This window comes from Triticum urartu, chromosome 2 (genome assembly GCF_003073215.2).
Source record: "Triticum urartu cultivar G1812 chromosome 2, Tu2.1, whole genome shotgun sequence".
NCBI lineage: Eukaryota > Viridiplantae > Streptophyta > Magnoliopsida > Poales > Poaceae > Triticum > Triticum urartu.
Window position 1 is genome coordinate 24220816 of NC_053023.1, and position 69724 is coordinate 24290539.

At 44.7% G+C, this 69724-nt stretch overlaps 6 protein-coding genes, 1 long non-coding RNA gene and 1 other non-coding gene across 10 annotated transcripts; 3 read left to right on the top strand and 5 right to left on the bottom strand.

Moving 5' to 3' along the window:
• Positions 1-6256: 6256 nt before the first annotated feature.
• LOC125535294 (L-type lectin-domain containing receptor kinase IX.2-like) lies at positions 6257-12699 on the top strand. The gene is made up of 3 exons (XM_048698349.1): positions 6257-7187; positions 11254-11403; positions 11501-12699. The coding sequence occupies exons 1-3, from the start codon at positions 6341-6343 to the stop codon at positions 12463-12465; spliced, it is 1962 nt and encodes a 653-aa protein (XP_048554306.1). The 5' UTR covers positions 6257-6340; the 3' UTR covers positions 12466-12699.
• Positions 12700-13353: 654 nt separating this feature from the next.
• Positions 13354-22979, bottom strand: LOC125535296 (ABC transporter C family member 4-like). Of its 2 annotated transcripts, XM_048698350.1 has the most exons (11): positions 20801-22977; positions 18634-18954; positions 18048-18134; positions 17135-17746; positions 16881-17045; positions 16480-16774; positions 15015-15229; positions 14602-14907; positions 14428-14491; positions 13858-14097; positions 13354-13748 (listed from the first exon to the last, which is right to left on the bottom strand). In XM_048698350.1, the coding sequence occupies exons 1-11, from the start codon at positions 22886-22888 to the stop codon at positions 13633-13635; spliced, it is 4509 nt and encodes a 1502-aa protein (XP_048554307.1). In that variant the 5' UTR covers positions 22889-22977; the 3' UTR covers positions 13354-13632. The 2 variants fall into 2 exon arrangements, with proteins under 2 accessions (XP_048554307.1, XP_048554308.1); XM_048698351.1 differs by lacking the exon at positions 18048-18134 and having other exon boundaries at positions 20801-22979.
• Positions 22980-27071: 4092 nt separating this feature from the next.
• Positions 27072-29025, bottom strand: LOC125540781 (anthocyanin 3'-O-beta-glucosyltransferase-like). Its single transcript, XM_048704341.1, has 2 exons — positions 28035-29025; positions 27072-27787 (listed from the first exon to the last, which is right to left on the bottom strand). Exons 1-2 carry the CDS (start codon positions 29016-29018, stop codon positions 27233-27235), a joined length of 1539 nt encoding a protein of 512 aa, XP_048560298.1. The 5' UTR covers positions 29019-29025; the 3' UTR covers positions 27072-27232.
• A 2859-nt stretch (positions 29026-31884) lies between these two features.
• LOC125535297 lies at positions 31885-43164 on the bottom strand. 2 transcript variants are annotated; one of them, XR_007294637.1, is made up of 13 exons: positions 42905-43164; positions 42211-42294; positions 41832-41906; positions 41324-41578; positions 40816-40878; positions 40654-40737; positions 40424-40570; positions 38834-38868; positions 38649-38704; positions 38480-38574; positions 38013-38348; positions 34092-34535; positions 31885-32332 (listed from the first exon to the last, which is right to left on the bottom strand). XR_007294637.1 is itself a non-coding variant. In XM_048698352.1 (11 exons), the coding sequence occupies exons 1-11, from the start codon at positions 43097-43099 to the stop codon at positions 38022-38024; spliced, it is 1416 nt and encodes a 471-aa protein (XP_048554309.1). In that variant the 5' UTR covers positions 43100-43164; the 3' UTR covers positions 37727-38021. The 2 variants fall into 2 exon arrangements, 1 of the variants encoding a protein (XP_048554309.1); XM_048698352.1 differs by lacking the exons at positions 31885-32332; positions 34092-34535 and having other exon boundaries at positions 37727-38348.
• A 2285-nt stretch (positions 43165-45449) lies between these two features.
• LOC125542010 lies at positions 45450-45552 on the top strand. The gene has a single exon (XR_007297794.1). It is a non-coding gene; the product is annotated as a U6 spliceosomal RNA (small nuclear RNA).
• Positions 45553-50399: 4847 nt separating this feature from the next.
• Positions 50400-54044, top strand: LOC125540782 (receptor-like protein 15). Its single transcript, XM_048704342.1, has 3 exons — positions 50400-50989; positions 51091-51240; positions 51352-54044. The coding sequence occupies exons 1-3, from the start codon at positions 50617-50619 to the stop codon at positions 53703-53705; spliced, it is 2877 nt and encodes a 958-aa protein (XP_048560299.1). The 5' UTR covers positions 50400-50616; the 3' UTR covers positions 53706-54044.
• A 3729-nt stretch (positions 54045-57773) lies between these two features.
• On the bottom strand, positions 57774-59387 carry LOC125534827 (probable long-chain-alcohol O-fatty-acyltransferase 5). Its single transcript, XM_048697911.1, has one exon. The coding sequence runs from the start codon at positions 58818-58820 to the stop codon at positions 57774-57776; it is 1047 nt and encodes a 348-aa protein (XP_048553868.1). The 5' UTR covers positions 58821-59387.
• A 1974-nt stretch (positions 59388-61361) lies between these two features.
• LOC125535298 lies at positions 61362-62686 on the bottom strand. Its single transcript, XR_007294638.1, has 2 exons — positions 62615-62686; positions 61362-61812 (listed from the first exon to the last, which is right to left on the bottom strand). It is a non-coding gene; the product is annotated as an uncharacterized LOC125535298 (long non-coding RNA).
• Between the last annotated feature and the right edge of the window lie 7038 nt (positions 62687-69724).

Below are 69724 nucleotides of genomic sequence, written 5' to 3' on the forward strand. Positions count from 1 at the left end.
CTTCGGTATCAAAGGGAAGCTTGCCCCTAGATACGTGGGACCTTTCAAGATCGTCAGCAAGAGAGGCGATCTCGCCTATCAACTCGAGCTTCCTTTAAACTTTGCAAATGTGCATGACGTGTTCCATGTCTCTCAGCTCCGCAAGTGCTTCAAGACTCCTGATCGCACCGTCAACTTCGAAGACATTGAGCTCCAAGAAGATCTCTCTTATCGTGAGCACCCCGTTGCAATTCTTGAAGAGACTGAATGCAAGACTCGCAACAAGTCAATCAAATTCCTCAAAGTCAAGTGGTCACACCATTCCGACCGTGAAGCCACCTGGGAACGCGAGGATCACCTCCGTTCTGAGTACCCGGCATTCTTTCAGTCCTAGATCTCGGGACGAGATCCTTTCGTAGTGGTGGAGTGTTGTAACACCCCGGATATGATTTACCTAATATGTAATCCAACTCTTGCCGTTTCCGGCATTAAGTTATTTTATTTTCTCGGGTTCGGTTTTTTGTCTCCGTGTGTTGTTGTCATTGTCATGCATCTCATATCATGTCATCATGTGCATTGCATTTGCATACGTGTTCATCTCATGCATCCGAGCATTTTCCCCGTTGTCCGTTTTGTATTCCGGCGCTCCGTTCTCCTCCGGTGGCCATTTCTACCTTTCTTTCGTGTGTGGGGATTAAACATTTCCGGATTGGACCGAGACTTGCCAAGCGGCCTTGGTTTACTACCGGTAGACCGCCTGTCAAGTTTCGTACCATTTGGACTTCGTTTGATGCTCCAACGGTTAACCGAGGGACTGAGAAGGCCTCGAGTGTGTTGCAGCCCAACACCCCTCCAATTTGGCCCAAAACCCACCAAAACCCTCTCCATCATCTAGAGCGTTCGATCACGATCGCGTGGCCGAAAACCGCACCTCTTTTGGACACTCCTAGCTCCCTCTTTGCCTATATATAGGTCCTCCCCCGAAATCCTCGTGCAAACCCTAGCCCCCTCTCTCCCCTCACCCGCCGGACATATTCCCACGGGCCGGACATTGTCCGACCCATGCCGCCGCCGCCACGTGGCACCACCTGACTCGCCGCCGCCCGGTGCCCACATCGCCGCCGCGCGGGCCCGCCTGGGGCCGGGGAGAGCCCTCCCGGCCCACGCGCGCGTCGCCGCCCGCGCCTTCACCCCGCCGCCGCCATTCTCGGCTCCGGCGACCGAGCCGACGAGCCCAGCCACGTCGCCTCGCCGGCCAGCAGCGTCCGCCACCGTCGCCAAGGCGCCCCACGCCGGATCCTCGCCGCGCCGCCGCCCCACGTCGCCGGAGGCCGCGCCGCACCGTCGGATCCTCGCCTCGCCGGCTCCGGCCTCCTCCTCCCACTCGCGCCGGCGAGCTTCTTCCACTCCGGCGCCGACCTTCCCGTCGAACCTCGGGAACCGCGCCGCTGCTACAGTACACTCGGGCTGGATCTGGATCTGGAATTGCTTCGGTTGACTTTTTTGTCCCTAACCCTAATTATTTTGCTATATTCGTCGTGTCGTATCTCCGCATCTGTAGCTCCGTTTTGGGCATATAGCATATCAAAATGTTCATCTCAGAGAGTATATCATTTCATCTCATTGCATCATTTTTATTTGAGTTCATCTTGATGCCCGAAATGCTGTTGGAAGAGTGCTATTTGAGATAATTGTCAGATCTGCTGCTCCAAATAGCTATTTCTCATTTTTGCCATGATTATTGTGTGCATGATATGCCCCTGAGCTCTACATATGTTTTGTTATATGCTTTGCCATCTTTCCAGAGGTGCAACCCATGTATTTTTGTGATGTGTGTGGTGACTAGCACAAGCTTGCAAAGTGGAGCATTCGTTAATGCTGATTTCAGGGACTTAGTAATTCCACTAAGTCCTTGGACTGATTTTATCAATATGCCTTATGTTCATGTTGTTTCCTAGTGATCCGTGCCTCTTTTGAGGATGATCAGTAAGGATGTTTTATTAATCTTGAAGTGCTCTATCCATCCATGTCTTTGTTTGCAATTATGGAGCACCCTAGCTTGAGTCAATCGAGCTCTACTCTTGCTATTTCGTGAATCTGGGCAGATTGTCTACTTGTTAGCGATTTTGCCAAGGATGTTGTAGTTGATCCGTGCATGCTATGTTATTGTTCTTTCCATTTCTAGCTTGTATAATGTGTATTCTTGATGGGTGTATGCTTATATTGTCATGACTTGCTCTGTAGTGAGTGCATCGAGCTCGTAAACATGCCTACTTGATATTTGATTTTGCATGCACCAGTTTTTCACCAAGTCTGTGATCTATTTATGTTTTTGCCTTGTTCACATGCTTGCAAATGTTTTTTCTGATCCCTTTTGGCTCAAGGTCACTAAGGGACTTTTGTTAAGCTCTTTGAGTAGCTCCATGCCATGCTTTACTTTGCCATGTTCAGGCCCTGTAGCATATAGTTTTCATGCTCCAAAGTGTGCTACCTGATCTGAAATTCCAGACAAGTGTTAATTTCACTAAGTCTGAAATCTGTTTACCAAATGCATTTTTGCCATGCTTGTTTGAACCTGTTAATGGATGAATTGGCCGTAGCTCAGTATTCATCTTTTGTTAAGCATCATGAATGGATCCCTGCCATGTATTTTTTTGTCATGTTTGGGTGTTGTAGCATGTTTAACTTGTTGCATTTAGATGGCTACTTACTGTATATCGTAGACCGTTGTCATATTTGAATTGCTTGCCATTTCCAAACCGTGACTCCGATTCCGGTGATCTTTATATCGTTTTCAAGCGATTTCATCTCACCTTTACAGTGGCACACTTGGATTTCCAAGTTGAGGCCAGGTTCATTTATTCCTTGTCAAATCTTGCATATGCATCGCATATCGCATCCCGCATAGCATACCATGTTTGCGTCATGTTGTTTGAGCTTTGCACGTGGTTGATTGTATTCCGTTTGCTTGTTTGTCTTGTTTGGGTAGAGCCGGGAGACGAGTTCGCTAACGAGGAGCCCATTGAGTTTGCTTTCGAGGATCCAGTCAACTCTGACAACTTTGCAGGCAAGATGATCATACCCTCGAAATCACTTCTATCTTTGCTTTGCTAGATGCTCGCTCTTTTGCTATGCCTGTGCTACGATGCCTACCACTTGCTTTTCATGCCTCTCAAATTGCCATGTCAAACCTCTAACCACCATGTCCTAGCAAACCGTTGATTGGCTATGTTACCGCTTTGCTCAGCCCCTCTTATAGCGTTGCTAGCTGCAGGTGAAGATTGGAGACCGTTCCTTGTTGGAACATTATTTACTTGTTGGGATATCATTATATTATCTTGTTATCTTAATGCATCTATATACTTGGTAAAGGGTGGAAGGCTCGGCCTCTCGCCTAGTGTTTTGTTTCACTCTTGCCGACCTAGTTTCCGTCATATCGGTGTTATGTTCCCGGATTTTGCGTTCCTTACGCGGTTGGGTGATAATGGGAACCCCTTGACAGTCCGCCTTGAATAAAACTCCTCCAGCAATGCCCAACCTTGGTTTTACCATTTGCCACCTAGCCTTTTCCCTTGGGTTTCGTGGACTCAAGGGTCATCTTATTTTAAACCCCCGGGCCAGTGCTCCTCTGAGCGTTGGTCCAACCTAGAGCACCGTTTGGGGCCGTCCCTTGGAAACTTGGGTTACGTTGGCTCCCGTACGCTTAGCTTATCCGGTGTGCCCTGAGAACGAGATATGTGCAGCTCCTATCGGGATTAGTCGGCACAGCGGGTGGTGTTTTTGGACTTGTTTTACCATTGTCGGAGTTGTCTTGTAGAACCGGGATGCCGAGTCTGATCGAAATGTCTCGGGAGAAGGTCTATTCCTTCGTTGACCGTGAGAGCTTGTCATGGGCTAAGTTGGGACTCCCCTGCAGGGATTTGAACTTTCGAAAGCCGTGCCCGCGGTTATGGGCAGATGGGAATTTGTTAATGTCCGGTTGTAGATAACTTGAACCTTAATTTAATTAAAATGAATCAATTGTGTGAGTTACCGTGATGGTCTCTTCTCGGCGGAGTCCGAGAAGTGAACACGGTGTTGGAGTAATGCTTGTCGCAGGTTGGTCTCCAGTTATTCGTTCGCGCTTTGCCTTCTCTTCTCGCTCTATTTTGCGAACAGGTTAGCCACCATATATGCTAGTCGCTTGCTGCAGCTCCACATATTACCTTGCCTTACCTATAAGCTTAAATAGTCTTGATCGCGAGGGTGCGAGATTGCTGAGTCCCTGTGGCTCACGATTTACTTCCAAACCAGATGCAGGGCCTGATGACTCCGTTCTAGATGACGTGCTTGAGCTCAAGTGGGAGTTCGACGAGGACTCACGCCGTTACTATGTGTCTTTACCTGATGATCAGTAGTGATGCCCAGTTGGGGCGATCGGGACCGTGTCGCATGTTGGGTTGATCTTTTATTTTGGCGCCGTAGTCGGGCCATGAGTGTTTGAATGATGTAATGCTATTTATGTACTTTGTTTGACGTGGCGAGTGTAAGCCAACTATGTACCTTCCCCTTTTATTATCTATTAACATGGGATGTTGTGAAGATTGCCTTACTTGCGACATTGCTTTCAATGCGGTTATGCCTCTAAGTCGTGCTTCGACACGTAGGAGATATAGCCGCATCGAGGGCGTTACAAGAAAATAGGTTCAGTCACACAGGGCCTGAGCAAACTTTTTAAGCATCTCTTCTTTGCAACTTTTAGACGAGGGAAAAAATAAACTAGGCCTATCACATCAGCTTAGCTTTCCAGAATCAGCCCGAGTGAGCTGTCAGCATGAAGCTGCCTAGTCCAACCACCATGCCATCTCCTAGTTTCTGGTCTAGGCGATTCGCAGTAGCTCGCCTCTTCGACGGTCCAGGAGCAGGAGACAGCGCCATAGTAGTAGTATTGACTGATCGCCCGCACAAAGGACCTTCCACTGATGTAGTAAAGAGCTGGCTTTTCCCAAGATCACAAGGGTACTTGTCCACGGCATGCCCTGAAATAACATATCATTACGCATGGTCCAAATGCTCCAAATGGCAGCAACACAAGCAATATTTACAACAGATTTCTTATTATTAGTACTCCAAAAACTAGATAACTCAGCCATATCCTTGGGATACTCCCAAAAGATTCAGCAATATCTTCCCAGATTTTTCGGGCTACTATAAAATCAAAGAACAAATGTTGGACTGATTCATTTTCACCACAAAATAGACATGTCATATTATTAACAGGATGCCTTTTACAAAGATTATCTCTGGTAAGAATTTTATTATGAAAAGCTAGCCACAAAAACACTAAATATCTATGTGGGACCAAGATTTTCCAAAAGTATTTCCACACAGGGGTAGAAACCCCACCATGCCAAATTTCATGTTTTTAAAGACTTTGTTTGCATTTTCAGAATTAAAAACCATTAATCTCCATATTGTTCAGAGTCGAGTCTTGGCACCCTGAGGTTTGGAATTCCTTTTCTTTTCTTGTAGTTCAAAAATTAATTATATGCACTAAATGACTTCAATATACTATCAAATAAACCGCAAAAAATGCCAAATTTTGACATGAAAAATGGTACCAACATGCTAATCTTTGTTAAAGAGTCGGTCCCAAAATGGGGATTTCTAATGAGGTGATCTAGGAATATAGTTGAAGCTATCATAACATGCCAATTCGAGGGGTATACATTTCATTTTCGGATTTGCTAAACATGAAGTGCCTGAAAATTTTGCAAGCATCAGTCGATTCCACCGATGCTGAAGACGGTGCCAACGTGAGGAGCCCAACGGTGAGCATCAATTGTGGCAAGGCCAAGCCAGGACCTCGCTGGAGACGGGATGACACTGCGAGCGGTAGAGACGGAGGTGAGGAGGGAGGGGCAAAGCTTAGAGGGATGCCAATTAGAGGCGGCACGGCATGAGGAAAATTGGGTGTGTTTAGCTCTCATCTAGATAAGAAATAACTATGTATCGTCTGTTGGATTTCACCATAATATTTGTAGTGATTTTTTTTCTTTTTTATTCGGTTAATCAAGGAGTGTAAAAGCTAGACTAGACTTTGTTAATTGTCTTTTTTTTGCGGGGGACTTTGTTAATTCTCATCTAGACAAGAATTAGCAAATCCATTTATATATTCTCTTAGGCATCCTTTCATTTATTTATTATATGTATAAACGTTTGACTTGACTAATCCAAATAGTATTCCTCGTCAAGCTTGCAATTGTCTCTAGGGTCTTAGTCCACTATACTTGAATCAAACTAATAAATACTTCTCCACCCCCAGCATCGTCCTGCATGAGCAAGCCAAATGATATGTGCTGATCACTAGCTAGCTGCAGCCATGGCCCATGCAAGAAGCATCCTCATACCCACGTACTACCTGATCAGCTGCTACATCTTATTTCTAGCCGCCTACGCGACTCCTCGCGCCGCCGCGCTGTCCTTCGACTACGACTTCACTGTCCCGAGGGACCGCAAGCAGCTCAAATTCATCAACGCCTCCTACGCCGGCCGCGACCGGATCATCCTCACCGACGACAGCTCCAACCTCACCGGCCGCGTCGTGCACCGAAAGCCCGTGCGCCTCTGGGACGACCGCACCGGCAGGAGGGCCAGCTTCACCACCAGCTTCCGCTTCGCCATCGTCCAGGACAGCGACAGGACGGACAACCTCTCACGGGGCGACGGCATGGCGTTCTTCCTCGGGCCCTTCCCGGCGACGACCCCTCCACCCGGCTCGGACGGCGGCCTCCTCGGGCTCTTCAGCAACCCCAACAGCACGGGGACCGCCGACTCGCGCCGCCCGCCGCACACCCTCGCTGTCGAATTCGACACGCGCTGGAACCACGGTTGGGATCCCTCGAACGGGGACGGCGCCAGCGGTGGCGACCACATCGGCGTCGACGTCAACGGCATCAGGTCCAACCGGACCAGAAGCCTGCCGCCGTTCAGCCTACATGGAATCATGTGGGCGAGCGTCACGTACGACGGCGAGTCCAAGGTGATGAAGGTGGCGCTTCGGAAAACCGAGCTGGCGTCCGAGTCGAGCACTACGTACGAGTTCAACGCCACCATGGATCTCAGAGACGACGCCGGCCTTGTACAGGACGCCGCCGTCGGGTTCTCCGCGGCCACCGGTGTCCTTTGCGAGTCGCACCAGCTGCTCGCTTGGTCCTTCCACTCCACAGGTAACCCACTTCAAATCTAACGATGTCACACCAGCTGCATGAACGAATTTCTAATCTTCCCATAAGGTTTACCAATATATCAACGGTAATTGTCCCCGACGAACGTTCGCTGTAAGGGGGCTGGCAAGTGAACCATTTTTACCGTCAGTTTTAGTTGTAAAACGGGATCAAATGACCGCATTATTTAGACGAAAATTGCCTTCTCGGGAAGAAAATGTCATGTCTTCTGAAGAAAATGTCACCTCTCCCCACTTCATCACAACTATAACTGCCATCGAATTGTTCGCATGTGCCACCTCCGCTGGCGAACGTTCGCCAGTTAGGAGGGTCCTTTATCAAAAAGACAATAAACCTAATGAATTGAGATTATCCCCAATAATTTGTCACTTTATGTATGTAGCCTATTTGTTGGTGCAGACGCCATTCGACTTCGCTCACAAACAGCAGACGTCACGTACCAAGAGTCCATAATTGATCGCGTGCGACAGAAATTAATAAAAACATCCTGTCATCAGCGTACTTAAGTATATATCTTTCAGTACTATAATGGCTTATGTATTAACTAACCAACTATAATCATCCCAAAATTGATGTGACATTCTCATGTCTGTAGCTGGCCTCTTTACAAATAGACAAGTTTAAAACTCACCAGCCAACTTTAAATCCTCTTAATCTGAATTTGGCTGCATTTCCCTCGATATAGCTCTCCTGCATGCTCTGCTCTATTATTCTTCTGAAAAAAACATAGAACAACCCAAATAATCACATGTCAAATTTGATGTATTTTCATCTATTAATTAATCCCCCGGTCTGATATTTTATTTGATACTTCCTCCAATCCAAAAAATGGGTCGTGGCTTTGGTTCAGCCACAACACATTTTTTGGATTGAGGGAGTATTTTCTAGATTGTAGTAGTTCGATGTTTTCTTTTGCATGTGGCAATCTAAACTCAACTAATAAACCTAACCAACTATAATCATAAATCATCCCTAATGTGATGCGACATTCACATCACTCTAACCCCTTGGTGGTGTGGATCCCATCTGATCGAGCTCCTTCTAGAACGTTACACATCACCAAGCAAGGGTCTTGATTGCATTATTATCGATCTTATCCCTAAGTCACGAGAATAAAAACAGAAAGCTTCTTTTGCATATGTACGTGCACTAGTTGGTTTCCTATTGGTGCATGACAAAACGTACGACCCTGTTAATGTTGCATGGCAACATCATGCCATTATGTGCACCTGCCCCGGCTCTCACGTCTGTACGGTCAATCGTCTTCATGCTCAATTGCCAGTCCACATCATGATTCCTAAGATCTTAGAGCTGAGATTGAGGGGACCATGATGAAATCCATATTGTTAATTAGATTGATTTTTCAATGCAATTTCCGTGATATTACTTTTTCATTTAAATTTTGTTTATGTGAGAAAGAAGAACATATTTTAAGAAAGGAAGAAATTCACTCCCAATGAAGCTACTGGCTTGGCTCACAATTCTTTTGGCTCACATAAACTATGTCTAATATTACAGTAGATTCTTGTAAATCATAATCCTGTTTACCCAACCCATTTCCTCCTATTTATAGTGGTTGTGTGGCGATAATTTCATACTATTTTATAGAATAATCACATCACAACATCGTTTAGCTACCTAAAACTAAGCCTTAACCTCTCAAAGTATCAAACACAAGAGCAATTTTCTCTTCCCCCATTCTCACACCCATCGACTAGCTTATGTAAGGACAAAATTATAGTAACAAATCCAATAAAATTTGAAATTTTTAATACATGTAGCTTACATGATGGAGTAAAATATGTGTGCATATATTGGTTGCAAAATATTAACATTTGTGATGTAGCGGTAAATATCTTTATTTTATTTGCATAGTTTGTAGATGGTCATACGTTTTGTAAGAATATGTGTATAAACTACATGCTTTTGGATTCATATCTTAACATTTTACAACAACAAATTTTCCTTCACAAAGATTGGCAACATGATGATTTAGAGAGTTTGGTGAGCCTAAAAGAATTAGCTTATATATGCGCCAAGCCAATGTTTCAGGAGGGAAAAATGGACTTCCTATATATTTGAAATTTTGTGTAGGGTAAACTGTTAGAACTATAGTTAAGCTAGATTTATAAATAGTAGGATAAATAGCTATCTTCAGTAAACCTAATAAGTTGAGATTATCCCCAATAATTTGTGAGTTTACGTGGCCTATTTGTTGGTGTGGACGCCATTCGACTTCGCTCAGTAACAGCACACATCACGTACCAAGAGTCGAGATCGCATAATTGATCACACGGCAGAGACTAATAAAAACATAAAGCTTTTGCATCCTCCTGTCATTGGCGTACTTAAGTATATATATTTCAGTACTATAATGGCTTGTGTATTAACTTCATTTTTGTCCATACCAAAACGACCCAGCACACTATAATGGCTTGTATATTAATCTAAACTTCACTAGGATAAACCTAACCAACTATACTCATCCCAAAAATTATGCGACATTCTCATGTCTCTAGCTTAGCCTCTTTACCGATAGACAATTTTAAAACTCAAAACCCAAGTTTATATCCTCTTAATCTGAATTTAGCTGTTTTTTTCCTTCTTCACTAATGTAGATCTCCTACATATTCTTCTATTTTATTTTTCTTCAGAAAAAGATAGCACAACCCAAATAACCACATGTCGAACTTGATGTTTTCATCTATTGATTTACTCCCATGGTTTGAAATGTAATTAGATATTTTATTTTGCATATAGGCAATAACTTAATTAATAAACTTAACCAAGTATAACCATCCCTAATGTGATGTGACATTCTCATCACTCTAGCCTCTTGTTGGTGTGGACCCCATCCGATCAACCTCCTTCTAGAACATTACACATCACCAATCAAGGGTCTTGATTGCATTATTATCGATCTTATCCCTATGCCGTGAGAATAAAAAAAACTTCTGTTCTAGCGTATATGTATGTGGACTAGCTAGTTCACTGCTGGTCCATCACAAAATGTGACACCTTGCCAATGTTGCATGGCAACATCACGTCATCACGTGCACCTGAATCGACTCTCACGTCCGTTCGGCCAATTGTCTTCATCTTCAATTGCCACACATCATGCTTCTTAAGATCTTAGAGCTGAGATTGAGGGGACCATGTTGAAATCCATATTGTTAATTAGATTGATGTTTAAATGTGATTTGAGTGTTATTACTTTTTCAATTAAAATTTTGGTTATGTGAGAAAGAGGAATAAATTTGAAAAAAGGAAGAAATTCACTCCCAGTGAAGCTACTAGTTCGGATCAATTAGCTTGTGTTTGATAACGCGGTGGAGTCTTGTTAATCATAATCCCGTTTACCCAACCCATTTCCTCCTATTTTAGTGGTTGTTTGAATAGTATTTTTTCTTCTTGGAAAAATTTCATAGTATTTCATAAAATAATCACATCACAACATCATTTAGCGACCTAAAACTAAGCCTTAACCTCTAAAAGTACCATACCCCGGAGTAATTTCCTCCTTCCCCAGTTCTCACACCCACCGATCGGTTCATGCAGAACAAAATTATGCTGACAAGTCCTAAAATTTTGATTTTTTTAATACATGTAGTTTACAAGATGAAGTATATTTGTGTATATATTGGTTACAAAATATTAACATTTGTGATGTACACGGTAAATATCTTTCTTTTCTTTGCATAGTTTGTAGATGTCATACTTTTTGTAAGAATGTGTGTATAAACTACATGATTTTGGATTCATATTCTAACATTTTACAACAACAAATTTTCCATCATAATGGTTGGCAAACCGGGACATGATGGTTTAGAGAGTTTGGCGAGCCTAAAAGAATTAGCTTAATATATGAGCCAAGCCAATGTTTCAGGAGGGAAAATGGATGGTGCCTCGACAGAAATTGTTTGCAGTTTTGAAGTTTTCTGTAGGGTAAATTGTTAGAATTATAGTTAAGCTAGATTTATGTTTTTGTAATGACCTTACAATTTAGCACCAAAAATAAGACAATAATCGATTGTTATTTTTCTAACAGATCCATCTCACACAGAGACAAAAATGTGGGTGATATTCCTAGCTGTTTCGGCAGTTTTATTAGCCGGTTTACTAGCGGCTCTTCTCGCTCTTCTCTATACTAAATTTATGAAAAGGCCAAGACGGTGCCTCGATGGAAATTGTTTGCAAGGTAAATATATGTATCATGGATTTTATTTATTTAATTAGAAAAGTCACTCGATCAGTACCAACTAACCATGTTATTCAATCACGGAAAAAAATCAAAGTTGCAAGAAAATTCTCCTACTCTGAGCTGGTAGCGGCGACAGACAACTTCTCGCAAGATAGGAAGATCGGCAAGGGTTCCTTCGGTGACGTGTACAGAGGGTTGCTACTTGTGCCAGACCTGCGGGAGGTGGCGGTGAAGGAGATGCGGCAGCCAACATTGAAGCAGAACCGGAAGAACTACGTGCATGAGATCGAGACCATATGCCAGCTGCGCCATAAGAACCTCCTACGGCTCATCGGATGGTGCGACGATGGTGGCCGGTTGGTGCTCGTCTACGAGCTCGAACCCAACGGTAGCGTCAGCGACCATCTCCATGATGGCGGCGCTAGTGGGAGAATATTGACATGGCCGCAGAGGTACAATATCCTTCTCGGTATCGCAGCCGCCATTGACTACCTCCACAATGGTGCCTATGACTCAACAAAGAGGTACGTGTTGCACCGGGACATAAAGCCCAGCAACGTGATGCTGGGAGAGGGCTTTGAGGCCAAGCTCGGCGACTTTGGACTCGTAAGACAGGTCATCCGCCATGGAGGCGGGGGTACTCCTCGGACAACCGTTATCGGGAGTACGGACTACATGGACCCCAAGTACATCGAGCTCGGCACGCTGAGCTCTGCCTCTGATATATACAGCTTTGGGTTGGTGCTGCTAGAGGTGGCCACTGGCGTGAGACCGTCTGTCCCGGGAACGGCAGCACACCGGAACACCCTCATCGCGGCCGTCACGGAGTCTCACAGCAGAAAAGCCATCCTCGAGATGGTGGATGAGCGGCTGAGAGGGGAGTTGAATCAGTGGTGGTGGCAGATGGAGCGTGTCATGATCACCGGGCTAACATGTGTCGAGACAGCGCGTGACGACCGTCCATCTATCAAAGATGTCATCGACCTGCTCTCCAAGCACGAGCAATCTCCGGCATCTAGCCATTACCTCAAAGATACTTCAATGAGGCACAAGGATTGATTTCCTTTCATACTAACTAGGAATGTGGCTCTCGCAAATGCAAGGGCAACATCTTTAGCGTAGTGAACATGTCCGTGAAATAATATGAGTTCATAGATATTAAATATGTGGAATTTTAAATCCTATAGCTCTATAGGCGTGTACAAGGTTAAGTTAAGTAAAATATCTCTAGTGTGGCAAATATTTTTGAATCACGGTAATTTGTGGGCACAATGGTTGTAACATTTCCGAAAACACCATGTCACTGTGCTTTGAAACTTCGTCTATTCTTAAAGTAGGGAGCGCTATTGTGATGTATTTTTCCGAGAGGACGTCGAGCGCACGGAGACACCTGATACGGGCAGGTACCCAGTGCCGACTCATCCAGATCTAGGGAGAGAGAGAAATACTGGACTGGTATCACTTTCAGCAGAATTGTGTATATTGTGTCTGGGACCCTCCATGTGGGGATATATTGTGTATATTGTGTATAGAAGCTGGGCATTGGGTGTAAAAATAGAAAGCAAAAACAAGCGTGCCAAGTTAGATATTCAATGGATTTTAAAATGTTCACAGATTGTATAAATAATGTTTATATAATTAAAAATGTGTGTTAACAGATAAAACTATTAATGTAATTTTTAGAACTGTTGATGATTTTAAAAAATTGTTCATGAAATTTAGAAGTGTTCACGCATCCATTTATAAAAAATCATGTATTTTGTAAAATGTTGTATTTTCTTTAGATTACCTCTGGTCAAAATTTTAGTGTGAGCAGTTATAAAACGCATGTACCCTGGGAGGAACAGAAAATGCTTCTACAGAGCATGCAAATGCAGTCATAATACCTCACAATTTATCGTCACAAAGTCAACGAACTGAATGTAAGCAAAAAGCATGAAATTAACAAATAAAAAAATATCTTCTTCATTAGAGAAAACTATGTTCTCAGTAATATATGTATATGTCTAGGAGAAAAAACACCTTTGTGTGAAAATATGCATGAAGTGGGTTTTCTTTTACTTTGAATAAGAGACATTCCTTCCTCTTTTGATTTTACACATATGGCAGCAAAACATACCACATTTTCCTCTAGAAATCATCTATCACACCCCTAATTATATGCCTAAACTTCTGCCGCTTGTATCTCAATCTACATTATTCGGCTTTGCCACCAAGACATGTGCATCATCCATGGGTTGCCTGCTCGCTAGAAGAGCGGTTCGCATATTCCTGAACCATAGCCCCGAAAACCGATGGCCTTCCCATCAGCTTGGATGGAGCATCAAACTCTTTCACTAACCCTGAAACAGTAAAATACATTCAGAATTCAAACAGAAGCGCAATTTCCTTGTTGGGAAACCACTGTGGTAGAAGCTAGAAGTAGGTCATCCGTGTAAAGCCACAGCCTACCTGCATCCAACACCAGAACTCTGTCGCTGTCCATGACGGTCGGGACACGATGAGCAATGCTGATGACGGTGCACTCCCGGAACTCCTCCCGGATGATCCTCTGGATGGCCGCGTCCGTCTGGGAGTCGACAGAAGCGGTCGCCTCATCCATGAACAAGATCTGACTGCGCTTCAGTATGACTCGGCCGAAGCAGAGAAGCTGCCTCTGTCCCACGCTCCAGTTCTCCCCCATGTCGGCAACTACAAAACAACAAGCAACAAGTATTTGTCCGCTGTTATTACCAAAGAATAGGAAATGATTGCCTAGACTGCACTGAAAATCATCAAATTTGTGCATTAACCTATAATAACAACGTCATTTGGTTCCCTGCTGTAAAATACATTACCATTTGATGGACCTGTATCTATGCAAGGATTGAATTTGTGTATTTCAAGATCAGGATCACTATAGGATCATACCACAAACGTAGTGATTCTAGATATTATAAAGCCTGGACTACTATTTTGCATTGTACTATCACTTAGTCGTATGTTCTGCATAGAATCGAGATTCCCGTGTAATTAGCATACCTAGTGCATCAAGCTTCTCAGGTTTTGCAGCTACAGTGTCTTTTAGCTGGCAGCACTCAAGGGCCTGCATAGGAACAATCACATTAAGAACAATAGAACACATGGATTACTCGGCGTATCAAATGGGAAGTTTATGTAGTGAAACACACAGCGGCTATATAACCTGTACTGTACCTGCCATATCTCGGCCTCAGAATACTGCCCAATTGGGTCAATGTTGCTTCTCACGGTTCCTTCGAAGAGCGCAGGCTCTTGAGGAATCACGCCAAAGCGAGACCTCAGATCATGAAGACCCAAAGTGCAAATATCTACTCCATCGATGACAATCTGGCCTTTTGCAGGCTCCACAAGCCGGAACAATGCCTGGACTAAGGTTGACTTGCCACTGCCGGTCCTTCCCACAACTCCTATCTTTTCTCCACTGCGGATGCTTATCGTAATGCCTTTCAAAATCAGAGGTGTGTTTGGTCGATACCTAACCTGAAAAGAATAGTATTTTGTGGCTAACTTTTATCAATCACCTAGAAAATAATAGTGATAAGAAACACTTGCTAAAGGAAGAATCAACAAAGAAAAAAAAAACTGACCTCTAGATCCTTTATGTCAATATCTCCTCGCTGCAGCCAATTTGCCGAGGGGAGACAATCTGACACTGCCCATGCTGCCTCAGAAGGAAGAGCGCTGTACTGATTCACCCTCTCCACCGAGACCATATCGTTTTCTAGCATACAACTTATTGAAATTGCAAAGTACACCAAGGAATTGAGAGAAAGGCCGTAGGAAAGGGACATGCCGACAAATTCTACATCAGAAACAGTAAATATCAATGACGGGATGACCTGATGCATTTGAAGGTCACAAAGAACTAACTATACAGTGCCTGAATAACAAACATTAAGAAAATTTGACCAGTTCCTATGTTCACCAGTCCAAAATCCATTGTTAAGGAAATCGTTAACTGGTAGCCGCTTAGTTGGCTGGCGTGTAGGGGATTAATAGGCTAATTTGCCATTTAATCTATTCGGACGATTTATCAATTTCTCGGCTACTCGGTGACCCTACGAGTAGGGACTAATCGGCAAGTTAACTGCTTAATCAGACGAATTCTTGAACAGGGCCAAAATCTTTGCCACTGCACCAAGCAAGCACTTCTTCACTTCTTATGGTACACAGAACAGCTAGCACTAAACTTGTCTTGTTGGTTCAAGACTTCAAGTACACCAGAAAAGGCTTAGCCCAATCATTAATTAATGTTGTGTCACAATCAACAAGTGTTAGGCTGGTTTCATATCTCAATTGGTAATTGCTACCAACTAGCTAGTCCACAAACATAGCTGTTGCACGAGTTAGTTTATCACAGATATGAATGTGCTACGATTATGTGCGTTAAGAAACTCTTGTGCAGGGTCTGGGGAAGGGAAGCCTTGGTGCAGCTGTAAAGCTGTTGCCTTGTGACCATGAGGTCACGGGTTCAAATTCTGAAAACAGCCTCTTGCAGAAATGAAGGGAAAGGCTGTGTACTATAGATCCAAAGTGGTCGGACCCTTCCCCGGACCCTGCGCAAGCGGGAGCTACGTGCACCGGGCTTCCCCCTCTAATAAACATTTCACATAATCAAACTAGAATAGTTCCTTTGTATAGACAATTAACGAAGTTAGTTTCTATGCTAAATGAGTTGACTTGTTCTTGAGTAACATGAGAGTTGCAGATTTAGTTTGCTCGGTTCACTGCCCATCACTTCTAAGAATCTAGTTTGATGGAATCTCTCCGGTTTGCGAATCCGGCCACCAATTGAAGAATCTAATAATTGTGATTCACTGACTCCAATTCATAAATCGGAGTTCTCTATTCGTGACCCTGGTGATTTGGACATGCCCTCAATGCTTAATAAGAATTGGCACAAGATTCAATTTTCTACAGAATTGATATCAGATTCGAGAAAACAAGTAAATTTAGACCAAGAAAACATATAGAACATGATGATCATAAAGTATACTCTGCCCTATGAAATGCAATTCTATAAATACTCAATTAATGGAGACTTAATAATACCTTTCTTGATGAAATTGCTAGGCAAGCTGATCATGAGAAAAGCAGTTATGGACAACACAAGAGTGCCAATTAGCTCCAGGCGAAATCCAAACCACTCAATAGCTGCGTAGTTATGGAAGGACATACGCAAATTTGAATTAATTCTGTCCAAGTTTGTTTGGTAAAATCCATCCTCCTTCCCAAAGCACCTTATAGTTGGAGCACCCAAAATGGTCTCCGTTAAGTGATCAATAACTGGTGCATTTGTGACTCCTTGGAGACGAGTTAGCCCTCGGGATGTTTCAATATAACGATTCTGAAACATAAAGAAAAGTTAGGAATCAACTTCCTCATTATTCAGTTAGGGGCTGGTAATATGAAGAATGAGTCCTCTAAGATGTATTGTAGTAGCTGAATTATACCCGGTACCAAATGTTCAATAGCAGCAGGGGAAGCACCGCTATGGCTGACGGCCATGCTACTTGGCAGGTGACTGCAATGCTGCTAACCACCGAAATGCACATCGATACACCAATACCCATATAGAATAGAAGGGCAGTGTCTATTTTAGTTTGGTCCGCTGATACCTGCAGAAAGAATACACAAGGGTATACTTCAACAAAAGATTGTATACATGACCAGTAACAAACAAAATCTATGTCTTCACAAGACGTACCCGGCTTAGAATCCTTCCTGAAGGAGTGGTGTCAAAAAATGACATTGGAGCTCGTAGAATGCTGTTAAACATCTTACCGAAAAAGGCCTGCGCTGATTTAAGCCCCAAAAAGGCGATGAAAAGAAGGCTGATAAACTGAAATACAACCGAAGCAGAAACTATTGACGCATAGACACCAAGAAACATGGAAATGTCAAATATGGTGCCTCCTGATGTTTCATATGACAGCCAGTAGTTGCTAGCCATTCTGGATCCCTCTGTCAGCACAGATATGGCTAGAATGAGCAGAACTCCCCACCAACCCCAAGCCTGTGTGATGTATAGCTTGTACACATGCCAACTCACTTGGCCACTCTCCTTTTCCTCTTCCTCAATTAGCTTAGAAGAACCAGCTTCATTGCTCGGAGCAATAGCGGTCGTATTGCTGTTTTCTTTAATGGGTTTGGAGTTAACCGTGGCTGGAGAATTCTCGGTGTTCTGAACAGTGTGGCCTTGCACCCCTGACCCTTCCATGGAACTGTGGTGAGCAGCAACAAGAGCTAGAAAATCTGAACATGAATCTAGCAAATCGCCATAGATCCCTGACTGAATGATCGCCCCATTTTTCATTACCTGCATAATGCAGTTTCATCTCTGTTATCTGTCAATATCATCAGCATGGTATATGAAGTATGGAAAATGTTGACAGGTAAAGAAAATTAAAAATAGATTTGAGAAATACAAATAAAGTTTTTAGGGACCATAGTTATGAACACTAGATTTGTTCTTTCCCTATCCCTGAAACAAAGAAAACATTGCCACTAAATACAAATAAAGTTTTTAGGGACCATAGTCACTTATTTTCTACAGAAAGAATATATGTCTACTCTATTTCCTCCTAAAGCAATACACGCAGTTGAAAAATGGAACCTACGAATACAGTATCCACATTTCGCAAGAAATCCACTTGGTGAGTAACAAGCAAAACAGTCTTATTCTTGAGTAGGCCCTTGAGACATTCCTGCAGAGAAAGGTTACCTGTTAGTCCTACTTAATAGTAATTGGCTAAGATACTAGCAATATTCTAGTCATAGCCCTATACTTTCAGTTTCACACAAACCTTTATTTCTTTTCGCACTGCTGTAGTGATGAGAAAGCTAAATAAATAGCATTAGAAAAAAAAAGATTTGAAAGAACAAAAGAAACTGATATTTGATGACCGGTATCAACAAAATTATAATTCGATGGCCAAATGCAGCATCCTTTTTTGTTCAAGTAATCGAATATGTCGCACGAATGCACTTTTCTCAAGATCTCAATTTCCATATCTGCACATTTTCTAAACCATCTATACTGTGGCAGCTGGTATCATGCTTTATCATTTGAAAATATATTCTCCAGGTGCTTCCCATGAACATTTAAATTGTGTTATTGTTGCATTTATCCCAAATTTAATCAACTATATGAATTCTGAAACAGTACATGAAAAGAAACAGGACGTGCAGCAATAGATTTTTTACCTTAAAGATAGTTGAGCCAGTATGAGCATCAACTGCACTAAATATGTCATCAAGGAGATATATATCACAATCTTGATAAACTGCTCTTGCCAACTGGATGCGCTGCTTCTGGCCACCACTTAGGTTGATCCCTCGCTCCCCTATTTCAGTCTGGTCGCCAAACTCCATCATTTCTAAATCTTTTTGTAAGCAACAAGCATGTATGACTTTCTTGTATGTCTCTGCATTCATCGGCTGTCCAAACAAAATGTTTTCTTGAATGGTTCCATTCCGGATCCAAGCTGTCTGAGTGACACATGCCGTGGTCCCATACACGCTAACCTATGTATATTGAAGACAAAAAATATATAAATAAGACAGATGCTGGCAAACGCAGAAAAGTAATTAAACTGATTTGAAAAGAAGATAGTGATGCTGCTGTGTGTACATGTAATTCGGCTACAATACAAGAAGCAGATAAAGGCTACTCTTGTCGATGGACAAGTTCAAGAAGCAGATGCAGTGCCATTGTAAAAATTCCATGGTTTTTCTCCTGAATACTGAAATCATCATCGGCAAAGTATGACCAAGTAGCAAGAAAAAGACAGGCTGCTTGTGGAGCTAACTATCCGTATGATAATTTTTCCTAGACAAATATCCATGCTCTCCTACTGAACGTCTATTCCAACAGAGCTTATCTGCAAACCAAAACCAAAACTGAAAATACATAGACAGAGTGTGTCCGGAGTGTCTTCTAAGTTGTACTGCAATTCTCAACTGTCCACAACAATTTTCTACAGCCCTCTTGGATTTGTACACTTTACAACAAGGCATAGCATCGTTCTGGCCTTCTGGAGTACTAGCTCTGAAGGAAGGACATATGCATGCCATATTTTACAACAGATTGCGCTGTTCAGAGGATTCCGTATGAGAACATGCGTCTGGCATATGCCTCTGTATTTAACTATTTATACATTAGTCTACGATTTCTATAGGATAGGGAATCATGCCTACGCCCTGCCTGCTTGTTTGATTCTAGGTTATCATACTACTTGTTTGATTCTTCTCGACCACAAATATTGAAATGTATTGAGTAAGGTGGACCAAGAAACAGGCGACGGAGTACAAGAGCAGGCAACAGCTTTCAGGATCCAACTAGCATCCACATTACGGGTCAAGGATGTTTGCATAGGATACATCGGAAATTCATGGGTCAAGTCTTTGGACAGATCGGCTTCTAATCTAAATATCAAATTGGTCGGATACCGCGAGAAGGCGGCACGAACACGCAGGGAAAAAGACATCAGATCCAAGACTAATAAAGCTCCCAGCTGCATCGACGGAACAAACTACCTTTTCCTCAGTTTATTTTTAGAATTCACTCCCGCCAATCATATTAATTGGCGCTGCTTTAGTACAACTTTGATTTTGAAGCAGAAGATTCACGTAGAGATGATTAATTCCATAGGAATTTTGGGGATACCAAAAATGAGATCCTACCTTATGTTTTCCTTTCTTTAAGCGATCTAACACTAGGTGTTAAATCTCTTATGTGTCTTACAACATGGCGAAGTGTTGTAAGGCATATAAACGATATAACACTATGTGTTGTATATTTCAATGCTAAAGGAACACAACAACTACACTGAAAAGTAGAATATCCCTTAGTTTAAACTAAGTTGTTCTCGTTTACTTTGCACTCGTGGTTTTGACTAGTCCAACTACGCGTTTTTTACCCTAATTGATACTCTTGCCCCTAGAAGAAAAATAACTTACTATATCAAGGAGTGTATCTCCCATGATGGAAATGAAATCTCAATTAAATATGTGCTTTAAACTATCATTATATTTGTAGATCACAATGTAGACGCGGGCCATGATACGAACACTCACTCCTATGATCCATAAACATATAAACTCACACCTTACCACTATGAGTAACTTTGAGAGACCGAGTCGGTAAATCTTGAAATTGAGAAATCATCACAGGCTCTATTATGATCTATAAACACAAAAACACACATCCTACCACTATAAATTATCTTCGAGAGACTGAGCCGGTAAATTACTGTAGATCTTTGTGGATTTTTGTAAACTCAGTCAAACTAAAAGATATTTGACTTAGGAAAATACTAGAACTTCAACTATTTTGAAATGAGAGGGAGTAGACAAGAGTACATGCACTCACCTTGCCGGAGACCTTATGCATCTCTCCCATGATGCAGGACAGCAACGACGACTTGCCGGAGCCAACCGCTCCGACCACCGCCGCGAGTTCCCCCTTCCTCACCTCCACCTCGATCCCTTTCAGCACCGGCTCCTCCCCTCCGACATCCTTCTCCTCGCCATCGCCGCCCTGGACGTCCCATTCGAACACTCCACATTGCACCTTCACGGCCACCTCATCCCCGGCGGGGCCACTGCCAAGACGCTCCACCGCCATGGTGTCGATCTCGGCATCCGCCAAGAACTTGTCCAGCCTGCCGAGCGACACGAACGCCTGCATGGACATCACGATCGTCTGCGGGAAGTTGCTCATGGGTCCCTCGAGCATGCGGAAGAAGGCGGTGGCCGTGAACACCTTGCCGGCGTCGAGCTCCCCTCCGGCGGCGAGGTACGTCCCGAACACGAGAACTGTCATGGCAATGGGCCCGCTGGAATAGACCACGTTGGTAGCGCACACGAAGAGTATCACCTTCTTCAGCCACCCCACCTCGGCCCGCCGGAGCTCCCGCACCTTGCCGCCGAAGGTCTCCTCCCACGCCTGCAGCTTGATCACGCGCATGTTGCCGAGCATCTCCGTCAGGGCCTTGACGCGGCTGTCGCGGGCGCCGAAGAACTTGAACTGGTAGCCGAGGTTGAGCTTGTTGGCGAACGCGGTGACCACGATGACGCCGAAGATCACGGCGAGCGTCATGAGCACGGCGGGGCCGAGGTACGCGTACAGGAGGAACAGGGCTACTGCAATCTGCAGCGGCATCAGCCACAGGCCGTGCAGGCCGTGCATGGCGCCGGACACCATCGACGCGTCCACCTGCATGTAGTTCACGATGGCGCCCGCGCCGTGCGCGCGCGCCGCGCCGGTGGACAGCCGCAGCGACTTGCGGTACAGCGCCGTGAGCAGCGCGCCGCGGATGCGCATGCCCAGGAGCTGGCCCTGGAAGTTGTAGTGGTGCGACGCCAGCGTCTGGACCGCCTTGCCGGCGATCAGGATGGCGACCAGCCGGAGGCCCTCCCATGGCGTGCCGCCCCGGTGGATGAACTCGACGAACCGGTCGATGAGCGACGGGCCGACGTACATGGCCGCCAGCTGCACGAGCCCCAGCGCCGCGATGAGCAGGAACTGCGGCCAGAAGGACAGCCACAGCGCGACGCCCACCGGGCTCCGCCACCCTCGCGCTGCCGCCGGCCAGTTGGACGCGAGAAGAGCGTACGCAGACTCGGCGCGGTGGTCCGGCGACACCGGCGGGACGTCGGTGTCGGCGAGGGACTCGTTGGCGTGCCCCTTGGAGACCAGCGGGTTGATCCAGCTGAAGGTCGCGCGCGAGAGGAACGACGCGGTCACGTACGGCGTCGCCGCCACCGCCGCGCTGGGGTTCTGGTCCTGTTCGGCGGCCTCTTCATCACGCGCTGTGCAGGTGGTGATGGCCACGTACGCGAGAGGAAGCGACACGAGCAGGCCGGCGAAGGCGAGGACGTCGTCGGGGAGGAGCGGCGAGCCGTCGGCGCAGCGGAGGGCCGCGGAGACGGAGAATAGCACGGCGCCGAGGGCGGTGGCGACCCAAAACACGCGGAGGTGCCAAGGGTGAGCGGAGGCTCGTTTCGCCGAGGCGAGCACGGTCCACGCGGCCGCGGCGTGCGCAGCGCAGTGGGCGGCGAGGAAGGTGCACCCCGCGACACGCCACGGCGTAGTGCCTGCTGCCGGCAGGAGGAAGATCGCGAGTGCGAGGAGGACGACAGATGCCGCGGAGGTGACCGCGGAGGCACCGAGGGCAACGGCGTGCCGGCCGGTGGCCCGGACCGGCACGTCCGGCGTCGGTGAGGGCAGCAGCGGATCCTTTTCAGGGGACGCGCCGTTGGCGCCACGGCGGCAGAGGGCGGCGAGGACGAGCGATGCGGCGAGGAAGAGGAGGTCGATGGCGCCGAGAAGCGCGCGCTGCGGGCACGGCGAGAGGAGGAGGAAGGCGAGGGTTCCGGCGAAGGAGCTGGATGACGACGGTGGCGGCGAGCACCCGATGGTGGGCAGCCACCACGGGAGCCCGCCTTCTCCTCCCATCTCGCAGGTTTCAGAGGTGTTCGACCGGAGGAACGAGTGAACCAGGAGAAGTAGTTCTCAAAAAATCTAGGAGAAGTAGTTTTTTTTTTTTGAGCAACATCTAGGAGAAGTAGTTTTTTTTTTTTTTTGAGAGAGAGAGAATCTAGGAGAAGTAGTTGGGTGGGAGAAATCGGAGAAGGTGGCGCATGCCCAGGAGATGGCCCAGAACAGTCAAACGCGACTGGAACTGGATCATTTTTTTTTTCCTTCTTTTCCGTGGGCCGGGCTGTGCATCATCTTCTATATCTAAATAGCCCATTAACATATTTCTCTCACATGCAAGCATGTCACATCATCAAGCAACATGCATGGCAAAAGGCCTACCACAACATGCATTCATGCACATGAAAATATCCACTCAACATGCAAACATATCTTACATTCTTAAAAAGTTGATCCCCACTAGTAGCAATTCTCTCTACATGCACACCATCCACATCTGCGTTCAGTTTTACAAAAATCTGCCACATCAGCAGTGGTCAACAACCAAGCTGACATGCTCTGATTCTTTTTTTTTCCTGAGCGCAGTCTATTCCTATTCTCTCTGCACTCGGTTTTCTTTTAAATAGCAAGCACTGCAGCCCATTACTCCATCAACATGCAGCCCATTATTATTCACGATGGACAATACAGGAAACTGATGAATGCGTCCAAATTTTTGTGTGGTCGTCTTCCCTTCCTATTCCGGTGTCACAGCATGCACAATCTCTTTCCCTTCCTATTCCACCTCCTCACTTCTCACAAAGAAATAATGCCTCTCCTTGCCCAGCATGCACAAGTGATCACGTCGCAGGCGAACCGAGTTTTTTCCCCACGATTGCCCACTATCAATGCAATCATCTTAGTACCAACCATTACCGGTGTTTAGTGGAGTCTTTGTCTTTTCCCATTCACTGCAAGCAAGCCTTCTCCTCTTCCCATCATATATCTCCTTGAGATGCAACATTGGATCCACCTGGTCGAGCCAAGCGCCGGCTTGCCTCCGTCATCATGGGAAGCTCCAGGGAACCGAGGCAGGATTATGGTACCCCCTTCCCTCCTACCTGACGACCGGGGCTTGCTCTCTTGCACAGTTGCAGACCGACGTCAAACTCAAGGTCATATCTATTCTTCCCGGTCGCAGCCAAGTGTACCACCACAGTTTATCTGGTTATATTATAGGCCCTCGCACATTTTCCTTTTTGTGTTCCGCAGATCCTGCTACCTTCTTGCCGACGTCCGGCCAGCGTCGGCCACAGCCCACAGGCACGCGCATACTCAGTCCAAGAAGCAGTCGCGGCTTAGCAAAGGGAGCCCGTGGCATGGGCTGGAGAGCAGGTCTAAGCGCATGAGGAGGACGCCACGGTGCTACGGGAGCGGCCCGCCATGGAGGCCGGCGGTGCCGGGGACCAAGGAGCCGATCGAGCGAAGACAACCGCAGCGTGTAGGTGTAGATGAAACTCGAGACCGGTGGACCTTCCCCGCCATGGCAGCACTCTCTGCTTCGGAAGCCAAAAAGGGAGCAGCAGTGGCAGGCGCTCCCCGGCTCTTGCGCGCGGCGCGCACCGAAAGAAGTCAGCGGCGCCAAACACGCGCGCCAGGATCTCCGGATGTCAAGCACGACGTCCTCCGGCAGCCTCACCAGCGAGAAGGCTTCCGGGTCCCTCATCTCATCTCCCCCGCAAGGCCGCAACGCGACGTCCGCCGTGCTCCGGCAGACCGGCAGCCTCACGATGAGAGCGCCGCGCATGCGTGTGCATGCCGCTGCTGTTACTTGCATGCACACCTCTCTACATGCAGGCAAGCATTATCATTTATTTGCTACAGTATTTACCCTATCTACGTAGCCAATGGATCCTAGCTAAAGAGGCGCATATCAGACCAGAGTGTGCTTGCTATACATAGGAACAATATGTGAAAATCTTGCTCCTCTAACGAGGACATGTTTGAATTTCCTTTGTCAGCATTTCTCCATGGTCGATCGCTTTATTTCCATTTGTTAATACTTTTTTTTTTGTGTGAACCATTTGTTAATACTTTTTTTGTGTGAACCATTTGTTAATACTTAACTTCATTTGTACTATTTTTGGCTATTACTAAAATTGAAAAGTATTATCACATGGGTTTTTGTTGAATTTAATTTTTTTACTTTGGCGTGCCATAAATTTCCCGCAGCAACACGCGGGGTATCATCTAGTATTAGATATTTTACAATACATTAATCAAACACAATAAAGCATATGGATTTGCAATTTTAGTTTTCATAGTATCACTATTCACGTTCCATAGAAATCACATATCATCGAAATGTATTGCAAATATTCCCGCAACAACATGTTGGATATCATCTAGTTTTACTGAACACTGCGTACGAGCGAATCATCGTCACCTCCGAGGCCAACTCGCTCATCTTCTCTCTCCTTTTTTTTTGCGGGGGAACTCGCTCATCTTCTCTAGCGACCAGTAGCTCCTCTACAAGATATTGTCGAGTAAATACATCGTACAGGTACAGTACCACCATGGCATTGAACCTTGATTCTCATCGAACCATGCCTAGACGCACTTTTTGTTTGCATGTACTATTCTTACACTGCTGCCCACGGTCTTCATCGGCAGCCATGAATCATTCATGATCAGTGCTGGTCGGAGGATTACTTCGGCCATCCAGCAGCCCAACCGCGAGGCGAGGAAGCCATGTTCCTATGGCAAGCCAGTGTCGACCTCACCGGCAGTGGCCGGCAGTGGCGGAGCTTGAAAGAAAAAACTGGGCGGACCAGACTAAGAATAGCACAATTATTTTTAAATTCTGAATGTGAATCCTATGTTGCAACCTGTAAGATGCAGAGAACAATTGACTAGAAAAATCAGGCTCTCTAATGAAGCAATTGTAAGCAAATCTATTCTTCTCTGAGTGTGAGTGACCTTGCCCGTGGCTACCAATGCTGCAATTTATACAAGACGTAAGGGACAAGTGAGTGGAAAAATATCTAGCTATTAATTATCAACTGGCAAACTCTGGAATTTACCCAAGGAAGGTGAAGCGTTTCGTGAGGCGGGAGGAGTCGACGACAAGTAATGGCTGGCAGCAGCTTCATCACCTCATCCTGTTTTTTTTTTTTTTTTTGCGGGATAAACTTCCGATCTACACGCACGTATGCAAGGGGTTGAAAAAGTACTCGCCGGTGGCAGCTCATCATTTGCTAATGTTTGCTTTGCCCTCTGCATGCACACATAGTATGTGTCTCCCTGTTGCACGCAAGTTAATGGTGTGAAGCATGCAGGTTTGATCTATGCCCATCGTTAGAAACCCGATGTTTGATTATTACTCTGAGTATGCGTTGGATCTTCTTTTCAAAAAGAAATTATACTGATTTTTCTCTGAAGCAAAGCATATTCATACGACTGCTGAGCTAATAATTGAAAGCACCTAGCTAGGTACATATTGTTGGCTCACATCAACCCGAGATCGAAACCTTTTGTGAATTGGTCCTTGCTGTAGTTTTTTCCTGCTCGTACAATTTAGGTCGGGTCTGGTGAGGTGATAATCTTTGCCAGACAACATCGTCCGGATGTGGCCATGGAGGAGCACGTCTACGACACGATGAGTTAGAATCAGAATCGAATCAAAAGCGAAGATAGTGGCTTGGATCAAAAAAATCTCTCCTGTTTACAACACTAACTGCTCGCTCTTTCCTATTATATTATATTATACTTATATTAGTGGGAGGATGGAGGAAGGAGGATCATTATGCAAAGAAATTAATCTTTGTTCAAAGTTCCAATTAGGCGTTCTCAATCCTGTCGAATATGAATCTTACCCAGCCAATTATGATTTATGGTAATTGACGTTGGCTCCATAGCGAAGCACCAATGAACCATGTAGTGGTTGTAGAAATATATGAGCCATTGAGCTTCCTTTCCAAAGGGCCAGTGCCTCAAGAAGGGTCTAATAGGGTGGACGATTGATTTCGGCTTCAGTTTTATTCGCATTGAGCGAAGGAGCAACGGAGGAGAAGACATGCCAAGGAGAGAATATTCGAGCCTCCTTTGAGAAAGTCATCTGGAAATACTAGAAGATATGGACATATGTGCGTTTGGGAGGGATGGGTTACGACATGCTTATTGAGCTATGACTGTGTGATTCTCTCGTTGCAACATATACGTGTACGGCCAGATGCCATTCTTGCTTTGGTTCAAACAGTGCATTTCAGGCAGCAGTACACATGCATGGTAGTCTCAATCAGGGACTGACAAAATGGTGATGACAGATTGACATTGTGCTGCTAGCTAGTACACCGAGATACCGGTGACGAGCAAGAAGCAAACTCAACGAGCGTCGTGCCGTTGAATCCGGCGGTTCACGAGCTCGTCCATCAGCCGCCCGACGTCGCCGTACGATGATCCACCATTCTCCACCGCGTCCCTCGCTCTTGCGCTGAGGTCTCTGGCCTTTTTCTGTATTGCGTCGCCCTGAGCACCCATCACTCTCCTAACCGACTCGGCAATCACCGAGCCGGCGATCACCGCATGAGCCTCTGTGAGCGACGCGTAGTCCTTAGCACCGACGCTGACCCCCGCCCCGAGCAACTCCACGACGAGCTTCTCATTGTGGAACTGGTCGGCGTGCCGCGGCCACGTCACCATCGGCACGCCGGCGCTCAGGGCCTCGAGCGTCGAGTTCCACCCGCAGTGGGTCACGAAGCAGCCCACGGCTGGGTGGTTCAGGATGAGCACCTGCGGCGCCCACCCACGGATGATGTACCCACGCGAAGCCGTCGCGAGGCCTTCCGCCATCCAATCATTTGAAGATGTTGTGGCGCCGGTGGCAGAGATGACCCACACGAAGTTGCTGCCCGAGAGATCGAGGCCGCGGGCCAGCTCCTGCAGGCAGAGTTAAAAATTTCAACGAAATTTCGATGTAATTTCCGAAATTTCGCATATTTTAGTGGGGTCCAAAATATTTTTAGCCCCGAAATTTCAAGACAGATCCAAACTAATTCCAAAATAAATTTAAATTATGTTAGAATTCCTTCAAATTAAGCGAAATTTTAAATATCAAAATCCGAAATGATTTTTGAAATATGCGAAATTTCCGAAATTATTTTGTTTTCGAAATTGAAAACCTTGCCTGCAGCTGCTCCGGCGAGAAGGTGGCCAGCGTACCAAACGCGACGTACACCACCGAGCCAGCCGGCTTGCCGTCGAGCCACTGCAGGCAGCCGTCCGCCTCCGGCGAGAGCGCATCGGTGCCCCTCGACGCCACGCCCATGCTGCCGCTGGCGAGCGAGACCGGCCCCACGAGCCACGCTCGGCGTCCAAGCGTCGTGCGGTAGTGCTTGACGTAGTCCGGCTCCAGCTCGCAGAAACTGTTGAACAACTCGCCGTAACTCCTCTGCTCCGTGGCGTCGACACCTCGGAAGAAGGCCCACTCTTCTGGCCGCTTCATCATCTGGCTCCGCCTCATCTCCACGCGGTGCGGCAGTCCCGGCAGCGCCACCATCACGGCCTCCGGATCACTCTCACCGTCGGTGGAGGAAGACGATGGAGACTGCAAGTTGTCCAAGTCCGACGGGTTGCAGTTACGCAGCATGCTGTGGAAGCACGAGCAGGCGAACATGCTGCTGCCGGTGAAGCCGAGCCGTGGGACGCCGTGCTCTGCGGCGACGTCCACGGACCAGTGGAAGAGGCTGTCGGACACCACCGCGTCCAGGTCGGCGCGGTGATCGGCCAGGGACCGCTCCAAGGGCTCCCGGAGGAGCCGCACCGCCTGATTGAACATGTCGCGCTCGTCCTGGGACGCGAGGCCCGTGCCGCTCTCGGCGCCCGGCGGAAGCCCGACGTCCGGGAAAGGAACGACGGAGATATCGATCGACGGTGAAGTAGGGTTGTCTTTGTTGGCGCGATCGACCACGGAGCGGATGATGGAGGCTTGGAACGGCGTGGTGAGGATGGTGCACCGGACGCCACGACCCGCGAACAGCGCCGCCATGTCGGCCATCGGAATGAGGTGGCCGGGGATGAGGAACGGGAAGAAGAGTATGTGCAACGGCGGCTCGCCGTCCTTGACAGGCGCCATGGCTGCGCCGGCCGGTTCTTCTTTGGTGGTTTGCATGCTTATGATGGCGTACTCCTCTCCCGCCCGTTTCTCTTTAATTTATAGGCTGTGGGCGCTAGAGTGGTGATTACTACGGACAACAACTCACATCACATCGATCGGATGCCGTGAATGGCAATCAACTCAAAAGGACATTTGAATTTTTTTGTGATCTCGCCCTATCAAGTGGTGTCACTTATAATAACCTGATCTGGTTGTGTTGCTCTATCAAATGTTGTCACTTATATTCCTCTAGCATTTTTTTCCTCCCCGCATGTTTCACCCGTTGTGATCTCGCCCTATCAAGTGGTGTCACTTATAATAACCTGATCTGGTTGTGTTGCTCTATCAAATGTTGTCACTTATATTCCTCTAGCATTTTTTTCCTCCCCGCATGTTTCACCCGTTGTGATCTCGCCCTATCAAGTGGTGTCACTTATAATAACCTGATCTGGTTGTGTTGCTCTATCAAATGTTGTCACTTATATTCCTCTAGCATTTTTTTCCTCCCCGCATGTTTCACCCGTTGTGATCTCGCCCTATCAAGTGGTGTCACTTATAATAACCTGATCTGGTTGTGTTGCTCTATCAAATGTTGTCACTTATATTACTCTAGCATTTTTTTCCTCCCCGCATGTTTCACCCGTTGTGATCTCGCCCTATCAACTGGTGTCACTTAACTCTAGCAATTGGTCTTTCTACACGTTTCACCAGTAGGTCCTGCTCGTTACTATTTCTAGTCAAAAAAAGTCCATGTATGAGTAGTCAATTTGGTCGGCCTCTTTAGAAAATAACCACAGTTCAGTTAGGTCCACTAGGTTTTCCACTTATTTCAAAAAACTGATTTCACTCATTTGAAACATTGAAATTTAAACATGTTTGAATGTATTCAAGATTGATCTTGTTCGAAAGGTCTTGGCGCCAAGAGGTCAAAGAAAATTAAACTGCATGGATTTTTGTAGGGATAGATCACATGCGTGCATACTATTATTATTATATGGTAGTCTCTCTTGCCTTCTGACAAAAAGTAGTGGCGCAAGACAAGCCGGGTTGACAGAATGGGAGATACAAATGAAAGCAACTGAATACATAAAAAACATGCACGCATATCAAAACCTTTGTGTGGTGGATGCTTCACCGGCAGCTAGTGCTTCCGGTAAGAAGAGCTTTGCTAACTGGAACATCTCTCCACTCCTCTCCCACCCTCGCGCCCTTTGATTTTTCCCTGCGTGGGCCGGGCTGTACATCTGCTGCTGGGAGACTACGTAGCCCACATAACCGAAATTATATATGGCCCGAAGCCAAAATAAAGAATATAACCGAGAGCAACCATTTGTATAATGTATTGGAAGTCGAGAAGTTTGAGAATTTATCCTAAATAAATTGAATTGACCATCAGTTTTGCTGCACAAGAAAATCTACACTTGCTAAAAACAGATCACAAGTACCCTTCCAATGCTTTTATTTGCACAAATACACAAAACAATTCTTAGGATTAATAGTACATAAATAACCATTATATTACCAATAAATAACTCTTGACAAAAAGAAACCACAAAAATAAAAAAGGGATCATTTTGCCAACACATCTCAAAATTATAGCACAACTAACCATCATTTTGGCAGGTTCAAAAAAGTCACGAATATAAGCAATTTGAGCATCATGCGTGGCTATATGAAATCGAAGGCTCATGTAACACAATTTGTTTCCCCATGTAACATCATTATCTTTACCACGTTCTGTCATGCTAACATTGGTGTTCATACAGTTATTAATATAAGTAAATATGTAAGTAGTTACAACAATGACGTACTAGAAACTATTTTGAATGGATAGTCCAAAAGTATATTCCCGCTAATCAGAATCAGTATATATAATACCATATCAAACAATATTTCTCACATACAGGTTCTGAAAATAAATAGAAGATCTTACTTGTAGGCCAGTTCTCAGTCTGACGCTGACCATGAGGATTGACCACAAGCTTATTTTCCTAGTGTTTGTGTCACCTAGCATTGAACACAAAGTAATTATGGAAAAGTACATTTATATGAATACAATGGATGTGATGTCATACCACACACACACACACACACACACACACACAGAGAGAGAGAGAAATACTTATCACTAATGCACACGTAATTGCAAAAATTAATATCGAGAGAGTGCACGGAAGTCACTCCAACTAACACATCATTTACAATCTGTAAAAAGGTAGAATATGTAGTTTAGACGGTATTTATTTGTTTGGCTTTCCACAAGTTGCAGGTAAACATGTAGCTAGGTAACTAAAGTTTGTAATTAGTTGTAAGGGCATGTACAGTGGTGCTATCTTAGAAGTGCCATGTAGGCTAAATTCTCACGTGGAGGAAAGAGAAAGCAGGAAAAAAAGTTTGATTTCTCTTAATCAAGAGACGATCTCTTCGCATAATATGTCTCACCACATATTTAGAATTAGCTTGTTATTGAAGATTAACACTAAGAGGTAATCCATTGTACACCCGTATCTAAACTACCGACAAGGCTGAAGATAAGACTATCTTATCAACCAATGTACATGTTCTAGCAATCTAGCGCGTTCGGAACGGTACATACTTCCTCCATTCCAAAATATGAGTTCACTACAAGACATCAGCTTACTATGGTGAGGCAAATAATTTCATGGAATAGCCAAAAAAAAAAACATCACAAAATACACCCCAATGACGTTTTATGTGCGTCGCAAGTAGTGTCACAGAATCCCCATCACAGATTACTTCTAGTGATGGCGCATGCACTAAACGTCATAGATTACTTTTTTTACAAAAAGGACTCAATCTATTATGAAGATTCATTAGAAATACAAAGCACACAACACATAATAAAAATTACATTGAAGTCCTTGAATCACCGAACAACCATTCCTGCCATCAGAACGAGCTGCTCCTTTACTGGAGCAGGCTTGATCTTGTCGATGACAGTCCGAAAGTAAAGAAAATAGCGTGTCGAATGCATGCTACTTACATGCTTTGGCTTAATCGATTTCTGGACTAAGATACTCTAGTACCAAATACATGCACCACATAGGTATACTAGTATCTATCACGTGGTATACACAGTGATATTGATCGCACACATGTGTACGTGTATCTTGTGGCGCACTCATCCAACTTTTGTATAATGACTCATGCTTGCTCGACTCTGTAAGCTTTGAAGCCGCATCTTTAATGAGCCTGAGAGACTCTACAAAGTCATCCAGAAGATGACGATGATCTGGAAGCTTTTCCTCATCAAACGATAGAACTACCTTGATAGTGCTGCTATAACTTTGGTAGTTCAGAATTAGGCCCTACAAAAGCAATCAAGCTTCAAATAAAATACAAACCGAAGTAAAAGTAATAGTACAATATTTTTTTTGTTCATACATATTTATTTTACATTTCACCAGTGAAACTTCAGTTGTCTTGTTACATGGAACCTGCCTATGGAAAGGTACAATAATATCCTCCGCAGCATTTGGAAGGGCCACAACATTTTTCTAGATGACAAAATCCCACCACCGTCATTGCCTAGAGCATGCCCGACCGCTGATATTATGTTGGGAAACTAGCGTTCCTCCCGCTCTCTCCATGAATCTATCCTCGAAACATGGGTTGGAAGTTTTATCACGTCATGGTAAGTTGCCCTCACAACCTTACCTAGAGCCAAAAGATTTAAGTCCATGTTGTTTATAGGCACATGCCGGTAACTCTTTTCTATCTTAGACATATTGACCATGATATTTGGACCATATATGCAGTTCGATGCGGAACCACGAGGGATGGATAGTAATGATCTACCACATCAGTTTGCTACTCTCGGTATCTCCCAAGCCCTAACTGCACTCAGAACGCTCGATCTCTACACTCTCGCCTTCACACCCTAGCCTCACCAACCTTGTCATTTGCCTTACTATCCGCTTCCACACCGCCATCTGCAAGTCCGACCTAGTGTGTGGAGCATTGTCGTCCATGAGCCTGATCCACGCCTGCATCAATTCATGCCCAAGCCCTACCTATGACCACATTGGTGCCGTATGGTTGAATCTAGCTACCGTGTCATCTACTACCTATCAATTCCACTACCCTCCCCTCACTGCAGCACACAATATGAGGAGTCTATGGTTACCGGTGGCATGACCACCTCTCTATACATTGGCTTCTCCATTGGCAAGTCGTACACCTGACCTCGCCGCCTCCCCTAACGGTGTGCAACATATAATATGGCCCTTCCTTGTTGACGATGTGTTGCAACTACAGTTTCGTGATGTATTAATTGATATGCTCTGGTCGATTTGCATTGCCATGTGTTGATTACTATTTATATGCCCTAGCCGAATTGCATTATGTTGACTATTTGTACATTGATTCTACTATGTTGCTTAATGGATGCTAACTCTGTTATGATGCTTCTATTTAATTTTGTTTATACTGTTATAATATGTATAATGGTTCATTAAGCATTGTGTATATTAATAAAGAAAGTATATTAGAAACATACAAATAAGACATATATGTTGATAAAAACATATCACCAGCACCCTTTCTTAAATTCTTATTATCTTTCTTTCTTACCACTCACATAATCTCGACAAATACTTAGTATTGTAGTAAGTGCTACTCTTAGAACTTGTGCCAATAAAGTTGTTTTTTCCAATGAAGAAAAAACTAATAATAATATGATTGTTATGTTTTTGGTTTAGATTCAAGTCTTCTAATTATAGTATAGTGAACCCCTTAAGCCTAAGCCCTAAGCCCTATCCTAGTTTTGGTAATACCGAGGCATGCAAACTGAGTACTGCTTACAACATGTTTTTAACAAACTCCTAGATACATCAAGATTTTTTTTAGATTTTTTTTCTTCTAGTGACTTAAAGTGTCATAGCTCAGTTTCAAATATGGAGTTGGTTACCACACATACCATGTGGTGATATATCAAGATTTTTTAATGGGATAAAAAATTATCAATGTGTATGCCAACTATAACCGGGAAGTCCCCCGCAGAAAAAAGACTATAACTTGGAAGTAAAAGTAGAATTTTCTCAACTAATTAGTACCATGATGACATACCTCTCCTGGCCCGTAGACGCTAGGTGCAATGAAGGTAACCGTGTGCCCCCATAAGTCTATCCGTTCAACTGGTCCAATCATGTTGGAGAACAATAATGTCGTATTTCCGAGCATGCGGCGCACGATAAAGGATGTTGCCTGCTTTGATGGATAAATGCAGTGCAAGTAGAAACATGGAAGTGACGAGATATAAACTTGTTCAAAGTTTGTGCAGTTCATGAAATATACCTTTACACCAAAACATTTGAGGAAAATTTCGGTCATCTTTTGTGTCATAATAACTTCAAGTGACCTCTTTTTCCGCTCCGCCATCTTCTTTGCTTCACGGATATATGCAATTTGATCATCGTGCATGGCTATACGAAATGGAAGGATGATGTAGCCCAATTTGTTACCCCATGTAGCATCATTACTCTTACCACATTCTACCATGCTATCATGGGTCTGTCCATGTAATTATAAGAAGCAATTAAGTAGTTAGATTAATGATATACTAGAAAACTATTACAAATTAATACTACCATATAGTACTTCATATAAGAAACAATTAAGTAGTTAGAGTATCAAATAATAGTCCTCACATAAGTCATACTTATGTTAGTTAAATATAAATAGGAGTACTTGGATGTTGCGGAAGCGCGGGTAATGGCGAAGCTGGGCCTCGAAGCCGGCACGGAACAGCGGTAGGTTTAAGGGCGTGCCGAAGCCGATCATGACGACGATATAGATACCCTCCATGAGCCTTGAGGTTGGGCTCAAGGGCTCCTCCTCCTCATCCTCCTCTTCCTTCTCCTATGTGGAGTCATCTGGCAACTCGGTTCCGACTCGTGTTCTAGGTACGCGGATCGACATCTCTCGGCTTTGCCTAACATCTTCCGAGGGGCTACTGTGATCAGCGTCCATTACCAGTTATTCTGCTGATCACCGGCAGCCCGTTAAATTGGTGGTTCTGTGGTTGACATCTCCTTCTCTCCAGCTAGGGGCAATATATAGTGTAACGACTATGTAAGCCGAGTGCCGATTGATCACGGACATGAATGCCTTTGACGGCCAGGCTGTGTTAACGGAGATGCCACGTTGTGCAGGGAAATGTGCTACGCAACAAAAAGTTTATTCACGCACATCACTCCCAGGATCATTATGGTGGTCACAAAATAACGATCATCTTCAATGTACTGACAAAAGACATGTACCCTATGTACGCAGAGTGACAGTGAACAGTGGCATGCGTGGAGCTAGCGACGGCCGCGCACGGTGCGTCAAGCCCGGGAGAGTGGGTGGTACGTGGAAGCCGACTGGAAGCCGACTGATAGAGAAAGAAATGTAGATGGAGCAACAGGTTGTTGGGTGTTGGATGCTGGTGGTTGACAGACAACGGTACAAAGCAGAGCGTGTGGATCAAGGATGGGCATCAAGCACTGGGGGAACACGGCGAACCTCATGAACATGAATGGAACATAAACAGGATGTGATATATTCGGAAGAGACGACTGTCAAGGGTGGCAGGACCCGAGTACATCCTAGTATTTTTCGGGAAATACCCCTTGGCTCCCAGGTGTATATGCACTTGAGACGGGAAAAAAATAGTAATTGCGGAACAAGTCAAAAACTTCTGAAACTTTCCGGAACTAAACTCCACCTTCTGTTGCAATCTTATATTTAAAAAATCACGAAGGAAAAACTCCTATTAACTTTTGGACCAAAGAAAAGACAAAATTTCAAGGACGACAAGTATGAATAGTGACTTGTGTATAGTGTTGATTTTGCCCTTTTTTCATCCAAAATACCATAAAAGTCATTCCCGTCGAAACTTTTTATACAAGTGCAACAGAAAGTCAAGTGTATTTTTTAAAATTTTGACTTTTTATAATTACTATTTTTTTAAAGATCAAGTGCATATGCACCGGAAAGCCAAGCATCGGCTTTCATGGGAGGCGGAAATTTGGAACCGGACGCATGGCCCAGTCCTTTTGGTCGATTCTCCCAGAATCTTAAGAACCCAACCTCCACCCAGCTTCTCCCAGAATCTTGAACCTATATTTTTTTAATAATCCTAGTTGTTTACATTCTAACTAGATAGGGTTTTCAAAAAAATATGGGTTCAAGATTCTAAGAAAAGTTGGGGGAAGGTCCGATTCTCAAGATGTCCTGGGAATCTCCGCCGCACGGCATGTGGTCGTGATGCATGCAGCATGTTTTTGAGATAGCTCACCGCTCATATGTCATGATGCATACGGATATCCGTAAAAAGGAGCGGGTATGGCTGCATTACGTATAGGGAGATGGTGATTCCTAACCCCTCAACCATGTCATAACGGCATTGAATGTTGTTGGCGCTCTCCTAAGACATATACTCGCATTGTTACATCATGGAACCTAGCAGCTGGACTGAACTAATTGGAGGCACCCTATGACGCTTCATCATCTAGGGTTTTGCCTCCCAACCACCAGTCGTCACATTCCCTCTAGCACCAAGATTATTGAGCAGAGAGCTCACGAAATCAGGCACCAGAATATTTCTGAAGTAGTATGGTCCTTGGCTTCCATATTCAAATTTAATGTGTATTATGCAGCACAGCATGTGTGAACCTTGATTAATAATTATGGTCTTATGTATATGTCTTATGCTATGTGGGACCAAGTCAAGAAATAGAGATGAGTGGCCTCAACTTCCAGCTCAGTTACTTTCACTAGATGGACTACACCAGCACAACCTCTTATGTGCTTGACAGAACGGTTTGCCACTAGCCCACTACAACTTATTACACATATCATAGGTTAAAACATGTCAAAAGTTCGAGAGTTAATTTTTTTAGTGCAAACACTTTCCTTGAGAATGTTCATAATATTTCCACTATTACCAATGACATGGAAAGAGAGAAAAAAAAAGGCCATTCTCCTTAGAGGATGGCGGTTTGGAGCCCAGGCACAGGAGCTCACGCTATCCCGTTTTTCCAGATAAACTCGAGCTATGTGCTATCAGTGTTTACAAATAGATACGGTGTATGAATGTGCTAATCCCTTTACATGAAAAGAGAACGAAAGTGTAATACTGGTGCTATGATTGTGGCCCGTCCTATACGTAGCCATGGCATTTAGCAAATTTGGGCTGGGATGTCCCACTAAATTCACTTTACCATTTAGGCCTAGTCTTGGTATTCTGATGCTTAGGCAATGAATACTTTAGTTTCTAAAATACAAGTTTTTCTCAGTTTTGTTTAGAAAATGCAGGTCAAGACTTCTTTTCAAATACAAGAAATAAAACATGGCATTAGGGATACTACAGTTTATAAAGTGTGGTATTTGTTTATGTCAAACACGTCAAAGTTTTAAAACTGCGGCTTCTAGAAAAACAATAGTATTATTTAAATACCCCAAAAGACTGAGCTGCCAAACGCAGCCTTAATAAGGTATATTGAGAATGATTAAGTTGTATGACTACACAAATCATGGAAACAGATATTTTCAAAAGATTTTTTCCTATTTTTATTCAGAACTTATACATTTTAGTTGTTGTCTATCAAGATTCAATTTCACCCGACTACAAGGAAGCTGGAAAACATCTAATTCTTCACATGTTCTCATCAATTATGTAGCTTCCGTCCGAATACAGAAGGAAAGGAGTACAGTATCAGTAACAAATGCAGTATATATTCACATTTCCTGATGCCAGTATTCCTTGATAATCGATGCCTAGTTAAAGACTACTTCACTAAACATTCCAAAGCGAATAAAACAGCTCATTGCTTTTTCTCAAATGAGTAAGCACAACTTCACAAGTAGATTGAGATCAGATGCCAGTAAAAACCTACATGGCCATGCTGTATTAGACTATCAATAGATTTAATGTGCCATCCTCTAGGAATGCTTTTTGTCAAGTAGCCTACAGAATACTTGCACAGTTTTTTTTTAAATAAATACCTGCACAGTTCACTTGCGATAAAGAATGTCGCAGTCCTCAGACCGACACAGCAAGGTCAGCAATGGTGTGCCATCAGATAATAACAGGTTGCCACTTCCCAGCTCCAGTGGTTCAGGGGTTGAGGTTGAGGACCAGTAGCTTTGGACCATATGGAAAGCACCCTTCCCTGACTCTGATCGAGGGAAGAAATCAAGACGCTTTACTTGCAAATCTCCAGCCATCAAGGCTCTGCCCAGAATTTCAAGTCGCAGCGGGATGCCAAGTGCATATGTTAAAGCCCTCATTGCCAACATCGTTGGTTTAACATCCAGGGGGCGCACCTCCTTGTAGCAGTACTGATGCCAAAACCATAAAATTCTCAACCTTGATAGTTAACTACATAAATAAACTTTTACGACAAAGACAAAGGACACATGATCCACTAGTTGATTGTCCGAGAACAGTAGTAGGGATAAGAAACTCTAACCTGATTGACATTCATATTTCCAGGGATAAATGATTTGTAATCAGCTTCTCGAGTACGGATCTCAGTCTCTGCCAGCAATCTTAGCAAAGAAATGACTGGAAAAGAAGTGTTAAGCGAGAGAGAACAAGTGGACAAACAAAACATCTAAGCAAGCTTGTAGTATCCTTACTCCTGAGTGGCATGATCTCCTGTAGACTTCTCTTGTACAACTCGTCAGAACTCAGACTGCAAAAGATAAAAGCAAATACTTTTAAAACCCAAACGTAACAACAAACAAGCAAAGGGATCTTGAAACTTAACGTCATTGTCCTCTCAGAGAAAATCACTACAAAATGTCAAGTTAAAAGCTCATACCCATTTGCAACAGAATTGACCAAATGATTCAACTCCTGAAAGAACATGAAGACAAACGGTTAAGTATATAATTTAAGATATATTATGAAGAGAATCGTATTTGTTTAACATACGACATACAGCAGTTGTAATGGTGTGGCAAACAAATATTTCCGCGACATATCATGTCGATTGCGCCTAATGCTCCACTACTTTTCTAGTGAATGCTATTTCAGGAAACTACTTGAGCTGAATAGCATCCATACTTTAGCAAGAATGAAAAGTGGAGTTTTTGGTCAAGTGGAATATGATGACAGACCATAGCATTATTAAGGAGCTCTCAAGTTGGCATGGTCCTGTAGACCAGTACTCTCCACCATATCATATACTCGGTGTTTCAAAATTTAAATAGCGCCCTATAGCTTTTACAGCATGAAATTCTAAGCCATTGAATAATTTCCATGTCAGAGCTAATACTGATACATCCACTATTCATATAGCAGCTACGGCTCCTCCATGCCACATGTACCAAAACTACTTCAACTAAATAAATATATTTTCCTCTATACTCTTCTTAGATATCCTTAAGAAAAAGTAATATGGAAACAAGAAAATAAATATATGGAGAACTCCACAGCCCTCCCCTAAATTTACATGTATGGCAGAGTGCTCATAGGTTTTCCCTCTCCTCTCACTCTGCATACCCCCTCTGTTTTAGGTCGCATATTTTGGAATTCGCTAAGACCAAGGAGTTTAATACTACTTGGAACCTCATGCTATTCTTTTGATAAGAAATAGATTAGTTCAGGCTGGCTGTCTTAGTTCAGTAGACATGGCTCAATGTTTATTATATGTCTCGCTACATATATTTCATACTCGGAAACCGTAACAGTAAGCAAAGATGTGTACTATAGTCAAAAGTGAGAGTATATTTTAGCTTTTACGATGGCCCGCTATATGTGATAGATTTCTCCTATCCTTCATGTAGCAGACCACAAACCGCGATTACGACCTTGCATCTACTTCTTGTTTCATTTAAGTATGTAGTTCCATATGCTTTTTTTTTACAGAGGACAGAAAAACAGTTTCTACAGAGGAAAGAAAAACACAAAAACATTTTAGGCTGTGTTCGGTTGAGAGGGATTTGAAGGGGGTTTGGCAGGGATTGAAGAGGAATTAATCCCCTACAAGTCAACCCCCCCCCCCCCCCAAATCCCCTCCGATCCTCTTGTGGAGGGGTGTAACTGAACAAGGCCTTAAGGTATTATTCTGTATCAAAGATATTTTCTGATGATGAGCATGGGTTCAGATAACTTCAAAGCAGATTCAGCAAGGGTACTGGACAAAAAAAGTAAGAGAAGAGGCTCGAGCCGAGCCTGACTTTGAATTAACAAAGGCATCAACCCGCTAGGATTACAGCCAACCACATCTTACAAGCAGCACTGGACAATTCAGGCCACATAAGGGACATCAAGTTATTTTGGCAAGTATTATAAATCATACGTAGTTTGTTTTTCACTAAATGACTGAACTAATAAGTATTACAAAAGAACTAGGGTTACAAGGTCAGAGAAAAAAAATGAAGCTTATGTAAGCAAGGAGAATACATACAGAAGCAACACTTGAAAAGTATTCTTCAGGATTTAAGAAGTATGCTTTGTCCCATTTCAGACGACAGAAATTCTCTCTGGACACTGCCACATGTTCCATTAGGCGAGTAACTTCAGCTTGACTATCTTGCATTTGTCCAAGATTTTCCTGTTTACAAGCATAGTCATATCAAACGTTGATGCAAAACAAAAAAGCAACAGCATAAAAAACCTAGAAACTTAGATAGTTACCAAGTAGGAGAAAAAGAAAGCTCTGTAGAAATAGTTGCCATCTCCGCGAGTTCGTCTGATGTGCAAATAGCGCTGACAAAGAATCTGCACAAAACTAGTTTTGCACATTAGTGTAGAACACTTAAATAATGAGAATGCTCCTATAGTGGCATGCAAACTTACCTTGATTATTTCCTGGAAAATGTCATTATCTGGATAATCCTGAACCAAATCCAAGAGTGGTTCCTGCCATACAAAGAATAAGTATCACAAAAAGGGCACTAGCGATTTAGTAGATTCATCTGAATTAAGGATGGATTCGAATAAGTAATGCTGAAGCACAAGGCGCAAAATTGTAAGCCTAAGAATTCTTTTATGGTTTTCACACATCAATCACCCACTTATTTGGGAGGAAGACGATATGAGGCCTTCGTGGGGAAAACCTATGTTACATTAGATTTGGATCATCGGTCACAATGTGCAAAATTATAACTTATTTAAGTCAGATAAGAACTTCTCCTGTACCCTAACTCGCATTATTGGTAAGACTTGAGACACATGACGTTATCACATGAATATCTGGTGAAAGTTTATTGTAGGTCATTGGAAAGGTCAGATGGTGTTAACTGAATGAGGAAAAGATTAAAAAATCAATGCATTGTTGTGAACAGAGGAGCTACAATGTTCTCACCTTGCATCCTAATGTCCTTGGGCGAGCATCCGGACACCGGAAAACGCCACTGACACTGAGAATACGGCAGTCCTTCGGTGGTCGGAGGTATGTTCTCTTGCCATCCAGCAGCTGATTCCAATTTTCCCACAGAGAAAAATATTCATTTTTGTTGAGCGGCACCGAGTCATGCCGAACAAGATCATGCGGGAGATTCTTCTTTTGAGCGCTCATAAACAATGAAATGTAGAATTTCTCCTCATCTGGTAATTCATCCTAAGTAATTGCAGACAGATAGTTGTAAAGGATACTTTCCAGCACAAATAAAGCCCATAAGTACCAAAAAAACACGTGTAGTAACAACTAAAACAACTGATTCAGACTCCAACTAATGCAATCAACAACTAGAAAATTAATTCCAACACCGCGATGACTGGGTGGCATCCTTCTCTGTGTTCAGAACAATTGGACAAATAACTCAACATGGAATTGAACTAAGAACTAGCAGGAAAGGAACACAATTTTTCACCTCATCCTCTTGCATAACCTCCCAACCCTCATCATCTTCGTCTTCAGGCCAATCATCATCATCCAGTCCTTGATCCTAGAAAATGGCCAAACATGCTTGTAAAAAAAATACTTTCCAGCACAAATGCAGAAAATAGTGGGAAACAGTGCAGTGATAACCAGGCATCATTAGAAAAACAGAAGGCAAGTGTAGTAGCAACCACGACAACTTATTCACCCCAACGTATACAATCAACAAGTAGAAAAGAAAATCCAACACCGTGATTGTGAACTGACGAGGCATCATTCTCTGTATTCAGAACAACTGGACAAAGAACTCAAGTCACCAACTCATGGAACTGAACTATAAGAACTAACAGCAAAGGAACACAAATTTCCACCTCGTCCTCATCATCATCCTCGTCCTCGGGCCAGTCATCATCCTCGTCCTCAGGCCAATCGTCATCAACATCCGGTCCTTCATCCTAGAAAACGGCAGGGCATTGTAAAAAATAAACACTTTCCAGAGCAAATGCAAATGCAGAGAACAGAGTAAAAAAAGTGCAGTGGAAACAGAGCATCCGATCCAGAAAACAGAGGGGAATCCAACAGTTTTCAGTTATCTTGCCATGGAAATATCCAGTCTATCTAGCTTTCCTGGTCACCCGATTGGACCAAGAACTCGCAGAAGAATATCAAAGGAACGCAATTTCTGAACAGAAACCCCAACGAACTAGTACATCTTTCCCTTTACAAAAGAATTCAGGTGCTACATAAGGCATCACGAAATTAATTGGAGGGCTGGCCAGCATACACGCAATCCATATTCCCAACAAGGCAAAAAGTACACCAATTCGAAGAACGCAGCCAAGAAAATGTTAACTGAAGTGCGACGACACCCGATCCTGCAGCAGCCAAGAAAACACCCAACCACGAACTGGGCGCAAGAAACGCCCCAAAGCGGACCAAGAACGAAGCCGAGGTCACCCCGACGCACCACCTAATCGCGAGATTTCGGAGAAGTGATTGCCGAGCAACCATCACCGTTCGCCGAGGAGACTACAGGAGGAAGCAAGATTGCAAGAAAGAACTGACCGTGTACTTGACGATGGGGGTCAGCGGCGGCTGCCGTGCCGGATGAAGCGGGGGCGGCGAGGTGGAAACCGCCGATGGATCGAGGGAGGGCGACGGCGCGAGGCCTGGCGCAGGCGGCGGTGTGGGTCCGGCGTCGCCGTCTCCGCTGCTTCCCGCCCTGTCGCTGTATAGCTTGACCTTGAATTTTATCCCCATTTCTTTCGCTTGCTGGGGATTCCCTTTCTGCTTCTTTCGGCTCGCACCCCCGGCCTCCTGTGGAATTCGGTAGCGGTCTTTTGCAAGGCCCCAAGTGGTACAGTAGATATCTTATATACTACTCCATCTGTAAATTAATATAAGACGTTTTAGATCATTAGTGACTCTACATGGTAGGAGAGTGTACCAGCAAATTGAGGATGAGGTGTGACTCTACATGGTACGAGAGTGTATCGGCAAATTGTCCCAACCAGTCACTCAAGCTCCCTTTCAGGCCGCCACCTCGGCCTCCCTTCCTCTTCCTTCGGAGAGTGACAAGAGGAGTGGGATCCTCTCCCCTATCTTTACATTTTCCTTTTGTAGGTCATTGTTTTCATTAGGTTCTGTTTCCCTAACGACATTGATGAGGTAGTTGCAGCGATGGCCCGTTATAATAAAGTATTTTCGGCCTCTCCCTACATCACGACATCCGATCTGGCAGCGACGGAGAGTTGCAAGGGTATATGTGTTGCCAGGTCTTTTGGCTCTCTTCGGATCTTAATAGTTGGCGTATCGGTATCAATCAAGAGAAGCAATGGTCTCGCTCTTTGGTGTCGTGATTTAGACCCCCTTTTTTCAATTTACTTAGCGGCATGACTCGGTTTCTTCAATCCTATGGACAGGTGGTGAAGGATTGCAAGCCTGCGTTGTGTGGGTGATGAACAAAATCTAGTTTAGTGACGAGGTGGTGCGGGGCACCACCCACCGACCTTGGGGGAGGGCAGGGGGAGATAGATGGATAGAGTGCGACAGGTCAATGGATGGAAGACTTACGCGTGATCCATTCGTGGGGAGAAGAACACAGCTAAGAGGTTTAACATGATGATCCAATCGTCCAGTTGCATCCAGGGGCTAAGATATTAATCTTTTCCAGGTACCAGGGTGTACACCGTCCCTTTTTTTCTTACCCTCTCCTATTGTGCTCCATCGGATCCACTTTCTCATCCCATTGATTCTCCTACTCAGCCACCTAGCTCGTGGTCGCTATCTAGTGCCCTTGACCTACCTCGCCATATTGTCATGTCACCACCGACCATCAGGCAACGACCACCACTCCAATGAGAGGGCACTGATAAAATCGTGTGCAATAGTTACCATCGTCCCCACTTCCACCCCTGCTACCCTCTTATGTATTCACTTTATAAGTTGCACATGTCTTTTGATATTTAACTTTGATCCTGTGATAGACCGATAATTTATGAATCATGTGACTTGTAATTATATTGAAAACTTCTTTCAAATACCCCTTCCGTTTCAAAATATAATGTGTATTAGTTTTTCAAAAAGTAAACGTTTCTATGTTTGATATAGCAAGATATATCAACATATACCATACTACGTAAATAAATATAAAAATACATTTGTGAATAATCTAATGATAATGACTTGGTATTGTACATACTGATACTTTATTCACTATAAAGTTGGTCAAAATTATAGAACCTTGACGTCTAAAAAAAATGATACACCTTATATTCTGAACCGGAGGGAGTATAAATTTGGTTTTATAATTTTTGTGACACATAAGAAAATTTCCTTGCTTAAATTCATGGTTTAACTTTTCCCGCGAAAAATAAGATTAAACTTGAATATCAGAAAATGTGTGTGCCTTAGCAGTAAAATTAAGGACCAATGGTTCACTGAAGTCTACTCCCTTCGTCCCACAATACACATATTATGGGACGGAGGGAGTACATGACAAAACACAGAGACCGGTGATCCTAAAAAACACAAAGACCGGCTATTTGTAAAAATGGCTCTTTTGGTGATCTATATGAATTTTCCAAGGAAAAGACCAGGCAACACAAAAGGGAAAACTTGTCCAAGATCAAAATCTCACGTTTTGGAACTGATAAAAGTGATGACCTTTTTTTAGGGTTAAATGGCAACCAAATAAGCGCGGAAGAACTGTGCCCGTCACGTGGATCTTCTGTTTTTGTTTTTGTTTTTTGGATCTTCTGGTTTTGGTCGCTCTCATCATGTACAGTGCAGTCTTTAAAAAATTGAGTTTTAATTAAGAAGAGGTATTCGCATCCCACGTCAGTCACGTAGAAACCTGCCACTACTCTTTTTTTTTCTGAGCGTAACCTGCCACTACTAGAATAGGGCCCTGTGTCCGGTATGCATCGGCCAGTTCGCCTCCAAGTTGGGCCAGCGGAGGAAGAACCAGGCTGCGCGCAGATGCGGCCCACTGGCCATCCCGCGGTTCCTGCTGCTCGCGGGACACAGCAGCGCCCCCCAAGTTTAGTACCACATCGCGCAGCGGAGGAGCTCGGGACCGGTTTATAAGCGTCGCTCTTCCTTCCACATCGTCCCTTCGGGGACATCCGATAAAATTGGAACGATACAGAGAAGATTAGCATGGCCCCTGCGCAAGGATGACACGCACAAATCGAGAAATGGTCCAAATTTTTTTGAGATTTTGCGCGCCGGTCCCTGCGCATTTTACAGATACGTCCCTGGGCCATCTTCTCGTGCGGTTGCGGCGCTGTGCACTGTTCTTTCCAGCTAGGTCCTTCCACTGTTTGCGTCTCCTCTATCCAAGCCCCTGGCTTTCAATACTGTACTTTTTTTTTCATGTTATATACATCAGCTTCACGAGACCATTGTAGCTGGAGCAGCTAACAATCCATTTTCTGATTGTGAGTGTTCTATTTTATTTTCTTAATTTTGATTTCTCCAAAATGTCAACTGAGAATAAACCCACTCCAGATGCCGCAAAAACCCTGAGACAATTGTTGAACAATTTTGCCAATGTCATTGGACTTGTGATATTTTTTTGAAAAATTCTACTTTCATACATCTTGACGTGGACGTCATTCTAGCTAGGCACAACTACTTCCTCTTTCCCGCAGTCGTACGTAGGGCTCCCCCTACCCCCCCCCCCCCCCCCTAATTAAATGATGTACTACAATGTTTCAATCGATATGACCGTTGCCTTGTCGCTTGCAAAAACCCTATCTATCTTCTTGAGCTATCCATCCGGTGATGATAAACACCATGAGTAAAATCATATTTGAGTCATCTCATCATAACAAATAGCATGAGTACAACTGTATGGTCGATGTGTCAGCCAGTGTTTTTGAAATGGCAAGCCCAACAAGCCGGTCAACAAGAAAACAAAATTAAGTAGAGGAAAACAATCGGATGGGAGGTGAAGGCGCCAGAACAAACTCCTCTTTGTAGAGATTACACGCACAAGGTGAGTTACGTAAATGACTATCGGATATTGCCCAAACTGAGCTGCATCTTGTCGAGCCCAAGCTTCAAACGAAAACAACTTTCAGATTAGCCAGGAATTAGGAAGGACATCTCGGTGGATTTTTCTAATATTTGTTTACAAGTTTTCCTTCTCGCTTGAGTGTGTTTGGACAAAAACGTTATCATTTTTTTTGTCCACAGGGTTTATCAATAGTTCCATGTGTGCACGAAGGACCTAATAGTTGTCAACGAATTAATCGGGCACATTTGTATCTCACTTATAGCGAGACAGGCGGTCGCGCCGCCTCAAGGGAGACTCTGGTGGGCGAACCAATAAGATCGTGTTGGTTTGTTACATAGGTCTGTTTCATTTTCCTTTTTCTTTTATTTTTATTTTTAAAAAACATAAATATTACTTACTCAAAACATAAATATTACTTACTCAAAATTTTGAAAATAAATATTTCAAAATTTTACTTACTCAACTTTAAAACATGGTCACCAGACATAATATTTTACTGTTTTACATGATAGTAAGTCACACTCAAGCAATTGTGTGATTTAAACAAATTCATACCATTAAAAAATGTTCATGACATTTCCAAAAAATAACGTGTTTAACAAGTACATATGTTCATGATGTATTTCAAAAATGTTCAATGTGTGTTGAAAAAAATGCTCACTGTGTACCAAGAAAATGTTCAGTGTGCATTTGATAAATGCTCAACATGTATCTTAAAATGTTCTATATATAATATTAAACATGTGTATAGAGAAATTAAAGGTGTTTTAACAGAGAAAAAAATAAGGAATTTAGAAAAAACAAAAAAGAATAGAAAAGAAAAAATGGAAGAAAACCAGTAAACTAGTAGGAAAATATTTAAAAGGAAAATAAAAATGGGCAAAACCTTCAGAAAAACCGCTATTTCATGGATTCAGACTTCACGCTTGTTATCTATGATCACTGTATTAGAGAGAGTAATCGAGTAGGTCACACAAGGCAAGCTGCCGAATATTGCCCAAACTGGGCCGCATCGGGTTGAGCCCAAGTAAGAAGCGTCACCGCACAGTCGCACACAGAGGCCTCCTCCTCCCTTCCCCACACTGACCATAGCCACGCCGGAGTAAATAACATAAAACTACTACTTTACACGCTAGTGTTCCAAAAAACTATCGGTTTTTAATTTTTCTCAGATAACTACCAAGTGGGTGATCGGCTGTTTCAAAAAACCCAAAATCTCTGTTGTTACAAAATTAAACAGGTTTATGACAGGTCGGGCCCGCACCTAAACGATCCGTCTATTTGATCGTTTGTTTGACCATTAACTGACATGTGGGTCTCACATGTCAGTGTCTGCAAACTTTTCAAAAATGCCATCAGGCCCATGCAAACTTTTTAAAACGCAATCGGGTCCCTGTAAACTTTTTTAAAAAGCAATCGGGTCCCTCCCATGGCCGTGCACCAGCAGCCGCCGTGAGGGTCGCCGGCCAGCCGCCGTGGAGCTCCCTTCCGTCGCGGGCGGCGCGTGGTGCTCCCTTCCGTCGCGACCAGCAGCCATGGCGCCGCCGTGGAGCTTCCTTCCGCACGGGCGCCAGGGGGCAGCACCGCTCACCGGCGATGGCCGTTGCGGCTAGGCGCAGAAGGCGGGCTTGCGGGCGTGGGAAGTGTAGGCCAGGAAGCTCGCGAGGCAGGAGCTCAAGCTCGAGCTTGAGCCTAGTCATGGCGGCCGGCCTCGAGAGCTTGGACCCGAGCGTTGACCACAACAACGGACGGGATTCGAACCGGGAAAGGAGGGCGCATGGCTGGAGCGCCGGAGCAACCCCATGAGTGCGGCACCACACTCCACGGTGTCTCCCCTGCCCGGCATCAGCGCTGCCACCGACGCCATGGACGCGGAGCACGGTGGCCTCGCGGGCAGCTCGTGCAGGAGCATCCCGACCTCGCTTCTGCCTCCCGCTAGCGACCGATTCCTGCCTAGCTCACCTTCTTCCTCGGCTCCGATGGCTCGAGCGTGGCGGTTGACCGGCGTCGGCGTTCATGGCGGCTCGGGCGTGGCGGCCTTGTGAGACGTGCCGCCATGGCTGCAGGCCGAGGCTGGCGTCAAGTTGGGGGAGAAGAGGCCACGGTGAGGAGAAGAGGTTCCAGGGAGAGGGGCAGTAGTGGAGGCGGAGGAGCGGCCGGCCGACGCCGACGAGGTGGAAGAAGGGGCGACCGGCCGACACTCCATCGATCTCCTGGGGAAGAAGATAGGCAGGAGGAGTGAAGAGAATGAGGAAGAGAGCTGACATGTGGACCCCACATGTCAGTTAACGGTCAGACAGACGGTCAAACAATCAGTGTTCTTACGTGCGGGTCCCAATTGTCATAATCAGGATCAACTGTAAAGCACTAGATGTTTTGGGTTTTTTGAAACAGCCGACCACTCACTTGATAGTTATCTGAGAAAAATTAAAAACCGGAAGTTTTTTGGAACCCTAACCTGTAAAGTAGTAGTTTTATGCTATTTACCCGCCACGCCGGCTGGAATCCTCCTCCCTCCGCTTTCCTCCAAGAGTCTCTTCTTCTCCATCCCGGACCTCTCTCCGTCGCGCCGCCACGCGCGGAGTGGGGGACTAGTTCGAAGCAAGAGATAGGAAGGTGCCGAGCATCGCCGGCAACCGGAGAGGACATGCCGGCATCCTTCCGGCGCCGTGGGAGGCCGGATGTGCAGCGGAGCGGGACAGAAGGAGTGAACTGCTACGAGTGTTTGGAATGGAGCTCTCGCTTTAGGTTAATTCTGAACTCATGCATTTCCTTCAGAAAGCTTGTGCAGTTCTTCATACTACTAGTATTTCTATCTGAAACTCAATCCGTGATTTACCCTTAATGTTTGCTTGCTGGCAATTTGCCACTGCCCATCATGTTCTCAATGGCACGCGTGATGCTCAACATGACTTACACTGCACCACTGGCGGAGCTACGTGTTACAAAAAGAGGCTACGACCCGCCCAGCCGGTAGCAAATGCAGTGGAGGATTGAGGGTAGGCTGAGCTGTGAGAGAAAAAAATAGTGGATTCCTTTGTACTGGTACGCCCACCTTTGACAGCATAGCTCCGCCACTGCACTGCACAGTTTTGATTTTGATACCGATCTGTTTAGACATACCAGGGCTATAAGACTAGCCTCTGACAGAGCTACCCTGAAACGCAACTGAAACCTGTACCGGTAGGACTGTCTCCAAAACTTGTTCCTTCCTACTGGAAGTCTGGAATGCAACCGAAACCCTGTAGCATTGGCTACTGGTTCTGCACTCACAAGTGAGAACCAGATTCTGGATGTGCTTTATAGCCAACTCCAAAGTCGTGCATATTTCTGTTCCGCCCCCTCGATCTTGGCCTGCATATCTAGTGCAAGACCTTTGGCAGTCAAGTCCACACGGTGTCCTGGAGGATAGTACGTATTATATATGCCCAAGATTAGTGCTTAATGGTGTACTCATGGTCCAAGTTTGGTCCTGGTCAGTGGTCACTAGTGCGATAGAGTATCTTTTTGCAGAGACTTTGTGCCAACAAAACGTTCCCCAGTAAGTCAACAATGGCATTAGCTCAAGTTGCTGTCCAACCATGCCTTCCCTGACCATGGACTAAGCTTTGTTTACGAAGCAAGTTTATAAACACCACAAGGAGGAGCAGAACAAGTAAGCATCCATCTTGTTCTCAAACCTACAGCCTAGAATTCACGGGATAAGGTAAAACCCTTCTCTTTGAAATGGGTTGCTCCTGCCATTAATATTGAGGAAGCATTGCCTGCAATTATTTGTCTACAGCAGTAAAAAGATCAAGCAATCAAATGGAGCAACTGGATTAGACAATGCATATTTCTGCCCCTCTTGGCCTCCATATCAAGTGCAGGAGCTTCGGTAGTCCAAGTCCACAAAGTGTTTGGACCCCAAATCAATATATTATCTATCCCCAAGATTAGTGCTTAGTGGCCAGTCATTGCCAATGTTTGGTCGTTTGTGCATGTCGTCTGTGGCCATTCTCCAAAATGTTCGTCAACAAGTCAACAATGTCGCTAATGTTCCCGCAAAAAATATACAAAAATGCCACTAATGAAGTTGCTTTGTTGACTAAGTATACCTCCTTGGCCATGGACTAAACTGTGAGCTAGTCTACAGTATAGGGATGGCTAGTTATAAAGACCGCAGCAAGCAAGGAGCGGAAGAAATACGCACACATCCTGCTCCCAAACTACAGCCTAGAATTCACAGCAAAATCTGAAAACCTTTTTCTTCCAAATGGGCTGCTACTTGTTATGGAGATGTTTGTTCGTGGTCCTCTCTGTAGTTTGTCCCATGTTTCTGAGTTCTTCGGGCTGCTTGATGGAGGAGAGAGCAGCCCTCATGGATATTCGCTCTTGGCTTGTGAATGCAGAGTCCAAGGTTCCCAGTTCTTGGGGAGACGGTGGTGACTGCTGCTCGTGGGAAAGGATAACGTGCGACAATACCACACACCGAGTGTCTCATCTTAACCTTTTCCAAATCTACCAAGAAAACCTACAGTATAGCGAAGATGAATGTCCGAATCTTAACTTGACGATATTTTCTTCGTTTCGGGAGCTTCAACTACTGAATTTCTCTGGACACTACGCTTGTTTACAAAATTTCGAGGGTACGTAACTCCTGCTGCATGCATGCATGCAACTCTTCTTTTAATCTTCCAAAATAATTTTGATTGCAAATCATCTTATTCTGAAGCAAACAATTCCTCAGGTCTCCAAGGATTGAGTAAGCTCAAGTATCTCGACCTCAGTTACAACAGTTTTCAAGGTGGGGGTATCCCGGGATCTGTTGGCAAATTGGTTTCTCTAGAAGTCATAAATCTCAATGGAAACAACATAGGTGGGACTCTTCATAGTACAGGTACTGAAACAAAAAATATATATTCTTTTTCAGTTGTTACAATTATTATTTTTCCGCAAACAAAAAGTTACAATTAATTTTTACTTACTATAAGGCGTGTACCAATGGCAGACTTCAGAAATCTCCGTAATCTGCGTGAATTGCATTTGGGATCCAGTCAATTGAGGGGTAGCCTCCCAGCATCCATATTTGCACTTCCACGCCTTGAGTACCTGGATCTTTCATACAACCTCTTTGAAGGACATATACCTATAAACTTATCTCGGAACTTGCGCTTGCGAGAATTGTATTTGACTTTCAATAGATTGAGTGGAGGCCTCCCAGCATCCTTATTTGCACTTCCACGGCTTGAGTACTTGGATCTTTCAGAAAACCTATTTCAAGGGCATATTCTTACAAACTCATCTTGGAACCTCCGAGAATTGCATTTGGGATCCAATCAATTGAGTGGTACCCTCCCAGCATCCGTATTTGCACTTTCATGCCTTGAGTACTTGGATCTTTCAGAAAACCTATTACAAGGGCATATACCTATAAACTCGTCTTGGAAGTGTACATCATCGCTTCATACTATCCGGTTATCTGAAAACAGGCTAAGCGGTCAATTTGATTTCTTCTGGCTGAGAAACTGTACCAAACTCAAAGAGATAGATCTGTCCAGGAATACTGATTTGGTCGTTCAAGTGAAAATGCATGGCTGGGTACCTAAATTTCAGTTGAATACACTAAGGCTCTCTTGGTGTAACCTTGATAAGAGCATGATTACCGAGCCACATTTCCTGCACACACAGAATCATCTGCAGCTTCTCGATTTGTCCAACAATAATTTGCCGGCGAGCATGCCCAACTGGCTGTTCACAAAGAAAACCACACTAGTTTACCTGAATCTTGCAAATAACTCACTAGTTGGATCACTAGATCTGATAGGGCAACCCCAAACTAATCTTAAACAGGTGAATGTATCACTGAACCTAGTTGAAGGACAGCTGCCAGCCAACATTGGTTTGATGTTTCCTTGTCTGATAATTCTTGATGTTTCGCGCAATACTATTTCTGGAACAATACCACCATCGTTGTGCAACAGCAGCATACAACTTATGGACCTATCAAATAACAGATTTATAGGAAAAGTACCATCTTGCTTGTTCACTGATTGTTATGCAATGAATATATTGAAGCTCTCAAACAATACACTTGGTGGCAAGATACTTGATGGGGCTAGTAGCTTCTCTGGTAACATGTGGGCAATACACCTAGGCAACAACAAATTTGAAGGGACTCTCCCAAGAAATCTGTCTGGTAATGTCCAAATCATGGATTTACATGATAACAAGATGTCAGGAGAACTGGACACTTCATTATGGTGCCTTCCTTCACTGGAAGCTTTGAGCCTTGCTAATAATGGTTTCACTGGTGACATTCGTCCAGAAATTGGCACATTAACAAATCTTATGATGTTAGACCTGTCAAACAACTACTTTACAGGACGTCTCCCAAACTGCGGCACTATGGTATACCTCACGTTTCTGAGTGTATCGGGGAATTCCCTGTCAGGCTCCCCGGGTGCCTTTTTCAACAGCTCCTACATTACAGCTTTAGATCTCAGCCATAATCAGTTCACAGGCAACCTTGAGTGGGCACAACATCTTTCTCAAGTCAGTGTACTTTTGTTAAGCAGGAATAAGTTTGTGGGACATATCTCTTCAAATCTCTGTCATCTCCAACACCTGAGTATAGTTGACATCTCCCACAATAGACTTTCGGGTTCCGTACCACCATGTATTGGTGGCATTCCATTTGAACCCATTGATCCTTTCGAAAATTGGCCCACAGCTGGTAGTATTACTTATGGAGGAGGGGAAGATGGTTTGGACTTTGTTTATACCAATAATTATGACCTCCCAGGCTTCACCTTCACAACTAAAGGGCAACCATACACATATGGACAAAACTTCTTCATGTCGATGTCTGGCATTGACTTGTCTGCAAACATGCTGTCAGGTGAGATTCCGGAGGAGATGGGGAATTTGAGCCATATCAAGTCTCTCAATTTGTCAAACAATTTCTTGACTGGACCGATTCCTGCAGCCTTTGCAAATATGAGCGAGATCGAAAGCTTAGACCTGTCTGAAAACAGGCTGAATGGATTGATACCACGGCAGTTGACACGGCTATCATCATTGGAGGTGTTCTCTGTGGCATACAACAACTTATCGGGATGTCTACCAGACTCTGGTCAATTTGGCTCATTTGATATTGATTGTTACAGAGGGAACAACAACCTTCAATCATGCACTTCCAGTTCAGGTCATGTGGCATGGAATGGTACTGCAGGAAGTGTGCCTGATGATTCTGACCCGATCCTCTACGTGGTCACCGCTGTTTCATTCGTCTTGGCATTTTGGGCCACTATCACTTTCGTATTCTGCCATTCATTTGGGCGGCGTGTTATTCTCAAACTATAGTATGTAAAGATGGAGAGAGGGCTAGTGATTAACAGTGATGATGTGTAAACAACACAAGGAGATCACTTTGGTAATCTGCTTTCCGATAATGCGTGTATTTGTAAACTATGTTACCTAGGTCTAATATGGAAGAGTTTTTGTGAAACTTTGTCAAGTAAGAATTACTGTAAAAATAGAACCCTGAATGGTGGCTGGAATTATCAGGGGTTGGTTGTTTTTGCTGCCTTTTCTTGTAAGTTCATGGTGCAGAATGGTGGTGTAATGTTGAGATTTTGGTGATGCTTCCTTTAGCACTTTTTTTTCTGAACTGAATTTTCTTTAGCACTAGTGAAGTCTCATAATGTTTGTAATGGTAGAAATATTTCTTTAGTTGAGGATTTTGGAGGGTATGTGCTGATATGGTAAGCTGCAAGATTGGGCTCGATATACTACATAGCCCCTTTTGTCACTCTTGGAGTCGTCTTCCTCTGCATCTCCTTTACTTTGTTTTTACTGTCAGCAATGCTGTTCTTGTGTCTATGGCTGTTGCAAACTATAGGCGGCGTTTTTCGGTCCGAAATTACTATGCACACGATAAGTTGCTGGACGATTTTCAGACGACGTTGTGATCGATGGCTGTGGCCCAAGGTGAACACAAGTGATCGATGGCTGATACAGCTTGTCGTCTACAAATCGGGCACAGCCCATCGTCTGTGTAGCAGTTCTCTTTTCGGTCCGGGTAGTGACCATCCGTCGGTGCGTTTGGGGAGGATTTGAGGGGTCCGGTTGTAGATGCTCTAAGTTAGACATTTTTTTTTGAAAGATCCAGCGTTAAGTTAGACATTAATCTCCCCTTCGATCCATATTAATTGACGCTGTCTTTGGACAACTTTATCCAACTTCCAACAGCTATCTCTCAACTGTCAAACATCACTTTTCGTTTTCACTGAACCATCATAGATGTTTACCTGGTGATGATTAGACTGTTTCATGGAAGCAATTGCTTTGCTAGCTCCTCGGTTGACCGTACAGCGATGTACGAAATCTTCCGGCCGGCGTCTCAGGATCTCAAGTATCTCGCCCTCAGCTGAGAACAGTTTTCCAGGTGAGGGTGTCTCAGGATCTGATATGTCTGTCAACAGGAACGAGGTCAGCGATGAGGTCATCCTAGGAAGCGATGTCAGCAGTGATGTCATCACGAGACATGTCGTCAGCGATGAGGACATCTCATAAGTCTCGGTTACCATTACTATAAAAGTGGTTGAGCTCCTCTTTGTTTCTCAAGCGATTCCAGCATCCAAGCAGGAGTATGTGAGCTGAGCTAGCTTCCAAAGTGCGAGGCTGTGTGTGTCCACTTGTAGTTGCTCTCTGATCCTCTTCCTTCAGTATCGGGGAAGCTATCTAGCTAGGCAGCTAGCCAGTAGTTTGTGTGACAGGTGACATCAGAGTGAAACCAAAACTTGTAGAGGCGATCTTGTATTCGGTGCGCATCGAATCGCTTTCTGTAAGTTTTCGTTTTGTCCTTGTTGTCCAGTATGCCTTGCCATGGGCCATACTTTGACGGCGTGGCGTGCGGCGGTTTGGTTCAATCGAGCATGCGGATGAGCTATTGAGAGGCGTGCCTTGCCGGGAAGCAGCACCGCCTGCCGTTCGTTCAGGGCGGAGATGTCCCTCGAGTTGGTCTTGGTCCATGGTGACCTCTGTGGCCCGGACACCCGGTCGATGTTGGGCGGAACGATGCTACATCCTACTGCTCGTCGACGACTACAGCCGGTTCATGTGGGCGGCGCTCCTCGCCTCAAAGGACGAGGGGCGGGGCAGGCCATCGTCAAATTAACATGCTCCAAAAGCAATTTCTGAAGGGAAAACATTTCTGAACTACTGTACACTTGTTTCAGGCATAATACTGCAGACTTCCAATACCAAGCAATGCATCAAAAACAGGTGACCAAAAGGTAAAAAATTATGCTTGTTACATCAATCAAGCAATCTTGTTATCGTAATCGACTGCCAGTACCAAGCAACTGCTAGTATGATTACTCCGTTCACCGTACGGCAATGGAATTCATCTTCCCGCCGGTGTGCTGGAACTGGAAGAAGGCCGCCACGGCAGCTCACTCCTCCAGGAACCTCTCCTTCTCCTCGACGCCGTCCTTGAGCAGCGCCGGGAAGAAGAGCCAGAACGAGGTGCCCGCCACGAACAGCCCCACCACCGCCGTCGCCACGGCGCGCGCCCACCGCCGCGCGCACCACCCCTCGGCGACGCAGCAGGCACCGTGCAGGGCAAAAAAGGCGGCCATCGGAGTACTCCTAGGCATGGCAACCGGAGGCCGAGGTGGAGATGGAGCTCACCTTGCAAGTCTGTAGCCGAGGCCGAACTAAGCGGGGCGCCGGGGTTGCGGTGTGCACCGTCCCGCCGGCGAGCTGGGCCACCAGCGGGAGGAAGCTGTCGAGGAGGAGCACCAGGAGGCGCTGACTTCGGGGAAGAAGCCGAGCGGCCACCGCATCAATTAAGCCGAGCGACTAGGACATCCCATGGCCTAAGGGGTGTTTGGTTCCATAGACTTTTTTGTGTTGGGTTTAGAAAAAGTCCCTAGCAAACCAAACAAGGTGGGACTTTTTTAAGACTTTTTGCTAAAAGTTCTTAGAAACACCTTCTTTAGAGTCTTTTTCAAAAAATTCTAGGGACTAGAAAAAGTCCTAGAAAGAACCAAACACCACCTAAGAGTACTTTGATTTTCTCTGCTTTAAGAAGGCGAGTAATTAAATCCTGTTGAGAATAAAGTTGGGAAGTCAAGAGATTGCCTTCTGGGGTCAGAATGCTACTTAATGTTCGTGGTAAGGTTGTGGAAATGTTGGGATTTTTCAAAGCTTGTTTTCTTTTGTAGAAAGTATCATGAAGTGACGCGGAGTAAGCTTACCTTCTTACAGAGCAAGGTGGACTGAGGTTTAATCTACTTCCTCTGTAAACAAATATAAGAGCGTTCAGAACACTATTTTAGTGATCTAAACGCTCTTATAGTTCTTTATGGAGGGAGTATTTTTTTTAACAGTGAAGAGTTTTGTCGAACTTTAGTAAGTAAAATTCACTTTGAAAAACTCTGAATGGTGGCTAGGATCATCAGGGGGTGGGTGGATGTTTTTGCTGCTTTTCTGTAAGCTCAAGGTGCAGAATGGTGGCGTTGAAATTTTTTTTGGGGGAGGGGGGGGGGGGGGGGGGGTCTTTTGGTTCTACATACATAGCCCTGTTCTTTGGCACTTTTTATTTCTGAACTCAACTTCCGTTAGCACTGCTGAAGTCTCATGATGTTCGTGACCCTAGAATTATTTCGGTAGCTGATAATTTTGAGGGTATTTGAATATTTGATGATGCTAAGCTGCAAGATTGGGCTCTATGCTACATGGCCCCTTGCGAATTCTTTGATTGAAGACTGTCTTCCTCTGCTTCGACTTTACTTTACTTCTTCCTCTCTTGTCAGCAACTGATGTGCTTCTATTCATGGTGGCTGCTGTGTTTCTGAATGCAAACCTGTCGAGATATTTATGCAAAAACCAAAGACATTGTTTGGGTCGTCTCTTAGGGCTAGGCTAGTTTTGCCGTGTTGTTTTGCTTTGCTTTGGGCCAAGCATCCCACATCTTTTTGCTCTGGGCATCATGTCCACTTCTTACGTTCATGACATGTGTTGTATCATGTAGTTCTTTCTTCTTTTATCAATGGAGTGATACTAATGCTTAAATCTTTTAAGTAATATAAAGCGCCCTTTTTCGAAAAAAAATCAATGGAGTGATACGCAGACTTTGTGTACTCGTGAAAAGAAATAGAAGACAAAGATTTACTTGAGCATTTGCATTACCTATTTCTGTTATCAGTTTCTTAGCAGTGATGATGGACTACTATTTGACTGATATTCGGGCGCCTTCTTTTTAACAAATCGAAAAAATTCAAACTGTTTCATCCAACTTCTAACTGCTATCTCTTAACTGTCAACGGCGCTTTTCGTTTCGTTTTCACTGAACCATCAGAGAAGTTCACTTGGTGATGATTTGACTGCTTTCATGGAAGCAATTACTATGGCTAGCTACTCCGTTCACCGTACAGCGACGTACGGAATCTTCCCGCCGGCGTCGAGGAAGAAGGCCGCCAGGGCAGCCCACTCGTCCAGGAACCTCTCCTCGACGCCGTCCTTGAGCAGCGCCGGGAAGAAGAGCCAGAACGACGTGCCCGCCACGAACAGCCCCACACCCACCGTCGCCACGGCGCGCGGCGGCCTCCTCGCCGCCCACCGCCGCGCGCACCACCCCTCGGCGACGCAGCAGGCGCCGTGGAGGGCGAAGAAGGCGGCCATCCCGCCGCCGGGCGGCCACCGCAGGCTGAGGTAGCACACCATGGCCTCGTGCATCGCCCCGGACACCGCAAACGAGGCCAGCACGCCCGCGGCGGGCCCCGCGCAGGCGCGCACGGGGTCGTACACCGACGGCCGGAGGATGGCCGACACCATGAGGTTCCACCGCCGGCCCCAGAAGTCCCGCAGCGAGGAGGCCAGGTACGGCCGGTCGAACTGCGGCTCCGTCTCCATGCCGAGCGCGGCCGCGGCGGCGGCGACGCAGGGGAGGAGCAGGTCCAGGAAGCAGTAGGTGTGGACGCCGTACAGCGCCAGGCGCGCGTAGAGGTGCAGCCGGGCGTTGAGCCGGTAGAGGCCCACGAGGGCGGCCATGACGGCGGCCTTGACCGCGCAGGAGACGAGCGAAACTGACTTGGCCCCGGAACCTCCATCGCCGCCGCGCCGGAGCTTGACGGGGAGCAGGGCGGTGAAGAGGAACGGGAGCACGGGCAGCGCCGGGTCGAGCGGGCCGCGGCCGGCGGCGAGGAGGGCGACCTTGAAGGCGCCGAGCCAGGCGAGGAAGAAAGCGGCGACGCCCCGGACGATGGCGGAGGAGGCGAAGGCCAGCGGCGCGGCGGCGAGGAGCGCGAGCACCGGGAGCAGCGCAGCGAGGCGCGGGAGCCCGGGCCGGAGGAGGGACGACGCCGCGCGCGCGTACAGCGCGGCGGCCGCGGCGGCCACGGACACCGCGGGGATGCTGTCCGGCAGGAGCTCCATGGCCAGCGCGCTCGCGACCTGCCGATGCCACGGCATGGTGGTAAAGTGCGCGAGCAGAAGAGTCTGGCGTTGCCACTGTACTTAAGCAAGCATCGTCGCCCCACAGCCGACAGTGATATTCTCCTAGTACTACTAAATTCGTCCTTTGACACTGAGCTGTTCAACAAAGGAAGTGATGCTGACAAAAGTACTGTGGATTAAAAGCACTATGTACTCATAGGTTTGTCTCTCGCAATCAATCAAATTGTTTTAAAGTTAGCGGAAGAGCTGCTAAGATTCCATTAACAGAAGAAATGTGTCGACGCGATAATTGTTTGGTTTATTGAACAAAAGCAACCACATCGAGCTGGACGATGGCAGCATCACCACAAGACATACAAAGGCGTTGGTAAAACCTTTATCGACTAAACATGGGAGAGTAAAACACACCATAGACCATTGTTGTGTCATCATGCATCGCCCATCGCACTCTTCGTTCAACGACTTCTTCGATGCAACAACAATAAAGACCATTCCCTACCGTCCCATCAAAATCGGCCACAAGTGTGTTCTTCGACCTCATCGACATCGAGAAAGAAGACATGTCCGAAGGGGTATGGACATGTGCGCTTTGATACCGACTAACAAAACTCGTCCAACACTGCCTACTTATCAAGTGTGCTCCTGCTGCCTACCACCACGTCCCAATGACCTGCCCAGCTGGACACGCCCTCGCAGACTCCACACACACCAGCCCCCGACGGCGCCGTACCAGCCATCACACGCAACCCATGTGTGCCCGCTAGGATCTCTCCAAAATGATGCTTCCAAGGAAGTAATGACATATCCATCGTGGATCTGACAAGGCGGATCTGGGTTTTCACCCGGAGAAAGGATCATTAGGGTGGGAGGGTGCTGGATCTTCTCGGCAATGCCTCGAGGAAGGAAAACGCTACCCATAGATGTTGTCATCACTGGCATGACAAAGATTTTCATCTGGAGGAACCGCACCCCTACGCCGAGGACAACGTCCCAGCCACAACACCATCACTCGACTACACTGCATATCCCTAGTTTGAGCACTAACGACATCATTGATGGCTCGAACAAAGTCAGCCTAGGAGGCGACCGGTCCATGAACAATCATCGCTTCCACAGAGTGGTCTAAGCCTAGACCAACGCTGCCAAGGATGGTGCACCCACCGGTCACCGGAGTTGTCGACACTGTGCACTCCTACATTCAGCCGCCACCCGAGCAGCCAACGCACCTCTGATAACCAGAGCATCAGATCGGTCCGATCGAGCACAAGCCAGGCGCCCGAGCCCCAACACTACCTCGCACTACAGGAGCAGGACACAACGCACATCCGCAGCTAGCTCCCCCACGATGCTTCGCCATATGAGCCTCCTTGAATGCGGAGGGCGTCGCCAAGGTGCACCCTCCACTCCCTTCACCTTTGATGGAAGGGTGGCAACAAGAGGGGATTAGGCACTAGGGTTTGTTAGCTAGGAGTTGGATTGCCTCCATCCTCCGAGGTTGCCCGAGCAAAGCGACCCAGGAGGCATGCAAATCAAACCAGTTTTTATTTAAGGTTTTTATCATTTATGCCACCGGTTGTGTCACACTACTCAGTTTTGCCACTAGGAATTTCAACTTCTCAAAAAATGCCATTGCTTCATTAGACACATACTCAAAAATGCCACCGGACACCATTATTGTGATCTCAAATCTCTTTTGCCATGTTATAATGACATAAATACCTATGAACCAACATGCCAGCTCTTCCTATATCTCGCTACAATAAAGTGTGGGCCCATTTGTTCCCAACAACGTTCTTATTTTCCTGTAAAATTATCCGCTTGGTTACTCTTCACAAGTGGAGCCACACTTATCATTGTGAGATGGATAGAATGGACATGTGGGTCTAGGCTTATTTTTGTCATATAAAATGGTCAACGGATTTGACGTGAAAATAATAATGTCTAATGGCATTTTTGAGCAAACATCTAAAGGAACGATGGCATTTTTGAGATATCTAATGACATTTTTGAGCAAACACCTCATGAATCGATGACATTTTTTAGTTGTAATTTCTAATGGTAAAACTGAGTAGTGGGACATAACTAATGGCATAAATGATAAAAACCTTTTATTTAAAACGCAAAAATCATTGATTTTAAAAGTAAATAGTGACTGTTCACTGTTTTCAAAATCTCGAAAGGTGTCCTTTTTGTGTAGCTCACGTGGTAAACATATATCATGGTCAAACTTTACGCACGTGTAGAATACATCCTTACAAATATGTGCATTTTTCTTCTTCTTCAAATTAACGAGCTCCAAAAGCAATATCCGAACTACGGTAGACCTTTCAGGCAGAATGCATCAAATCAGGTGACCAAAAGGCAAAAATCATATACTACATCAATCAAGCAAGACTGCTATCGTAATCTACTGCCAAAACCAAGCAACTTCAGTGCTACTCAGAAAAGGGGTGCAAGATGGACATACAAAGTTTTTTTTAGGGAAAGATGGACATACAAAGTGGACATTATACAAGACTTAAAACAACAAAAATTACATATCCACAAATCCACCGATTTACGCAAGTCATTTTTCATCAACAAATGGTATCTTTCTGAATCGGCTACTCTTAGTCAAAGTACAGCATATGCATCTCAATGCCCATCTAGAGGACACCGGAATTTCCCTTTTTCCTTTTGAGAACATATGCTAGAAATAATTTACATCACATGCCCTCTAGGACCAGTGAGTGTAACACAACAGCTGGTGTATACAGTATGCCTGATTTTCTTTTGCCATACCATCGACAGCTGAAGTGAAAACCGTCGAATTTTACATGAAACATTTTGTCCGTCCAGCACAAGGTTGTGTCGTCAGGGGCACTGGGGAAATTCAGTGTTGTTACAACTCTTGCCCATCCAAGTCTGTCCTGACAGGATAGTCGAGGCCCTGCAGAGCGGGCATCCTTCGCAGGTCCTCTTCTGAGTATGCCGGAATGAACCAATACTTTTTGTCGTTTCCGAAGACCTGATAACAAGACCATTTGTTTACTAACATAGTTTTGCATTTAAGTAACTTCCAGAATGTCGTTGTTTACCAAGTCTGGTAGTACTATGGCCACCAAGAAGGAAAATAATAACAGAGAAAGGTCATGTTTCAGATGTTGAAGGTCACAAATACGGACATGATCAAGGACATGCACTTTCCATATTTTGCCCCCTTGATTATATTTGGGCATCACAGTCCATGTAGAGACCAAAAATAAAACATAAATGCTAGAGAATCACAGGTAAAATAATATCGATATGGTAATGTTGCACATATGTATCATGTACCCGGCAGAACTGCCTGTGAAAGGGCACACTCAAGGTTTATGAAACTACAACTAAAGAATATCATGGAATGTCCCAACATGATGGTTTGTCAACCACAAGTGCAGATTCCGGTTTAATAAGGCAATTTGAACTTCCATTGCTTAAATCTTCTCCCGCAGTTACCAAAGTTCTATGTTGCCACATGGAAATTTCAGGTTATGCCATTACAAACCTTGTATAATAACGTGCTCAGCTCACATAATGATTATTTAATCATCTCTACAAGAATATTATGTGATAATATGACTACTGAATGTGAGTTGAGCCTGTGCTACCATTAATATCTGAATCCACACGTAGTCATTGTATTTATAGGGAGTTTAAACTTTATTTAAAGTCACCTCAACAAGACAGGTTTATCATTTTCTTGAAATAAAGCTAATTTGACACATACTAGCACCATAGAAAATTATCCAGATGACTATGAAAAAAATAAGGTTTTTTATAAACCTAACCTGAGCAAAATTCTTCTTCCGGCCAAGATCATACATCCAACGTGGACTAGTTTTCTTCTCATATGCCTGAACAACAAAGTAACAAATTGATTTCATCATGATATAACAAACAATAAACGTTAATATTATATTACAAGATACTTGCCTCAATCGTTGTTGTATTACCAGAAACAAGTGAAATGTGCATTATCATAAAACCCAGAACGCTCAAGGAAAAGGCCAGATTCAACACTGCAAGAAACATCATAGTTTTAGTGGATGTTCAATCAATCACACTGAAAGCATACTTTTCTTTTCCAAAAATTAGTAATTCATTTACCAAATGTGAGAAATGTGGTTGCAAGTGCTGAAGGAGTTCCTGGGATCTCGACATCACTGAAGAAGGCTATGAAGTGAGGCAATAAAGAGAGGGTAACAAGCGACGTCTCAAGGAAGGTGTAAAACTGCAAGCACCATAAAAACAAACAGATTTATTTTTATAAGAAAACTAATGATCAACATAGCAGCATGGAAGAGTACACTGTTTCAAAACAAGTCCCAGATAAGTACTGAACAAGCAGTCCTTGTACTGTACTATAATAAAAAGACAACCGAACACACATGCTGCACAAATGAGATGACTCTTTAAGTAAAGAAGCAAGGCCTTAATATTTCAATTTATATGAATGAATGCGGATTTCCAAAACCAGATGGTTAGCTTTAGAAACTAGCAATATATGCAAATACGTTACTATTGTTTAAATATGAAACACAAGTTAATCAATTTCACTTAATAACTGTATGATACATGTTGTTAGCATGACGCATGAGGACAGACTGAAGGCCTACTATACAATAGGGTAAAGAAAGAACCTCATGCATTGAACTCTAGGATACAGTTTTACTCATTTTTAGCTGAGATGGCTTGCATTGTCATGCTCAAATGGTCCTAAATTAACTATTTGGAGTCAACTGTATCATCATTTGCACAATCAAAATCCATCCCAAGCAAGGGAAACATCACAATTTAGGTCAATTTATTGCTCTTCAAAAGGTTAAATTCGTTGCTTTTGAAAGTAACAACTACTAACATAATGGGAGGGGCGTTTCGGCTTTGGGGTCCAAATGCATCCTATAACCTGGACGTCCAATTGGTCTATGGGATCTGTGCCAGCATTTATTCAGTGTGATATATAGAATTGTTGGATCTGGAATACAGGGGACGCAGGCGTACATACGTAGCGTACTGGAGAGACGCTGCATACGGGAAACGAACGGCGTCACTAGTTTAGTCATAAAGGTGGGCCAATTGGATCTTGGCAAAGCATCGACCTGCAGCTCCACCCGGAAGGATACAAAGTGAATGCGGCTCACCAACCAATTTGTTGATCCAAATTGAAAAAAAGCAATTTGCCGACCAAAGCGTCATGCGGTGGAAACAATTGAAACACTGAAGCGGCCAAAAGTAAAGATATGGAAGTAGTTTCCGGCGGTGCGGCAGTTTTCAGTCGATCCGGTGGACAAGTAACTCTCCAGGATCAGATGCTTTATTTTGAATGACAGGTATGTCGATTCGGAAGCTCGGTTGCCTTGCATTCAGGTTGCCAATCTTATTAGATGAGGTCGAAAGTGTAGCAGTGGTGGTGGACTGCAAGATGATGCAGAGAGGAATACAAGGTCATTCGCGAATGGATTGCATGGAGCAGGTGTTGCGGTGGCGGAGCCTTGGTTAGGAGATTCCGTGGGCAGCTCGTCAAGGCAGCTTCATGAATGTTGCCATGCAGTTGACACGGCGAGTGTAGGGGATGGAGATCTACGGCGGGCTGGCATACAACGAGAGCTAAGTAGACAATGGGTATGTCATGGAGGAAGATGCATGACAATGGGCACTCCCCCAAACTTAGGCTTTTGGCCTAAATTAGTCTATGGCCATGGCTGGCCTGGTGGATATTCAAAGTTGTAGCTAGGGTCGTACTGAGATGCAGCAGCTACTATCTGACGAGTTGCAGCTTGGAGGCGAGCTGCCTCCGTCCTCCTCTCGTACTCGTTCGCCTCCCCCCTGATTATAACATATCTCCTTTTTGTCTGAAAGTCAAAGAAAGTAGGAGCAGGGAGGGCAACATGGACGGTGCGCCGTCTATCAAAGATTAGTCGGTACTGGAGGAATTGTTCATTCCTCTCAACAAACTGGTGTCGAACCATAGCATCATAATCTACACGAGTTGCATAAATTCCACCAAACAAATCTCCACTTATACTATTGTGATGCAACCTTCGTGCAACAATGGCCCCCAAATTATATTATTTATTACCTAATACCGCATTCTTGAGGATACTAAGATCTGGAACGCACATGTGACAAGCCTCATCTTTACTGTTAATGCATCTATCAATGAAGAGAGCAAAATAATGTATGGAAGGGAAATGAATGCTCCGTATGGTAGTTTGTGTGATTTCCCTAGATCCCCCCACAGTAATACTAGTAAGAAAGTCTTTATATTTAGATTTGCAAGGTTCACTAATATTGCCCCACTGCAGGAGTTTACAAGCAATATTAAAATCTTCTAGGTCCATGGTATATGATTTATCATAAATATCAAATAAAATAGTGTGAGAATTGCGCGAGGATGTAAATTTAAACCTTCTCACAAAGGAATCAGTTAGATAGCGGTATTGCCGGCATTTATCTGACACGAAGCTCTCAAGATCAGCGTTACGCACATACGCGTCAAATTCATCCTTGATGCGTGCCTGAACCATGAACTCCTCTGACGACCATTCACAAGGCCGCACTTGATCCTCCATCGGTGGTTCATCGTCCTGCTCACGTATCGCGAGCCTTGAGCCTTTAGTGACTCAAAATAAAAGTGAATCAAACTCAACAAGATTGATAGCAACTACTCCTACAAATGCCTAAAGGCCATATCATGCATTAAAACTACTTTTGACCACATAAATTTGACATGCAAGCTCAAGAACAGGGTCACCTAAACAGCAAAAATTTACAACAAATAAAGCACTAGAAAAAAATTAATTGAACCATTGGATGAGTCACATATCAAAGAACAATCCCCCAAAGCAGTTTTGTGAATGGAGTTTTGAGCAAGGAGATAAAAAATGGCAGCAAGATGAGCTAGAATACGTGTTTGAGCTGTGGCATGATTTTTTTCTAGAGAAAGACGAAGTGTGTGGGTGCAGGAATAAGTGGAGGGGACATACGTGGGGTCCACGAGGCAGGGGGCGCGCCCTAGGGCCCTCGTGGTCAGGTGGTGTGACCCCTGGTGTGTTCTCAGCGCCAATAATTTTTAAATATTTTTAAAAAAAATCATATTTCATTTTCAAGACATTTGGAGAATTTTTATTTTCGGGGTATTTTTTATTGTAATGATAAATCAGAAAAAAGCAGAAAATACTATTTTTTTTCTTTATTTAATCTAAATAACAGAAAGTAAAAGGAGGGTAGAGAGAGTTGTGTTTTCTAACTTCATCCATCTCATACTCATCAAAAGGAATCCACTAATAAGGTTGGTCAAGTCTTGTTAACAAACTCTTTCCGAATAACATGAAACCAGAGAATTTTCAAATAACACTAAGTTATCTCAATGGGGATATGCATGTCCCCAACAATAAAATATCATATTTCTTTTTAACAGTAGGAAGAGAAAATTCAAAATCTCCAATAATGCATTCTTCTCATCATGATTTGCTCCATTTCTCCCCTTGTTGTCCAAATTGGGGTCGGGTCATCTCCCTCCCCTATGCTCGTGGGTTTAATTAGAACCCCGGGATATCTTCCCCCGGCAACCAAATTAGCCCCAAATGTTTTTCTGATCCTTCTTTTCATGACATGCATGCATGTTAAAGATTTATTTTTATAAAGTCCTTCTTTTCGCCTTAAATGGTGATTATTGCAGCTTAATTTAATTGCTAGCCTGCAGGTAGCTTTTGCCAATTAGTGGCTTCTGTTTAGTAGGACTTTGGGCGCTGGGGACCGTTGGTTGGGGTGCTTTGATGATTTCATGAAGCTTGCGTGCGTCTGGTCTGGTTCGTTGCTTGGGGTTGGACCTGAAGAGATGGATTTGTCGCGCTGCAAAAGTGGCTCGAAAGACAAACCATCCAGCGTGCCGAATGTCCAGGTAGAAAGAAAAGCATGCGTACGTACGTGTTTCTTGGAAGCTGACGGAGAGGATCCAATAGCATATATATACGGGACGGTCATACGACGGACACACACCAGACACATACGACGTAAGAAGGCGCGCGGGCACTTGTTTAGCGGAGAGAGAGAGAATAATCATGGCGGAGACGGCGATCGCGGCGGTGCTTTCCAAGTTCGGGGAGCTGGCGGCGAGCGAGGCCAAGGTGCTGCTTCGGGTGGGCGATGACATGATGCTACTGCGCGACCGCCTGGAGTGGCTGCAAGCTTTCATCCGAGACGCAGACCGGAAGCGCCGGGCCGGCACCGACCAGTTTACCCGCGTGTGGGTGCGCCAGACGCGTGACGTCGCCTTCGAAGCCGAGGACGCGCTCGACGAATTCTTTTACGAGGTTAGGGTTGCCTACCGTCTGCTATTTGCCATTTTTTTCAGAATGCTTATGCTAATTTTTAATTAGTGCCTGCATTGTCATCATCATCATCTCTCTCTAAAACAGTAAATATGTGTTTAACTATTAGTTTTGCTTGACTAGACGATGAAAATGTGATATAATTTAAAATATGGTCTTTTTTAACACAATACAGACGCAAGCGCTCATACATACGTGCATACACTCATCCATATGAGCACACACGTACACCCTACCTCTATGAGTACCTTCAAGAGACTGAGCCGGTATATCATCGTGAGATTTACAAAGTCACCGTAAGCACCTCGTCGTCGATGAAATATACTGGGGTAAAATGGCTGCATATCCCTTGGTTTAGCCCCTGTAGATCCTTGAGTTGTTACTACTCTGTATTACTAGTACATTACAACAAGCCCACGTTTAACTTCCATGCATGTGTGTGTAATGCGCTGGATCTGCTGAAGCCCAACACAAAGCCCAGTTTTTAGCTATAGACAGGCCACCATGGTGAAGCGTGCCCTAGCGTCCGCGGCTGAAGCCGTTCAGATCGATCATCCAATCCGCGCCTGCCGTCGCTGGCTGCGATGCTAATCGCCAGCAGCCGATCGCTGCTACGTCACCATCGCTAATCGCCATCAGCTACTAGCATCCGTGACTGACAACATCGCCGCACTGCCATGCTAGCCAGTCCAGTCATCTCTCCCTGTGTCGATCCTCCCGCATGACGATCAGTGTGCCATGCCATCGAGCCCAAGACTCCATCGATCACCTTATACTTCAAACGCTCAAGTCTGAAGGTACCGCATGGTTATTTTTCTCATAGATTGCATAACGTATAGTTTAATCAACTGGCTAACTTGCATCTGTATGTAAGACAATTGATTAATTTACAAACTAGATGTGTGTTTCATTCATCTAAGATGATTTCTGAAATAATAGTTTGCTATGCTGAAAAATATATAACTGCAAAAGTTCACCCTAATGAGATTATCTTATTTTTTCAATCAGCTTGGTAGCTAGTTATAGAGCTAAATATAATCCCACTGTTTAATATTCATTCGCAAAAAAAATCCCATTGAAATGATGCCATTTTGTACATTGCAAAAAATATAATGCTATTTTTATCTCAATGGTATAGTCGGTAATGATATATTATGACATTTATCTTTGAAATTTTCTTCCAATACAAAACCACACACACTTAGAAGTGTTTGAGGAAAAAAAATTCAGTATGTACGATCCTTATCTCCTCCGCCCCCTCATTCTCAAATCTTGGCTCTGCCTCTGTCTCCTCCCACTAAAAACACATCGTCGAAAATGGTTTGATAAATATCATAGTTAAGGGTGTAAATGGAGTGGATGTACCTCTGGACCGCTCGACCACCGAATATATTCGGATCAGGTAGGATCGGATCTATCAAATGGCTGTCTGGTCCAGAACGGATTAGCTAGGATACTCGTTTACACCCCAAATAATCATAGTAACAAAAGTTTATGTGAATTTTAATTCTCTACAACTTAAAATTCGCAAGCCAGTAAATATATTGGACGCGCATACAGCGCGAATGTACACCGGACGGTACAGCTCATCGGCGCGAGCACCCCTGTCCACCCGATGCCATGTCAGCTGGCGCGTCGTTACGCAACAGGCCCCTCATGTTCTAGCGACGAGCTAAGAAAAGCCCACCAGACTTATTTTGTTCTCTCCTCACTTGGATGACTTTTCATGTCTTCACTATTTTTTTAAGGCTATGTCAGGGAACTCGGTAAAACACAAAATCAACTCAGCATTTTCAACAGTTTGTATGTTAGCTTGTTGATAAAATATGTCATGTCATCAACCAACACATTAACATACAACAATTTTAATGGGTTGTATCTAGTTTACCCAATAGAATGTGAGATAATAAATAAGATACTCTCTCATTCTACATTGAAGCTTGTGTAAGGGGTGTTGGTTCATATACATACAACCTTCCTCTTTTTCCTCATTTATTGTACGACACACCATCAAAAATCTTATATGGCAAAGTCTACCAATAACTATCTTACAACCATTAAAGATGCCCTAAGCGCGAGCCATCACGAGAGCAGGGCCGGGTGGGCAAAAACAGGTTGTGAGCAAACATGGGCCCAGTTCAGCTGTGCTCCCACCCTCCACCTTCTTCCTCAAAGGCGCCTCCCCTCCTAATTCTTATGAGAGAAAACATACCAATGGCCAATGGCAATCTCCTAGGTCACCGCTAGGCACTTACATATGACCTCCAAAAAATAGCACTAAAATCTGAAAAAAAATAAAGGAATACCAATCTTTCCCGCATGAAAAGCTATACACCAGAGTTATCCATGCCATATTTAGAGCCTGTTTGGAACTGCTTTGCTCTAACCTTGTACTAACCATCACGACTCTCTCTAATAGAGTTATCCATGCCATATTCAGCGTACACACACACCTGACGCATGTACGAGACGGGCGAAGCCCTAACCTTGCTGCTCCTGCGATCGTGCCGCCGCCGGCTCGCTGCGACGGTGCTCCAGCCGGTAATCGGAGCCTTGCCGTCGTCC

What these genes read in the sequence shown, in the direction of transcription:
- LOC125540782 (XM_048704342.1), top strand. Translation starts at nt 50,617, where the DNA reads ATGGGCTGCTACTTGTTATGGAGATGTTTGTTCGTGGTCCTCTCTGTA. An exon ending in TTGTTTACAAAATTTCGAGG is followed by an intron (nt 50,990 to 51,090) that starts GTACGTAACTCC and finishes ACAATTCCTCAG; the next exon opens with GTCTCCAAGGATTGAGTAAG. An exon ending in TGGGACTCTTCATAGTACAG is followed by an intron (nt 51,241 to 51,351) that starts GTACTGAAACAA and finishes TACCAATGGCAG; the next exon opens with ACTTCAGAAATCTCCGTAAT.
- LOC125534827 (XM_048697911.1), bottom strand. Translation starts at nt 58,820, where the DNA reads ATGCCGTGGCATCGGCAGGTCGCGAGCGCGCTGGCCATGGAGCTCCTG.
- LOC125535297 (XM_048698352.1), bottom strand. Translation starts at nt 43,099, where the DNA reads ATGGGGATAAAATTCAAGGTCAAGCTATACAGCGACAGGGCGGGAAGC. An exon ending in CTTTCTTTTTCTCCTACTTG is followed by an intron (nt 40,571 to 40,653) that starts GTAACTATCTAA and finishes GCTTGTAAACAG; the next exon opens with GAAAATCTTGGACAAATGCA. An exon ending in GGAGATCATGCCACTCAGGA is followed by an intron (nt 38,575 to 38,648) that starts GTAAGGATACTA and finishes CTTCTTTTCCAG; the next exon opens with TCATTTCTTTGCTAAGATTG.
- LOC125540781 (XM_048704341.1), bottom strand. Translation starts at nt 29,018, where the DNA reads ATGCAAACCACCAAAGAAGAACCGGCCGGCGCAGCCATGGCGCCTGTC. An exon ending in TCTCGCCGGAGCAGCTGCAG is followed by an intron (nt 27,788 to 28,034) that starts GCAAGGTTTTCA and finishes CTCTGCCTGCAG; the next exon opens with GAGCTGGCCCGCGGCCTCGA.
- LOC125535294 (XM_048698349.1), top strand. Translation starts at nt 6,341, where the DNA reads ATGGCCCATGCAAGAAGCATCCTCATACCCACGTACTACCTGATCAGC. An exon ending in TTGGTCCTTCCACTCCACAG is followed by an intron (nt 7,188 to 11,253) that starts GTAACCCACTTC and finishes TTTTTCTAACAG; the next exon opens with ATCCATCTCACACAGAGACA. An exon ending in CGATGGAAATTGTTTGCAAG is followed by an intron (nt 11,404 to 11,500) that starts GTAAATATATGT and finishes AAAAAATCAAAG; the next exon opens with TTGCAAGAAAATTCTCCTAC.
- LOC125535296 (XM_048698350.1), bottom strand. Translation starts at nt 22,888, where the DNA reads ATGGGAGGAGAAGGCGGGCTCCCGTGGTGGCTGCCCACCATCGGGTGC. An exon ending in CTGAGGCCGAGATATGGCAG is followed by an intron (nt 14,492 to 14,601) that starts GTACAGTACAGG and finishes GTTCCTATGCAG; the next exon opens with GCCCTTGAGTGCTGCCAGCT. An exon ending in TGAGAAGCTTGATGCACTAG is followed by an intron (nt 14,098 to 14,427) that starts GTATGCTAATTA and finishes GTTGTTTTGTAG; the next exon opens with TTGCCGACATGGGGGAGAAC.